The 72,089-nt window shown below is 44.5% G+C and overlaps 1 protein-coding gene across 1 annotated transcript; it reads right to left on the reverse strand.

Moving 5' to 3' along the window:
- Nucleotides 1–3,360: 3,360 nt before the first annotated feature.
- On the reverse strand, nt 3,361–57,643 carry RBL (Transducin/WD40 repeat-like superfamily protein). Its single transcript, XM_086774265.1, has 5 exons — nt 57,337–57,643; nt 56,567–56,665; nt 55,298–56,388; nt 54,933–55,209; nt 3,361–3,812 (listed from the first exon to the last, which is right to left on the reverse strand). Exons 1-5 carry the CDS (start codon nt 57,353–57,355, stop codon nt 3,640–3,642), a joined length of 1,659 nt encoding a protein of 552 aa, XP_086630391.1. The 5' UTR covers nt 57,356–57,643; the 3' UTR covers nt 3,361–3,639.
- Between the last annotated feature and the right edge of the window lie 14,446 nt (nt 57,644–72,089).

A 72,089-nucleotide genomic window follows, 5' to 3' on the forward strand; every position in this document is an offset into this window, starting at 1 on the left:
CTCGTGACATTCTTTTTAGTTATTGTGTATTTCTTGCTACTTTTATAATGAGCTGCACAATCTTCTCTATGTTTCACCAATGGTCGAGTTATCATGGGTGTGAAGTTCTTACAAGAACAAGTAGCACCCATGTCATTCTCTAGACTGCAAGCAATAGTAAATATTGGGTCCCAAGAGTTGTAAATCCCACTAGAGCCTAACTCTAATCATCAGGGAGAGGAGTTCTATGTACTTGAAGACTCTCTTTCATGCAATTACTCCGCTATAGTTGATACTTCGTTAATCTCAAGCCCACAACCAATAGCCATCTTAGATAGCCTACCCTAAGGACTTCCAACATGATAGATTTATGCAGTCTCCTACAAGATAGCAACAAAGTTGGTTTACAGGGGAAAGATATAGATGCAAGATTTATTTTTATGATACATGCACTATAGATATAGCAAATACAATTTTGCAAAGCACTAAGGTCGTCTCTTCCTCTCAAGGCAAGCACATAGGGAGAAGCTTGTAGAAACTAATGGAACAAATGTCTACAAGCCCGGCCTAAGTGGTCTGAATAATTAATCATGCAACTGAAGGAACACCCATGTATAAGGCGTCTACCCCCCTGACCGGTGACAAAGAAAGAAACTACGCGTCACAAGAGACCATCGATATTGATGATGAGGCAATACATCCTCCAGAGTATAATATGCACATGTTAAGGAACGCAAATATACGAGGCCATAGAAGATCAATCTTAAGGAGCATGATACAACAACTACTCCTCAAAGAACAACAATAGCCACAAAGTTTTGTGTGATTGAGCACAAGATGAATGAAGCAATGTGGGCAATCCGAAGGACATGCATTGGCAGCGTCACATGCAGCGGAACTCCTCATGGTGGTAAGAGGTGTGGGCACGGATCTACAAAGGGTGTTCCTAACCATCATTCGAAGGGTATCGCAAGCACCCTAATGGCCTCATTAGACAATGGATGTGGTTTTGCCCAGATCACGTCCTTCATTGCTATATTATGGAGAACAACATAGACCCAAAGCCCAATCTGCCACCCAAGGTATGGCTCATTGTTGCTATGGAAACTAACGTCACAGACGAGGAGGTTTATTTTGGGAAGGTGGACACCAGGTGGAGAGCAAGAATGTACAGGTGTCAAGCCAACCCCTCCTATAAGCCCTGGTGCTACAAAGGTCCCCTGCAAACGGGAAGTAAGGGCACGGAAGTAGGTGGCTCAATTGTGCAAAATGGCATTAGAGCTAGATACTGCACATCAATATCAAAGGAGTGGTAAAAAAAATAAAGCTAGCTCTGAAAATGAAAGCTAGGGTGGTAGAAGAAGTGCAGACGCTAGAGCACAAGCATGAAGTTTTCAAGATGGAATTGCACGGGGATCATGCACACGTTGGAAAATACAATGTGTGTGTAAAAGACAAATTGTGTTGTACGTGTCTAGATTTTGTAGATCAGGAATCCAAGAAGCCGCCTTATTTTGCATCATGCTAGCACTTGTATTTCATATATTTATGTGTTCTGCTTGAGCTAGAATGAGAATATGTTCATCCACACCAACATATCCTTTCTGACTTGGAGCTCTACAAAGCCTTGTCTCGTAGGAGAGCCTACCCTAATTTAGACCATTGGAATGCATGGAATTTCACATGCCAAATTGTGACATTTCATGTCCTACATTATTTTGGGACTTTTGTAAGAGTTGTCATTAATGTATTTTTTTTTTCCATTTTCTAGTTGTTTTGGAAGCAACCTCATCATAGAGGGTTTGACTATGTAATATCTTGTTTTGTGTTACCTTTGTGGTAGGAAATTGAGAGAGATAGAGAGAGATAGTTGGAGAAAATCTTTATGGAATCTGCTCTCCCGATTCCAACAAAGCTCTCACTAGAAATAGCTCGCCTTTTGAAATCCCGCCACCAGATTCTCATCAAACTTCCACGAGGAGAGAAAGGAGCCATGGCCGAGGTTCAACAACACCTGGTCATCACCAAAGACGATCTCAATTCCAATGGAGCTAAATTTGCACACGTGCTCACTTTCTCGAAACGATGCCCTTGGCCTGTGTGCTCACTTTCCTCACTCATTGGAAGGCTAGACCAACTAGCAAGCAAGGTACATTGTATCCACATGCTCATAAAGATCCTTTGTCATGCCAACGACAAGAGCTTCCACCCCTTGTGTTTTGCCCAGTCCTTTCCTAGCTTATGAAGCAACATGTCTTTAACAACCCCAAGCCTCAACTCCACCCAAAGAGATGTCCATTGGAATTTTTCACCTTCACAACATCAAATCTTCAATAGCTTTTTATGTTTTTTAATGAAAACATAAGGTTTTTAAATCTCGCATATTTTTTATGGCTCATGTTTGTGCCATGTGCCAGCAAAGAGTATTATTGGTTCTGATTCTTTTACTTTTTCTACACCTACATGGAACTAATATTTTTTTGGTAAAATTGTACACTAGTATGCCATCCTCTTTATGTGCTTGCCATGTGCCAAAGAGTATTCATGGTTCTCTTTTTCCTACCTTTTCTTGCATGGAACTCAACATTTGTATGATTTCCCTCTTTTGAATGCATTCAGATGTTCCAATGAACATCAATCTGGACTTCTTCCTTCGTTTTGTCATCCTTTCATATTTCTATCACCTTGCCAATCTGGTGTGGCTTGTCCTCTCTAGCTCCTGTTGCAACAATAGTGTCAATATATATTAAGATCTTTAACCAAAATGAACTCCAAATTTTTTGCATTCAACCCTTCCTTAATATCTCCTTGCCCTAAGTACGTTTCTCCTAACAATGCTCTTTCTCCTCCAAAGTATGATATTATGTGTTGTCCTCGTGTGTGTTGCTAACCAAAAGAAAGGAGTGTGGTGTCCGGTCTTTCTTTTGGATGCAGTCCACAACAGCTTCTTGCTCTTCAAGGAATTCATTCCAAACGATAATGCCTTCATCTTCTGCATACATCTTTGCTTTTTTAGTTGATACCTTTTTTTCCCCTTTGAGAGTCCAATTTTGGCTTGGGGTAGCTTATTTTGATTCTACTTTCAGCACAAGCAACGTTACAAAGGTAAGCAGCTCCAGTCCACCCTTGGGAACATATTCACAGGAGGTCAGGACAGGTATTTCCCATACAAAGATAAACCTTGTCATCATTTTTGGACTCATCAAGAACACACTTTCAAAAGAAGCACAAGCTCAAATTCTGTCTTCTTGCTGTCCTTTCTAGAGGTATTGTTTTCTTAATTGGCTTTTCCCCCCCAACCAACAAAAAACAAAAAAAATCAATCAATCAGCTTCATCGTGCCATTCACACGTCATACAATGGAAGTTCAAAGGGAGAGAATTCCACATGAATCAGCACAACTTTTACCTTACATGAAATACAATTGCAAAGCTCGTTCATAAGCTTTGGATGAGTTTCATACCAGCAGCATTGCCTGGTAACACATGAGGCAGACTTAACTCTCAAAGGAGACTCCTACTGACAAATGCAATGCTTTTAAACAAAGGCAAAATATGTAATCCATAAGGTTTTAAAAAAAACTGCTTCCTGTGGTATAATGTAAAAGCTTAGAGGCCTAGCATACAGGAGGCCCAGCAAATTAGTTTCTGGTACTTAAAGTTACTCAGGAAAAAAGTCTTCACAGCTTGGGGAGGATGCCATCACCAACCTAGGCTCACTTTTCGGCCTTCCTGCAGGAATATGACTTTTTTGAATAGGCACATGCCCTTTCTCTATCTTTTCAATTAGCTTGCGCTTTCGCTTCTTATGTCCATCCATATTTTTCTCCTCCTCTGCACGTGCATATCAAGAGATTTGTAAGAGCCTTTATATATCCAAGTGCTACAGCATTTGAGAGGACGAGTCCAAAATAAAAGCTTCAATAATTGACAAAAGAAAAACAAAGGTGTTTTATGATGCAGTCAACTAACCAGCCAAGCCAAAGGTACCTTTATTCAAAGCATAGTTGCCAGGCGTTTCATGAAACGCGTTTCATAAACGTTTCTTTCAAATCCCAGATGTTTGAATCATTTACACATTAAAGCATGTTTTCAAGTTAAAACTAAAGAATCTGGGTTAAAAGCGCTTAAATTGTACAGTTCCCAGGTGGACACGAATGTGTTTCATTCGTATGAAGCGTTTCGTTTTATTCAAACTGAATGAAACATGTTTCATTGGAACTATGATTCAAAGGCCGATGCAAGAAAGTCATTTTTCTGAAAATTCCTCCTATTAGTAAAAGGTGTATATCTGAAAAGACAGGAAGAGTCTCGTAGAGGGGAAGAAGGGGAAGGCCCCTCTCTTGGAGGAAGGTTTCATCTTGGGAGTGGAGGGAAGAGCGACACTGAGGGCCCATGATGCCAAGTGAGTACATCCTCAACTCCATACAGAAAGGTTTGGGGGGCTACAGACGCACAGCCCACTCTTCCTATAGCCCTGGAACTGCCTTTAAGGCATTCCCAGCAGCTATGGAGGGTTAGAACATTATCAGTCCAAGTGATCTGCTAGAGAAATACTCTTCCTATAGCCCTGGAACTGCCTTTAAGGCATTCCCAGCAGCTATGGAGGGTGAGAACATTATCAGTCCAAGTGATTCTGCTAGAGAAATACTTGAGCCTTCTATGGCCTTGTGTTGACCAACCTGCCAAACCTGCCAAGCTCCTAGGCCAGTCATCTCCCAACTGGAGACTTGTGGCATTGCTGCCGCACCCGGTGCTAAGTGGGTTCTGGGAGAGAGCCAGTCGCAGCCTTTTCATTTTGTTTTTTCCGAGAGAAAGATCCTTCTATTAGTTCCTGAACAAAACAGCCTCGCTAAGTACAAACTCAGCTCCATAGAGGGGAGCCAGAATCAAGAAAACTGAAAAAAGGGGAAGGATGCTCCTCCCCCGGCTGGCCACTCTAGGAGGAGAAGGCTACCTCATACATGGGGGGGGGGGGGGGGGGAGGGAAACAACCACACAGGTGGTCTATAATGCCAAGTGGGCTCACCCCACCACTGTCAGTAAGAAAAGGACCGTGACGCCAAATCCTTAGGAAGGCCTCTCAGCACTTTTGCATGCAGTTGGAGCCACCCTGAAGCTTCCCCCACTGTCCACTTTGGCTGTCCGTACCTGACCAAAGGCTACATCCAAGTCACAAACATATTCATCAGCTGCAAAAATCTCACCCTTTGTACGAAGGATGGGTGGCAATACCACTCTGCCATAAATAATCTCGAACGGAGCCTTTTCCGTGGAAGCATGGATTGTATTGTTGTAGGCAAACTCAACAAGTGGAAGATACTTCTCCCATGCAGTCTTTTGATCTGCCACACAACATTTCAATAAATCCAACACGGCTGAATTTGCAGCTTCACTTTGGCCATCTGTTTGGGGATGATAAGTTGATGAAAACTCAAGTTTAGTACCCATATTATCAAATAAAGCTCTCCAAAAGAGGCTTGTAGTCCTGGAATCTCTATCCCCAACAATGGATTTAGGCATACCATGATGCTTGAAAATATTAGCAAGAAAAAGCTTTACCATATGATCAGCTTTAATGGTTTTCTTGACGGGCAAGAAATGAGCTTGCTTGCTAAACCTGTCCACAATAGTCCAAATAGCATCATTTCCATGCTGGGATCTAGGCAAATCCATAATAAAATCCATAGTAATACTTTCCCAAGGTTGCGAGGGAATAGGCAATGGCTGAAGCAAACCTGGAGGTTTTTACCTATCAAATTTCACCTTTTGGTAAGGAATACATGCACACACATAAGCCTCAATATCTTTGCGCATGGTTGGCCAAAAGAAATATCTCTGAATCATGCGTGTAGTAGGCATAATACCTCTATAACCAACATAAGGTGGAGCGTGACATTCGTCCATAACCTTTGGACGCAAATCCTTCACCACACATAGGCAATTATCCTTCATAAGATAACCCTCGTTGATAACATAAGAGGCATGTGAATGACCAGCCATCAAATCAGTCCATATATGGCAAAAATCAGCGTCCAAATGGTACAAATCTCGCATAGCATATTAGTCTCCATGAGAGGCCACTGAGACTGCAGCTACATAAGGCCTCCTGGATAGTGCATCGGCCACCACATTTTTCTTTCCTGGAGTATGTATGCACAATCTAAAAATGAAACATGGAAAGAAAGTTTGCCATTCTCATCTGCTTCTCTGAAAGCTTTGTTTGAGATAGAAAATATCTCAAGCTTTGATGATCTGTCTTGACTACAAATTCAGCCCCAAGAAGATAATGTTTCCATATCTTTAAGGCATGAATTACAGCCAAGAGCTCTTTCTCATAGATATCCATATGAAGCTCAGCATCATGCAAACGACAGCTTTGGTATGCAACTGCATGCCCTTCTTGATTTAGAACAGCTCCTATGCAATCACCACAAGCATCACATTCAACTACGAATGACTTGTGCAAGTCAGGAACAATCAATACTGGACCATATATAATAGCATGCTTGAGCTGCAAGAAAGCATCCTGTTCTTTTGAAGTCCATTTGAAAGTGATTTTCTTTTTTGTGAGATCGTGTAGAGGAGTGGCTATCATGGCGAAATGCCTTATGAAACGCCTGTAGTACGAACATAATCCCAGAAAACTACGTACTTGATGTACGTTTTGCAATTCGGGCCAATTCCGAATGGTCTCTATCTTTGCAGGATCCATTGTAACTCCATCTTTGGATACAATAAGACCCAGATAATGAATCTCTGAAAGGAAGAACTCACTTTTCTTGGCATTAATGAAAAGTTTATGCTTCCGCAACGAACACTGTGACCAAATGAGTTCTATGTTCTTGCTCATTCTTGGAGAAAACCAAGATATCATCAAAGAATATTCTTGTGAATTTGCGATGGGGTCGGAATATCCTATCCATCATACGATTAAACATAGCAAGAGCATTGGTGAGACCAAAAGGCATTACCAGAAATTCATATAATCCAAAGGCTGTCCTAAATGCAGTTTTATGGACATCTTGTGGGACCACTCGTATCTGGTGATAACCACTCTTCAGGTCAATTCGGCTGAAACAAGCCGAGCCATCAAGCTTATCCAAAATATCATCAATACGCGGGATTGGGAATCTGTTCTTGATGGTAAGCTTGTTTAAAGCTCTATAGTCCACCCACATGCGGAATGATCCGTCCTTCTTTTGAACAAGAAGCACAAGAGAGCAGTAAGGTGAGGAACTCGGCTGAACCAAACCTTTCTCTAAAAGCTCGTTTACCTGCTTCATGATCTCTTCTTGTTGTGCAGCACTCACTCGCGATATGCGGGTTTGTTGGGTGGAGAACTACCTGGCACAAGATCTATGCGGTGATCTTCGGGCCTTTGGGGAGGTAATCTCCTGGTAAAGTATCAGCAAAACAGTCATTGAATGCATGAAGAAAATTCAGCCTATCATTAGACATAGCATCCACATTTTGATGATTTGGCATAAGGCTATCACGAACAAAAACCAAGTACGCAGAAAGACTCTTTTTCATTGCTTTATTAATTTGGATGTGTGATACAAGTGGGATAGAATCCCCTTCTTTGCCAGCATCAATAAAATGCATGCGGCCTTTATGCATAAAAGAAATCATATTGGACTTGTAGTCTTTGCGGGACTCCAGCCTATGATGCCACGGCTTGCCCAACAATACATCACATCCATTTAGTGGAGCAACTAGGAAATGTTCATTATCAAGGTAGCCCTGGATATGGATGCGCAACTTCCCTATCAATGGGGTAACCTGCACCTCTTTACCAATAAATGCAGCTTCGGCTTCAATCTGAGGTCCCATGTTCTCAACCTCAATACCCAATGCAGCTGTCGTTTGCATAGAGATGAAGTTATCGGTTTCACAGTCATCAAACATGAATAAGGCGGGTTGATCCTTGATTTGCCCCCAAGCTTTGCATACCATTCGCTCTTTTGCATCATGACTTGTATTTCCTTGCACATCAGGAACTGCATGTACAGTAGCCTTGGTCTGCTTGTCCTCGTGCTTTGGTTTACGATCTGGGCATTGTCGAAACATGTGGTCTTTGCTACCACAAGAAAAGCATTTTCCATCCTTGGCATATTGCTCTCTTTGCTCTGGGGTTAAGCCAAATTTGTTCTCCCTTGGGCCCTGATCTTTAGATGTGGTATTTTCAGCTTTACCACCCTTGTGAGTCTCCCGGAAGTTCTTTTTAGGTGGTTGTCCACCCTTTTGCAGATTTGGGACAGCCTTGTCTTTCCCCTTTGAACCTCCTTGATCCTGTTTAATCTTGAGCACCAATTGCTCCGTAGAGCAAGAGCAAAAGCTGTGAGCTCTTGCAAAGTATGTTTCGGGTGCAATTCAATGCCCGAACGATATGCTGGTTGCAGTCCAGAGCGAAACTTCCTTTTTCTTTCATCCTCAGTGATTTGCATAAAGGGAGTTACTTCCAGCAACACTTTCCAGAACTTGTTGACATACTGTTGCACGCTTTCATTCTCTCTTTGCTCCAGCCTGTCCCACTTTTGAGTGAGAGTTTGCTCCGCATTTGGTGGCAAAAACTGAGCATAGAATCTATCCTTAAATTCCTTCCAGGTGCAAATGGAATCCTTGGTGATCTTTTCAGTGATCCACCAATGAGCAGCGGTCCCTTTCAAAAAACATGCTAGCATGGCGTACTTTAGACTTTTCAGTGAAGTCCTCATCACTAAAAGCAATGTCGAACTGTGCCACAAATGCTAACACTTTAGAAGCATCATGTTCTCCATGAAAGACATCAAACTTAACAGATTTGTCACCTGCTTTAAATTCCTTGAGCTTTCTGGCATGAGGCTCATGGTCTTCTCTTTTTCTTTTCTCCTTATCCAACGGGGCAGCCCTATCTGCATGGGCTCCATGGGCCGTCATAAAAGTTTCATGAGGCACGGTGGCATGTGCTCCACGAACTTGAAACTCAGATACATGTGACTTACTTGCATATGGCAATGTCTCTCCATGAGACAGCTCAGAAGGCAAAATTCTTCTAGAAGCAGACCTGTCACCCTTACCATGGGATACATGTCTTGAATGCATGTGACCTTCATGCCCTCCGTGAGCACTAGCATACATATATCTGTCAGGCTTTGTGCCTTGTGGGGAAGACGCATGACGAGAGGTGACTGTCACCTCTTCCTTTTGCATAAAAGATTTCAGCCTTTGAGATGCGGGATCTCCATGCTTCAAACGAGGTGGATTTTTGAATTTCAGCTCTCCGTCGTCTCCCTCTTTGATATCACCTTTGCGGAGGAGGTAGGCAAGTGCCAACTCCCTTGGCTTTTTGCCCACTTCCCGTGCCATGGACTCAAAAGTTACATCTACCATTGCACCAGCTTTCCTAGTTTTAACGGCACTTTGCACATGGAGATCTTCATGCAAAAATTTTAACTCTTGCTCTTGTGCCTGCAAAAGTTTTCTCATATGTTCCATTTCAGCCCTCATTGCATCAGGCTCTTGTTCAAGCATGACTGTCTTTCCTCGAGACAGTTGTTCCTTTGATTCACTATCATTTACCCTTTCAAGGGGCTTGTGTCTTCCTTGCAGAGCATCAGACCCACGAGAGGCACTAGATGGACCCCTCGAATTTGGCACTTCCAAAGGGTTGCCTTGGCTATCCATTTGTGTTAAGTGTGCTAGAAGCGGGGTGTCCAGTACACAGGTTCGTTTCCCCACTAGGAAGAGGGAAACAACCGTGCTCTGATACCAATGAAACCGATCCCGTCAAGTGGGAAAGACTCTGTTGGACACCCACACGCGTAATAGCACAACTTAATACCACAATTTGAAATGGACAACTTAATTACAACTTGAAATTGAAATGAAATGAAATGAGATAAATGGACACTAGCACTGGGGCCGGAACGGGCCGACCCCCCCCTCAATATATGATATATTTATTGGGAAATACAATGCTCCATGGGTTCCAAGAACCAGATGATGTCCGTGTACAAGATGAATACAGTACCAAACAAAAAGCTCGAAGTAGATATTCGAAGCAGAACGACCACTAGCGTGGTCCAATCTCTACGGTCCTGTGCTTTCACTGGACTCTGCGGAGAGCGCCCAACTGGTGTTCCAAGACCACGCACAAACAGGCGCTCTCGTACTAACGCTTGGCTCTCCCGATCTCAGCACCTTTGGACCGAGGTTCTCCAATAGCTTGGACTACCCGGCACCGAACGGGTGTTGCCGTGGAGAGAATCCTTTATCAGATTTATCACAAAGTACCTTACTTAAATCTGAAAATTCACTTACTTGTGGATGGCGGATGGAAGGCCAATACCCGAGGTATCTGTAGCTACTTGAGTGGGACACCAAGATGTAGCCACTTGAAGAAGGAAGACGCCGTCTATAGAAAAGAAGCACCACCACCTGCTGTGCAGGACACAACCACCTTCTTGTGGAGGAGGAGGCGTAGGAGGAGTCGCCTGGCTGCAGAGAAGGAAAAGTACATACTGTGGACAGCCGCCTGCTGGAGCACAGCCTGCTGGTGGTGGACAACGACCCTGAATGCAAAGCACCGCCTGTTAGAGATGGAGCGCTAGCCGCCTGCTGGAGGGTGGCACACAGCCGTCTGTAAGAGTGGGCAGCAGTCTGGTAAACAGGCGCAGAACTCCTGCTGAGTGCAGAGCTATCTGTGTGGATGGGGAGGCGCCTGGCTGCAGCTTGTGCCGCCTGTAGTACAGTGGATAGGGCAGCCTGTTCAGTAGCCGCCTGGAAAAAACATGCGCAGCAGTTCCATAGCCGCCTGGGTGAGTATAGAAGTGCAGCTTGTCAGCAGCCGGGTACAGAAGTGCAGCCTGTCAGTAGCCGCGTACAGAAGTGCAGAAGAAGCAGTTTGCTCGTGTACATGCGCAGCCTGAAGGAGCGAAGAGATGAACGCCCGATTCTCCTTCACGTTAGGGGTGGTGGCTTTGATTTGTAAGGGTTGGAGTGGAGTATAACCTTAGTGTTGGTTGGCTCCCCACGCTTGCATGTGGGTGGCCAGTTCCAAGGGGGTGTGGGTAGGTGACCATGCACCCACCCCCACACACACTTAAGTGGGGCTCCCCACCTTGGCCCCTAAGTGGGTGCCCACTTTTAAATGAGTGTGAACAAATGACCTTATAAAACAAAGGGTTAAAATATGAAATATTAAACCAACATGTGCAATATACTTACCACCTGTTCACATGCACCAAAACTCGTCAGAAGACAGAGCAGACTTCACGACTCACTGGCAGGCGTCCCCACTCAGTAAGTAACACGTCAAGCAGGCAAACACAAAAATACAAGTCATGCGAAAACAGTTTCAAACATGCAAAACATGTGTGCATGTGCAAATAGTATCATGGACATATCTCCCGTTCATGGAACAAGTACAAAATATCTGTCGGCACAAAAATGGCACGACGTAAAACATAAAAACCTGGTCTTCCTTTGGAGTGACAGTCCCATAGGTATGACAGTTCCAAGCACAAGCCTCCCTATGGAGTGACAATCCCGTAGGCAAGACACGGCACGAATACTGGCTCTTCCATGGCGTGACAATCCCATGGATAGAACACAGTCCAGGTCATACACGGGTGGCACCAGTCTGGCTCCCGTCCATACGACACCATCCTGCTAACACACGGGTGGCACCACTCAGGCTCCCATCCATGTCAGCAAAATACTGGCCTCTTCACATGAGACACCGGCCTGGCCTCAAGTGAACGAGACACAAAATCTGGAGATGGACCAAATGGTCGGCCAATTGGTGACAAATAGTCACTTCTGGAACACGATACAAAGGCTTGTATAAGCTGGACAGCTATGACAAGCGTATTTATGATGCAAATATAGTGGCTGCCCACACTCCTGCTATGCATGATGCAGAGCTATGGAATGCTCGTTTTGGGCATGTAAATTTTCGGGGTTTGATGCTTTTGCAGAAGCATCATATGGTTGATAATATGCCGCCTCTTGAGTCTCCACCAAGACATGTATGTGAGAGGTGTATTTTGGGAAAGATGCAACGAAAACCATTCCCCAAAGATGGAGCCGTTAGAGCTGAAAGTAAATTACAGCTCATACATAGTGATGTATGTGGTCCAATGCGGACACCATCCATAGGGGGGCATCTTTACTTCGTCACATTCATTGATGACTACTCCAGGTTTGCTTGGGCTTACCCCTTGAAAGAGAAAGCAGATGTGTTTACATGCTTTCGACACTTTGTAGCAATGGCTGAAAATATGTGTGGATGTAAAGTCCAAACACTCCGCTCAGAGATAGAGGTGGAGAATACATGTCAAATGCCTTCATGGATTATATGCTTCAAAAGGGCATCAAACACCAATGTACTGTGCCTTATACACCGCAGCAGAATGGTGTAGCTGAAAGGAAAAATAGATCTCTCATGAAAATTCAGAACAGCCCATGTACAGCTTGTATAAAAGCAATGATACAGGCATACAGGACATGTTTGATGGATTTTTACCCATTGCAATTAGGGGGGATTCAGATCAGCCAACCCCAACACAACAAAATCCTCATGTAGAACATGTGGAACATCCAGCCATTCAGCCCCCTTCTATGGAAGAAGTGGAAGATCTTGTCAGGGAAGAGCAAACAGCCATAGACACAGCCAAGTCAGTGCCAAGATGGTTGCTGAAACTTTGCAAGAAAGCAAACTTGTAGCTCCACTCACAGGTAGAACAAGGGCTAGTTCCAGCCATGCTTTGAATATACATCGTGGGGAGTCTGCATTAGCAATGGGTGGTCTCTTTGATTCAGAAGAGCCTTCTTCTTATGAAGAAGCACATGAGAATGAGCATTGGTTGCAAGCTATGCAAGCTGAAATTTCTTCGATCATGAAGAACAATACATGGGATCTTGTGGAATTGCCTAAAGGCAAGCATGTCACTGGAACAAAGTGGGTGTACAAAGTCAAAAGAAAGTCTGATGGTACTATTGACAGGTACAAAGCAAGACTTGTGGCCTAGAAAAAGAGAATAGATTATGAAGAGACTTTTGCTCCTACTTCAAGAATGACCAAAGGATGGATAGTGCATCAATTGGACATCAAAACTGCATTCTTAAATGGGGATTTACAGGAGGAAGTATATGTAAATCAGCCCATTGGTTTTGTAGCAAGGTGGAAAGGTACGTAGTGTACGGCACGCTATCAGTACGTACGGAACGTACTTTTGTACGGAACAAAGGTACGTACCATTTGTAAACAGTCCTAGAAACCTGAATATTTTGTAGACATAGCAACCAAAATACTTAAAATAAAGACTGAACCTCATTACTTAAAGTTTAAATCAATTATCAGTTACCAAGCCCATTACACAATACCTCATGTCAACAGTCATAGTGATATAAGCAAGAACCATGAAAGTCATAGATGATAAAAGAGAGTACAAATATCATGTCTACAGCACATGTCCTGGTCCACAAGTGCAAAAAGCAAAACAATGAAACACTACAGTTGTCTAGACTCTAGAGTCTAGACGCAGGAGTCTCAAATCTCATTATCAGATGAAGATGATGAGTCTTCTGAAGAGAGCATGCCTCCATCATAGTGTACTTGAACATGTAACATCTCCAATAAAAGCATCATGGAGAGCATCTTGCGTACTTTCACCACCTCTAACATGCACCACCCATTGCAGGACAATTCTCCGCAATCAATTGGTCCCTCACAGCTTGTGGTATTTTATCACATGGACCACATTGATTGGTGCACCCGATACCTGTCATGTGCTTGATGACGCGAGTTATGGTGCTAGTGTACTGCTCCCCGCAATACTTGACATGGAACACATTATGCACCTTGAGATGGGGAGGTAGAAGAAGTTCATAAGCTAGATCTCCTACTTTCTTAGTAATGGCGTATGGCCCGTAGTACCGAGTACCCGACCCTTGCTGAGAAGGGGTGTTAACAACCCTCAGGACATTGGTGTGGATTGCCCAGTTCGGGTTAGTCTTGCGCGGCATGATGAAGTCTGGGCGGGAGAGAGAGCGAAGAAATTTGCTCTGCAAAGTTATGCAGGTACACACAGGGGACACGATTTTGCAAGTACACACAAAATGCCCAAATTTTGGTCGCTTATCTACAATCGCATGATCGCCACACACGCGCCTCGCCACACGCCACACATTTTTTATTTTTTTAAATGATTCTGTACGAGAACCTTTTGAGGCCGGCATTTACAGCCAGGCAGTGGGATGTCTCATTTACTTGTGTAACACGAGGCCAGACATATCTTTTGGGGTGTCTTTGTTGAGCAAATTCATGCACAGCCCAGGCACAAAGCATTGGCAAGCTGTCAGAAGCATTTTTCGTTATCTTAAGGGTACCCTGGATTTTGGTTTGTTCTATCCCGGGGGGGCAGCTTGCAGCTTTATGCATATAGTGATTCAGATTGGCCTGGTGATTATGATACCAGGCAATCCACCAGTGGGAATTGTTTTTTTCTTGGCAGTTCATGCATATCTTGGTTGAATAAAAAGCAACCCACTGTTGCCACATCTACTTGTGAGGTTGAGTACAGGGCAGTCTTCACAACTACAGTAGATTGTGTATGGTTGAGGAGACTATTGGCTGATCTTCGTGAGTGTCAGCAGACATCCACCACCATTCTCACTGATAGCCAGAGTGCTATGGCCGTGGCACGAAATCCAGTATTTCATGCACGTACCAAGCACATTGAGATTAATTATCACTATGGCAGAGAGAGGCTACATGCAGGGGAGATCAGTTTATCTTACTGCCCTACACAGGATAATGTTGCAGATCTATTCACAAAGGCTTTAGAGAAAAGTTTGAAGCTTTCCGCAAAGCTTTGGGCTTACTCTCATACAGAGAGTGATCTGCTACCTTGTACAGGTTCACACTTCCACTACTGGGGGGATTTGTAGGCATATGCTCACTTATGGTAGTGCTATGTGTGAACAGGGCTTAACCAAGGGCACTTTTTCCCATGTGGTTTTTCCCCTTGGACATCAAGTGTGAAAGGACACTCATATAATATTTTGTACTTCTATATTATATGGATGTGGCACACATGCAAGGGTTGACTTGCATTTTGTGGATACCACACTTTTGGCTCTCTCTCTCTCTCTCTCTCTCTCTCATTTCTGTGTGAGCTTCTCTATCCTGCCCCTAACCCTAAAGTGTAGGTTTGTGTGTGTGAGTGTGTGAGTCCAACACCCAACACCCCCACCATCCTCCGCATATGCCATGGCAGCCTCGGCGTCATTGGCCCAAGCAACTATGCCCCAAGTAATTGTGTGGGAGGGGGCCCAGTCCATAGTGAAAATGCAAAGAATCCTTTGCCAAACCTCTGCTGAGCCTTCGGGCAATCCCAAAGGCAATGTCGCTGGGACTCTTGGAGGTGGTCACACCTCAAACAAACTACTGGCCTACCTCCGATGGCCAACCAAGTGCCAAGTACAAGCTCTGATGGCCTAGCCACCACAAAAAGAGAGTGATCTTTCGTGGTCTAAAACTGCCCCACAACCTCTTCCAAAAATCTGAGAGAAACTGAGGAGAGAGGCCCTGAGACTGCTACGGCCCAACCATGTGGTGTGGTCAGAGAAAGGGGTACCGGGAACCTCCTCTCTATCAAAGGGGTTGTGCCATGCCCACTCCTTGGATCTCACTAAAGTCATGTGAGAGGGTGGCCCTCCCATAGCCATAACCGCAACAATCCCTCTGTGGCCACCTTACCTGATGGAGGGTCTATGTGCCACCTATGCTCACGGAATCACCCTCACCCTCTGCAAGATGCATCCCCTAAAATCCTCCAAAGGGGGCTCTACTTTGTCAAGTCTACCATGTGGCCCGATAGTGAAGGTGAGTAAGGTGGAGCTCTCATCGGCGCCATGGACGACCAACGGAATGTCATGTCTGGTGAACACTCCAACCATTGCACAGGGCGCCTACAAGGAGGGGAGGGTGTGAGAATATGTGAATACGAAGCGGAAGCAAGTAGAGATCGCACAAGAGAGTAGACAGCCAAGAGAGATCCAACACTTGAGCCACAAACTGAAAAGTATTGATTTTTAATTATGAATCAACAATGTCCATGCTTATATACATATTTGTAGAGCCATTCGGTTGTAGCAAAAAGCTTACCAGTTTGGACAAATGATGAATTTTTCTTTTGGTTTTAGGCTTTAGTACTGGTCTCAGCACAATTTTGTTTCCTTTGGATCTTCCTAGTAGATGTTGGATGGTCTTTCACTTCATGGATCAGTACATTTGTTGGTGGCTTCTCATGGGACATTCTCCAAAAAGTGGAAAAGGGGTGAGTTTCCTCAGTACGATTGGGAACTTCGTTGTGCTAGGATTTACTGTCTCTTATGAGGAGCAGTGTGATTCTGTTCTGAGTAATATTTGAGATTTCCTAGGATTCTTCTCCTCTTATTTGGACAGTTGTGCATGGATTCTTTGATTGGAATGACGAGCTGTCGGTGCTCTTCAAAGATTCTTGTGTAGGACTTAGCTGTGGTGGCAATACTTGGAGACTGTTTAGCCATTTATGGCTGTGTTCTGTGCCAGTGAGTAGCTACGGGCACAATGTTAGTTGGGGTATTGACTTAGTTTGTCATTATTTAGTGCTAATCACTTATGGTAATCCCAAGATTGGAGGTCTTAGGGAATGTTGTATTGGTAGATTGATAAATATATATACCTTCATAAGGTCAGAAAAATCTGAACTTACGAATTGAGAGATTTGAGAAAGAAATAATGGTGAAGAAGGACAAAGACAAAAACAAAGCATTTGAAAGATAAAAAATAAATAAACTAATAAACCTAGCTACTAAGGAGAGAAAATCAAAAGATAATATCAAACAAAGACTTTTAATTAAGACATTAACAAAAAAAACAAAAAACAAAAAAAACAAAAAACAAAAAAAACAAAAACAATAAAACAAAACAAAACAATTACATGAATGAAAGAAACTTAAAAAAAAACACACACACACACACACAAAAGCATACACACACTTCTTAATAAGAACTTAAACCTTTTGAGCTGAGATACTAAACAACACCACAAAATAGCAAAACAAAGAACTGTAAACTCTAGACTTTAAGCACTTAAGAGCTAGAACCAAACATTAAGCTAAACTTTAAAAAAGACTTCGACTCAAAAGTGCAACCATTAACTCCAATGTCTGTCCGAACATGAAGTGTAGGTTCATCAACTCTATCATGCATAGCGTGGACAATAAGCTATTGCATCCCCGTCATTAGTGCCCAAGAGTAGGTGCAGGCTTGTATAGCTAGCGAACTGAGTTTCTATCACTCTCCAGTGGTGATGGGCATACTCAGCCATGATAGAGACTAGCACTCAAAGTCTACTCTAAAGCATAACAACAAAGAATCACAAAACATAGGAAAGAACCAAACTAAGTCTATATTAAGCTAGAGTGAGAAAGAATTACAAAAAGACTCAACAAGACCTACTCTAAGTTAAAACAACAAACCCTACTCTAAGCTAGAACAAGCCACTTTTACAAAAAGGAGCATTGAATTATGAATTAAGTGGGCCCACTTCTATAAAACATTCCAAAAGTTGAAATACCAAAGATAAACTTACTGCGATTCATGAAAGAACGAACCTTTTTCAAAATCTTATTGAAACTATAACCTTTTTCAATAAGCAGCAAAATAAGAAGGCATGATCGAGAGATAAAGGCAAATTTAGTAGAGCAAAGACGTGAGAATCTAAAAAGTTGAGCGCAGATAACACCATACTTAGCTGTATCAGAAATATTGGAAGAAAAGTGTGGCATCCGAATGATCTTTAAGTTAGCATATTTAAGTTGTAAGCATTTGTCATAAATATCTACTATGAAGCCTGAAGATGATTGAGTGATCTTAAGGTCTAAAAAAGCAAACTATCGCTATTCGAGGTGCAGTTAAGTTTGCGAAATTCCTTGGGATAGATCCCTCCACCTAAGGAATTTGGACTGATATACAAAAACTCTTGAAAGGAAGGAATGTCAGGAACGAAGAGGTCATCTACAAAACGTCTCACATTACAAAGTTTGTGAAGAAAGACTGGACAAGTATTAGCAGAAATAAGGCGTTCCATAAAATCAAACTCATAAGTAAAAAGATAAAAATTAGCAAGAAAGACGGCACAATTGGTACCCATGGGAATACCAATTGCTTGCTTAAATAAAGAGTTGCCTAAGGATATATAAAGGTTATCTAGGAGAAAATCTAGCCAAGTACAAATGTCATCTTTGTCTACAATTTTGATGTGGGGGTCTAAGCTGAAAGTGGCTGACATTCAGGTAGGAGTCTGGTTGTGTGACGTGTAAAGACAAGGTCCAAGAAGGAATTGATCACTAACCTGGATTTATGGGTCTAAAGGAGGTCTTTATCTTGGTGGTATGGGACGCTAGGCATAGTCACAAGGAACGGGGGACGGGGACGGGGACGGGGCGGGGGACGGCCATAAGTAGGGAACGGGGACGGGGGAGGGAACGGCACTCAAAAAATACTTTTTTTTAAATTTTTCTACTCTGCACTTATTCTACTTTGGAAGTACATCAAAATGAGCACAAATTTACACTAAAATGGTAAGATTTTGAGTCATATTAATAATTAAGTAGATACAAAATGAGTCATGACTCAAGAGTCAGGACTAAGCCTTAAGGAGGCAAAATACAAGGACGGACTCAAATGAGTCAATGACAAAAAAGTGCTGAAGACTAGAGGCTAAAGGCTAGAGCTAAGTAGTAAGGCCCATGAATCATGATCCATGAATGATCATCCACGTGAAGTGCTCGCCTCATGGTCATGGGTAGCTTGTGCCAAAGAAGCATCAAGCTCATCCTCAGTCTCATCCTCATTGGCATGCCGCTCCTGCACCTCATCCTCCCGTTGCTCTTCTTGTTGACTCATCTCCCACTCGGTGAAGGAATCTGCCTTCTTGGTCACGCTCTTGCAAAGCATTCGCAAGTTCGCGCTGACGAGGTCATTGGCACGCTCGACTCCGAGTCGGTTCCTCTTCCTAGAGGCAATGTGGCTGTAGGTACTCCAAAGTTGCTCCAAGCAAGAGGAGCTGACGGCCTGGCTAAGTATGCGGATGGCAAGCTGTTGAGCTCCGGTCCATCTGAACCAAAGTCCTCCCACCATAGAGCAGCACCAACTTTGGAGCGGTCAACCTGTGCATCATGACAGCCATAGGAGCCATGAAATGACCTGTACATCGAAAGCTGGTCCCTGATCTTGCGCCTAACCGATGCATCAGGCACAAGACGATCCAAGATGATCCTCCATCCAGCGCTCACCTCCCGGTCGCTCTCCTGCTTGTTGCCTTGGAATTCTGGGTCCACCACATAAGCTGCTGCATGCAATGGAGAGTAGTAGGAATTCCACCTTCCTAGACACAAGGCATGGATCTCCTCGTATCTGTCTTCGTCAGGCACGAAGTCTTTCAACTTCTCTATCATGCGATCCATGGCCTCGTAGACCTTGCCTATGCATGGCTGCATAGCGTCTACAATCCTCAACAGGTGGACTATGGGCCTCACCATAGCATCTGTGGTCTTCACACACTCCCACCAAGAGGCGTCATCCGCCCGTAGCCTACACTCTTGGCCAGTGTTTGTATGGGACTCTTGCATGGCGACAAACTCGTCGCTAAAGAAAAGCCCCCTCAAAGCACCACTACAATCCTTCAACCGGCCCAACATGAGAAAGTTGTAGGCAAACCGGGTGTCGGAATATTTGAGGAGAGAGAGACAGGACCTCTTGTTGAACTCATGCCGAAGTCTTTGGTGGTTGAGGACAAAGGAGACCATGGTGTTGGCCTCCTCAATGAGCGGGCTGATCCATGGTAATGCCCCGATGTCCTTGAGGAGGTTGTTTAGGCAATGAGCCATACAAAAGGACACCGTGACATGTCCATACATACTTTGGAGAATAGCTCCCGCCGCCCTATTGGAAGGCTCCCCATCCGCAACAAAGCCCACTACATGCTCGGGGCCAACGATCTCCATGGTGGTAGCCCACTCCGCCGCAAGCACATCCACGCTCTTCCCAGTGCCGGATGCATCATGAGATGAGATGAAGTACATCTCTCCGCGGGAATATGCAACCATGCCGTAAATACTCCTCTTGTGGGTGTCACTCCATCCATCCACAATGAGGGAGACTCCGTTCCTCTCCCATTGCCGCTTTGTGTTGTCGGCCGCTTGCTCTACAATGCGCTTCTCCTTGTCGAGCAATGTAGTGCGCAAGCTCTCAGATGAGGGGAGCGTATAGGTTGAGCCATACTCCCCAATCTTCTTAACCATTACCTTGAAGTATTCCGACCTATTCAAGAAAGTAATTTACTAATGAGAAGGGGACTAGGATGATGAAAACATGAATGATGAATTGGCAATGATCGATTGCACTTACCTAGCCACTTGAAAGGCAATGTGGTCGTGGAAGAAGAAGCGGGCCACCGCCATATCCACCTCCTCCTTCAACTTGGGGTTCCAATTCTCCCTAAGTGTAGATTGTCGCCGCGGGCCACGTAATGATTGAGAGGCCGTGGAGATGGAGGGTGCCGGTGTCGTGGATGGAGTAACATTCCGACTTGATGGTGAAGGTGATGGTGTGCATGATCCTGATCCACCACATGACTCCATGGTAGAGGCTTGAGTTCCTCTCCCCATCGTCGCGGGATCCACGGCCACTCGTGGTGTCCTTCTTGTCGCTTCGACCGCTTCGTAGACGCTAAGCTTGTCAAGAAGTTCCCGTCCCTTCTCGGGCGTGACATTCGTGCAAAACCTCACCTCATGCCCACTCTCATGCAAGAGGTGGGCTGGCACTTTGTCCCGTTCGCCGGTACGGGCAAAGCTTGCATACCCATGGCCGAGAACCGCCTCCATGAACAGATGTGGTGTAGTTTACCTCCTCCCACCATGTCCATCCCGTTGTCCTTCTACGAAAAGCCCCGGCACGTGAGAAGGATGCCATGGTTGAAGATGGCTTGACTCTTGAGCCTTGAGGAATGAGAGAGAGAGAGAGCCTTGAGGAATGTGAGAGAGAGAGAGAGAGAGAGAGAGAGAGAGCCTAGAGGCTTGGAAGTTGGAAGACTCAAGAGGCTTGAGGGAGAGGTGTGTAACACGCGGAAGCTCTGGGAAGTCTTCTTTCAGCCCTAAACACTCTTGGAAACCTTCTGATGCAAAAACGCACCATTTGATGCAAAAACGCAGGTAGAGAGAGAGTAGAGAGAGATGAGTGAGAAGTGCTGGAAATTCAGTATATACTATGGTACAAAAAGGGTACATATCTTGCAGCCCTTGGCTGCCTTCCTGAAAAGGTGGTTAACCCTAAAATCTGTCCCCTATGGGACCTCTAAGGATCCAAACCCCTAGTGGGATTGAATGAATAAGACATTGAGCAAGGGGGGCTATTTATAGCCCCTTGGAATAAATGGTGAACTGGCCGACTGCTGGTCGGCCAGTTACAAGTTCATTAAAGTCTCTTTAATGCAGCCCGACTGGATCTTATCCATGTTCTTGATGCGCTTGCTGCTGTCCACTCTGCTGACTTCAGCCGACAGCTATTCTGGCAACCAACATTCTCTTTCTTGCAGCCGACAGCCCTTGTCTAGATTCATGCGCTTCAACCGTCTGCTTCCCTCCATGATCCCACTTGTCCTGCTCCATGCTCACCTCAGATGCTACACCTAAAGCTCCTACATTCTGGTTCTACCTATCTTCTACTGGTTCATGGTCTTTATCTGTTTGCCTCTTCTGGATCTAGCCCTGAGAATGTCCATGGCATCTGTGATGCACATGACAAGGTGAGAGCCTAGGCCCTAGAGCTTGGAACTTGAAAGTTGGAAGAGAGAAGATTCAAGAAGCTTGCGCCTTGAAAGCTTGAGCAATGAGCCTTGAGAGTTATGAACTTGTGTGTGCTTGTAGCCTTGTAGAGGTGGGCTCTTATATAGATAGGTAAGAGAGAGAGAGGAAAGCCTCAAGGGCAAGAGAGAGAGAGAGGGCCAAGGCCCAACAGCCATAAACAGCTAGAAGAGCCCAGGCCCAATAGCCATAAACGGCTATGAAGGGGCAGTCAGGCGGCAGGCAGGCACAACGGCCAAAAACGGGCACAGGCGCAGGCGCAACGGCTCTCTGCCGTCCCCGCACGTCCCCGTCCCCGACAGCCGTCCCTTGCGCCGTCCCCGGTTTGAAACGCCCGTAGGGGGACGTCCGTCCGTCCCCGTCCCTGAGCCGTCCCAGCGTTCCTAGGCTCCGTCCCCGCCGTCCCCTGTGACTATGACGCTAGGATATGCTGCATATAGGATTTCTGGATGCATCCATACTTCTGTTTGGGTGTTAGTTGACTGAAGGTCAGACGTGTTGACTTTTGAATCAATTACAAGGAAGAGAGAAAAATGGATTGGAGATTGCAGATCATTGGAGTGCTCTTGCAGATTGATTTGATCTAGGATTCGGATGGTAAAACTCTTTGTTTCGTCACTCGTATCAAGAAACTGTTATGTTTTGCCTATTCTGAGTGGTGTTGGGAAACCAGCTGAGTTACCAGTGGATCTTGAGACGCCTGCATATATTCTGTAGAGATCCATCTCAGAGGGTGTATAACTAATGGTCTTTCAGTGGATTTCATGGACATTTATTGTAATGTGCGGAAGCTTCGGAGAAGGATCGGTACTTCAAAACTCAGAAATCAGCACTCTTTTCGCGACGGAATTAACGCACAAACTAAAAGGAGATGTGCAGAAAATAGAGAGAGAAGGGGGAGATGGAGAGGACACAGTATTGGGTCCCAATTACCCTCTGTAGGGCCCCCACTACGGATGGTGTATTTGCTTTATTAGAATGATGTAAATCTGAAAACAAATACAGAAACTTGACCTTTCTTGGCTGGAAAATCCTGCCCTTGACCTTCAGAAGTCCACCCCTTTGCTTGGCAATCTCCTTGGCTTGACTGGCCCTTGATTGGCTTGAGCACTTGGTGAAAACTAAGATGAATTATGGGATTGTGGCTTCCTCTATTTATACTTCCCATCATGAGCTGTCGGCCAGCTGATAAACAGGCAGCCAGCATCATATTTCCACGACTGAGTAAATTCAGCAATAAATACTGAATTAAATCCCCAAAAATGCTGGAAAAATCCCATAATGTCTGCGCATCTCTTCCTGGCTGGCTGGACATCAGGCACCTGCTTCTGAAGGGCTGGACACATCTTTTGTCCACAATCCCAGGGTTGGGCAGCCTGTATGGGCTGCCCCATACATGCCCTACAGCCATATAAAGGCTGTAATCTCCTAGAGATTGCCTGATCTGTGCCCTAGGGCTGTCCTACAGCCCCTCCATGGCTGGGCCTTCCTGGCCCTCATGGGGGTGGTTCTACACCATTCCCGTGCCCACACTCAGATCCGGGGTAGCCCTATGGGCTGGCCCCTTGTCCTAAACCTAATCTATTCAGTGATCTGGCATCCGGTACCAAACCAGATACACAGAACCACTGACATCATTCTGGAGGGAGACTCACAGCGCGGACTGGCACTGTTTCATGTGCAGGACAGTGCACACTTGACCTTGGACTCATGTGCAGGACAATGCACACCTGACCTGGGACGACTGAGATGGATCCCTGGCTGACTCGTCCCGGACTGGGCTCACATGGGACCAGTTCACCATCCCAGGTCCTGCACCTTCTGTACAGAAATGTCTACGTGGCATCCAAGTGCGGGATGCACGTGACATCCCCTTCTGCTTAACTTGACGGAAGCTGCATAGCCTCCAAATAATCCGTCAATAATGCCAGATAGTCTTCGAAAAATTCTTTGTCGAGCCATACCGCTTCATGAGTTCTTCGGTCCTGAAACTTCGTGAGAAACTGTCGTAGTCTTCGGCCTGAGCCATGCTTGAAACGGTGCAGAAGGATCTGTTCTGGAACCATTACTTCTGCTTCATCAATAATGTCTGGTTCCGCTTCGTCTTTGACCTCTGAAGGGGGTGGACCTGCATATGGCTTTAACCAACTGACATGAAATACATCGTGCATAGTCCAACTCGGAGGTAGCTTTAACTGCATAGACATCTCATTAATCTTTTTCCGGATGGGAAATGGTCCGAAGCTCCTGAAAGACAACTTTGGGCATCGCTTGCCCACCTGCTTCAATCTTTGCTTCATAATCCGAAGATACACCCAATCCCCTTCCGAAAACTTCATGTCCCTTCGGTCTTTATTGGCCTGTCGAGTGTAGGCCTCTTGCGCTTTAGCCAATCTGTCTTTAACGGACTCTAGGATCTCCTGGTAAGACTCCGTCACTCTGTTCGCCTCCGGTACTGAAGACGAAGTCCTGGTTAACGACGACTGGAAAGGCCTTCCAAACGCTGCCTCATATGGAGTCCTGCCAATAGCTGAAGAAAAAGAGTCATTCAAAACAGCTTGAACTAAAGGCAAAAACGATTCCCACTTACCTTGCTGATCGTGGACATAACACTTCAGCACATCAAAGGCCAACTGGTTGTATATCTCTGTCTGGCCATCTGTCTGTGGGTGGAATGCACTGGAAAAATTCAACTTAGTACCAAAATTATCAAACAATGCCCTCCAAAAATGACTGGTAAACTTGGCATCTCGGTCTGACACTATGGTCCTAGGAATCCCGCCAATCGGATACCAATGCCAAATGAATAGCTGGGCAACATCCTCGGCGGTCACATTGGCCCTGCAAGGAATAAGCATAACAAATTTGCTGAACCTATCAATAATAGTTAAACACTGCGTATTACGCTTACTCGGACTGGGAGGTAGATTTGTGACAAAGTCCATCGAAATGTCCTGGAAAGGACCCTCAGGAATTGGCAAAGGCTGTAACAACCCTATCTTCTTTCCACGAGGAGCTTTCACCTTTTGACAAATGTCACAGCGTTGTACATATGTAAACACATCACGCCTCATCTTTGGCCAATAGTATTGCCGTTCTAATTTCTCCAGAGTCGAATTCATGCCCCTATGACCACCTGTAATGGCGTCATGGGCATCATGGAGAAGAGCTGCCCGGAATGATTTCATGACACATAGTCGGCCTTTGTAGAAAAGCCAACCATCGCGTATCAGAAAATGGCATGGTCCGGTGGCATCCAATGCCTGTTCCCACTGTGTACCGAATTCCTCGGAATCCGCGTACTTGTGCTTCATGTCTTCTAGTCCTGTACCAACAAGGTCAAGTCTAGTGGTCTGAATCGCAGATACTTGTCCCTTCCTGCTCAAAGCATCGGCCACTGGATTGGCCTTTCCTGGAAGGTACTCAATCATACCACCGAACTGCTGGAATATCTGACTCCAGCGGTGTTGTCGATCACTCCACTGTGCACTTGGCATCGTCTGAATCCAGCGCAATGCCTGATGGTCAGAGCGAACCTCGAAGTCACGGCCATACAGGAAATGTTTCCAATGTTTCAAGGCTTGTATAACTGCTAGGAGTTCACGATCATAGACCGAGTAGTTCTTTTCAGCGGGCAGTAACTTACGAGACATGTAAGCTACCGGATGACCATTTTGTTGCAATACACCTCCAATTGCGATGTTGCTCGCATCGGTGATCACTTGAAATGGTTCGTCCCACGAGGCAAGGGCTAAACAAGGCGCTTCTGATAAAGCCACCTTGAGGTTCTGGAATGCCTCCAACGCTCGTGGAGTCATTCGAATCTTTTGCCTTCTTGTTTTCACTCCCTTTAGCAGATCGGTGAGGTCTGCCGAGAGATCAGAAAACTTGTCAATGTGGGTGGAATATGCCTGGCATATACCCACAAATAATCTAATGTCATAAGCGGTCTGAGGTACTTCCCAGTTAACAATCTCGGCCACTTTAGCCGGATCAAGTCGAATGCCTTCAGCACTAATTATATATCCCAAGTAATGTACCTGGAACAGATAAAATTCTGACTTCTTTTCATTGACATAGAGCTCGTTGCTTTCCAGCAACTTAAGGACTTTCTCCACATCAATGTCATGCTGCTCAACTGTAGCTGAAAATATGAGTATGTCGTCCAGAAATATGAACACACACTCTCCAATCAACTCCCGGAAAATACGCATCATCATGCGGTTAAATGTAGCTGGGGCGTTCGTCAATCCAAATGGCATAACCACAAATTCATAGTGGGCCCGTTCTGTACGGAAGGCTGTCTTGGGGATGTCCCCCTCTACAATCCGTACCTGGTGGTACCCACTCTTTAAATCCAGTTTGGAGAACACCTTAGCTCCATTCAGCCTCTCGAGAATATAGTCAATTCGAGTCTTCTTGACAAACAAGATCGGTGCTGCAAATGGCGACACGCTGGGGCGGATGAAGCCAGCTTGCAACAATTCTTGGAGTTGGCGGTCCAACTCCGATTCCATTGCCTTAGAAAGGCGATACGGAAACTTGCTCGGGGGTTCCGAGCCTGGGAGGAGGTCAATCTTGTGATCCTCTGGTCTGGACGGGGGGAGCTGGTTAGGGAGACTGTCCTGAAGAAAAATCTTCTGGAACTTTTCATGGAGAACCGAGTACTTCTCGGAAGCACTGGCCACCGTCTGGGCTGTCTGGATGTAAATCATCGCACACTGTGCGCCTTTCCTGACTGCTCGCTTAGCCTGCAAGTGGCTTATGAGCGGAAAGTTTGGAATACCTGGCTCACACTTAATGGTCACCGGGGTGTTTGACACATTCCGATCGATCTGGAACGTGTGCTTGTCCCACTTGACATCAGGAAGAAACTTGTGAAACCACTGGATACCCAAAATTATGTCTGCTCCTACAAGAGGGACAACCATAAAGTCACGCACACACTCTATGCCCTAAATCACTAACTTAGCACCTAGAGCTTCATACTTGACGCTCGTTGTCATACCTGTGCTAAAACCCTCAACTTGTTTGTCCACCGGAGTCAGCTCGAAACGGGCACGCCTAGCGGCCTGTTCCGTGATCACATCCTCCGTGCTGCCGCTGTCAAACAAGACAACGACTCTCTGGCCACCTATGTAGCCAAAGGACTTGAGTAATTCGTTGCGCTCATACTCCTGGTCATGGGCGCCCTTCTGCTTATCTTCGAGCTCCCAGCTAATAATTGCTCCAACTGAAGCACCGGGGGTTGAAGAACTAGGGGTAGCCGCTGGGGTCTGTGTGGGAGTTGTGCTCACCACGGAAGCTGTGGAGGCGGCGGCGGCCTTTGGAGGCTTCTTCGGACAATCCCGAGAAGTATGTCCTTTTGTGTGACAAAAGAAACATCTACCCTCCTTGTACTGAGAAAGCTCCTCAGCACTCAACTTGCCACCTGTCTTGCCTCCCTCCGCTTTCTTGTCTGGAGTAAGCTTAGACGCATTGTTCGAGTTCTTGGAGCCAGAGGCTCCCGGGCTCTGTCCTGGGGAAGACCCCGTCTGGTTCTGGCTTTTGCCCCCCGAGGCGTTAGCCTTGGGAGAAGCCGGCTGGGAAGTCTTGGGCTTGCTACCATTGTGTTTCATTTCTGCACTCTGCGCAAGCGAGAGTGCGTCCTCAAAGGTGGCTGGCCTAAACATACGCACCTCCCATTGGATTTGCGTGTCCAGGCCATACAAAAACTGCCCTTTCTTGTCCGTATCAAATAAGCCTAATTGCAGACACAAGGTCGAAATTTTATTGGCAAACTGAAGGACTGGTTGCGCGTTCTGACGCGCTCCCCTGAACTCGTCTTCGAGTCGCTCAAGGTAGTGGGGGGGTAGAAACCGCTGCTTAAGGTCGCGGACGAACTCGTCCCACACATAAGCTGCCATACCTGCTCTGGTGTGGGCATGAGCCCACTGAGTCCACCAAGGAATGGCCTCACCTTCCAAGTACCAACTAGCTAAGATCACTTTGTCAGTATCTGTTTTCCTAAGTGCGGCAAAGTAAGCTTCAAATTGATGTAACCATGAATAAAGAGTAGTGGGATCGAGTTTACCATTATACTTACTGAAATTCATTTTCTCGGGAAAATGATTCGAGGGCGCCGCCGGTGTCAATCTGGCGTCCAAAGCTCTGAGGTAACGCTCGTGTTCCACTCGTCGCATGGCGTCGTCTTCTCGTTGTCGAATCTCCAATGCACGCATCTACATCTCAAGCAAGGAGCTTGGCTGCGGCTGTGACCCCGCGAGAGGGTCCCTGACGAGGATCTGGTATCTGGGATACGGAAGGAGAGGGAGGAGGAGATGGAAAACGCGACGCTGGAGAGCGAGAACGCTCCTCCAGAGCCAAAATCCGCGCCTTCTGCTCATCCAACTTGGTTGTCTGGTCTGCGAGATTGCTCGCATCATCTGCTGGAACATGTCTGTGACACTCAAGCCGAGTCCTAGCTAGGCTGCCTGGTGCACTCTGGTCCCATGGTTCTGGTTCTCTCTCGTCGCCGAAACTCGCCATGGGTCCCCACCACGGATGGTGTATTTGCTTTATTAGAATGATGTAAATCTGAAAACAAATACAGAAACTTGACCTTTCTTGGCTGGAAAATCCTGCCCTTGACCTTTTCAGAAGTCCACCCCTTTGCTTGGCAATCTCCTTGGCTTGACTGGCCCTTGATTGGCTTGAGCACTTGGTGAAAACTGAGATGAATTATGGGATTGTGGCTTCCTCTATTTATACTTCCCATCATGAGCAGTCGGCTAGCTGATAAACAGGCAGCCAGCATCATATTCCCACGACTGAGTAAATTCAGCAATAAATGCTGAATTAAATCCCCAAAAATGCCATAATGTCTGCGCATCTCTTCCTGGCTGGCTGGACATCAGGCGCCTGCTTCTGAAGGGCTGGACACATCTTTTGTTGGGCAGCCTGTATGGGCTGCCCCATACATGCCCTACAGCCATATAAAGGCTGTAATCTCCTGGAGATTGCCTGATCTGTGCCCTAGGGCTGTCCTATAGCCCCTCCATGGCTGGTGGGTTCAGCCTGGGCCTTCCTGGCCCTCATGGGGGTGGTTCTACACCATTCCCGTGCCCACACTCAGATCCGGGGTAGCCCTATGGGCTGGCCCCTTGTCCTAAACCTAATCTACTCAGTGATCTAGCATCCGGTACCAAACCAGATACACAGAACCACTGACATCATTCTAGAGGGAGACTCACAGCGCGGACTGGCACTGTTTCATGTGCAGGACAGTGCACACCTGACCTTGGACTCATGTGCAGGACAATGCACACCTGACCTCGGACGACTGAGATGGATCCCTGGCTGACTCGTCCCGGACTGGGCTCACATGGGACCAGTTCACCATCCCAGGTCCTGCACCTTCTGTACAAAAATGTCTACGTGGCATCCAAGTGCGGGATGCACGTGACATTTATTCTTCTGTGAAAGGTTGGTTTTTGTGTCGCATATCGCTAGCATTTTAAATATTTAGGATCCGCAGATGTAACATGCAACGGAAGTATTCATGATTAAGGATCCTGTCACACAAGTCTCACACTGCCTATCTGATTAACTCTAAGACACGTGCGATGTGTGTGAGGATATTGGGAGTGAATCCAATTACTTATGTGTGTGGGGATATTGAGAGTGAATCCAATTAATTATTGTGTGTGAACCTTTTCTTGGCTGGAAAATCCCTGCCCTTGACCTTCAGTTCTCCACCCCTCTGCTTAGCAATTCCCTTGGCTTGTCTAGCCCTTGATTTGCTTGAGCTCTTGGTGAATAATGAGATGAATGAATGGGATTATGGCCTCCACTATTTATACTACTTCCCAACAGCAGTCAGCCAGTAGATAAACAGGCAGCCAGCACCAATGTCCCATGACTTGTGAAAAGTCAGCAATAAATGCTGGAAAAATCACCAAAAATGCTGCGCATTACTCCCTAGATGGCTGGGCATCATGCGCCTGCTTCCAGAATGCTGGGCACAGCCTTTGCCCACAATCCAAGGGCTGGGCAGCCTGTATGAGCTGCCCAATACTTGCCCTACAGCCATATAAAGGCTGTAAACTCCTGGAAATAGCCTTATCTTTGCCCTAGAGCTGTCCTACAGCCCCTCCATGGCTGGTGGGTTCAGCCTGGGCCTTCTTGGCCCTCATGGGGGTGGTTCCACACCATTCCCATGCCCACAGTAAGTTCCGGGGTAGCCCTATGGGCTGGCCCCTTGTCCTAACCACTATCTACTCAGTGATCTGGCATCCGGTACCATACCAGATACACAGAACCACTGACATCATTCTAGAGGGAGACTCACAGCGCGGACTGGCACTGTTTCATGTGCAGGATAGTGCACACCTGACCTTGGACTCATGTGCAGGACAATGCACACCTGACCTCGGACGACTAAGATGGATCCATGGCTGACTCGTCCCGGAATGAGCTCACATGGGACCAGTTAACCATCCCAGGTCCTGCACCTTCTGTACAAAAATGTCTACGTGGCATCCAAGTGCGGGATGCACGTGACATCCCCTTCTGCTTAACTTGACGGAAGATGCATAGCCTCCAAATAATCCATCAATAACACTGGATAGTCTTCGAAAAACTCTTTGTCGAGCCATACCGCTTCATGAGTTCCTCGGTCCTGAAACTTCGTGAGGAACTGTCGTAGTCTTCGGCCTAAGCCATGCTTGAAACAGTGCAGAAGGATCTGTTCTGGAACCATTACTTCTACTTCATCAACAATGTCTGGTTCCGCTTCGTCTTTGACCTGTGAAGAGGGTGGACTTGCATATGGCTTTAACCAACTGACATGAAATACATCGTGCATAGTCCAACTCGGAGGTAGCTTTAACTGCATAGACACCTCATTAATCTTTTTCCGGATGGGAAAAGGTCCGAAGCTCCTGAAAGACAACTTTGGGCATCGCTTGCCCACCTGCTTCAATCTTTGCTTCTCCTTCTGAAAATTTCATATCCCTTCAGTCTTTATTGGCCAGTTGAGTGTTAGAAATAATGTCCTGACATTATTATGGGCAGTGGCCAATGTATTAGGACCGGCCGGGCACTTTTTACTCACTTTAAGTGAGGTTTTTTCCCCGCGCCCAATAAGGCGCCCAACTTACCGTTATGTGAAACGGGCACCAGTTAGGGTTATTATATGCCCTAAGTTTTGTAACAAACTTATCTTCATTATTTGAGTTCCATCGTTTTGCTCCTTGCCTCCACACGTTTTGCTTCTGTTTGTTCGCGTGCTCCACACCGTCTCTTACTCACAATTGGTATCAGAGCAGGTTGTTGTTCCTGCTCCCGCCTTCCCTACTGCTGGTGAAGCACTTTCGTCGCGAAGAAACACCTCTATTGTGCTGGTCGCCTGCTTCTGGTGCTGAAAAACAGGTCGCCCTCCTTCTACAGACCTGGGCGACTGCTTTCTGTGTGTCTCGGGCACTGTTCTGGTGCAAAAAGCAGTGCTGGTCGTTTTTCTACAGGCCGTACAGCATCTGTGCAGCACGTGTGGCTGCTGGCTGCTGTTTTTCTGTTCGTACAGGTCTGTACGACCAGTTTTGCTGCTGTTTTCTGATCGTACAGCAGCCGTACAGCTGTCGTACAGCTCTATCTGCTGTTTTCTGTCTGTACAGTTCTGTACAGCACCTGCTGGTTGCTGTTTGCTGTCCGTACAGCCTTCCGTACAGCATTGTACCGTCTTCTGCATCAGTTCGTACTCAGCAATCTGCAGCAGCAACTCGGGTGAGTCTACCTGCTGTATTTTGGAGCTTAACTGTGAATTTTGTCAGCAAATCAAGTCCGAAATTTGGGGCTTTTGCTGTTTTTATGTTGTTGCACAATCTGTGACAGCTCCCACAGGTTTTTTGTGGGAATCAAAGAAATTTGAGCCACCAGAAATTTGGGGCTTTTGTTGCTGTGCTGTCTATCTGTGTGAAACAGACAGTCTCGAGCAATATTTGTGGACTCTTGTGCAGTCAGTCTCTTTTGCAGGTTACAGTTTGCTCTCATGGCACAGAACACTGCTGATGTGTTTGGGTTTTTAGCCCAGGAAGATAAGTTGGATGGAACCAACTATTCCCTGTGGAGCTTTATGCTCAGGAATCTGCTAGTTGCAAAGAATTTGTGGAATTATGTAAGTGGAGCTGAGGCAAGGCCTATGCATGTGGCCCCAGCTACCCCTCCACAACATGGCAGGCAGCAGGTTGTACCACCAGCTCCTCAGGCACCTACACAGGAACAAACTAGGTGGGATTCCAGGGATGCTCAGGCACTCTCTTTGATTGCACTTTCAGTTAAGAGGTCCATTATTCCGCATATCCGTTCATGCAGGACATCTCAGGCTGCATGGGATACTTTGGAGCACATGTATCACGCTCGCAATGAGGCTAGAGTTGCCTTTTTGAAGCGGGAACTATCACACTTGTGCATGGATGAGGGTGATTCTATGCAGGATCATCTTACGAAGATTCAGGATTTGAGAGAACAGCTCTTGAATATTGATGAAATCATTTCTGATGCTGAGATGGTCACCACTACACTTAACTCTTTGCCGAGCTCTTATTTGGGTTTTCATACATCTCTTCACTTGTCCATGAGGGGTAATCCAGTCCCTCTATCCTTTCAGGATTTGGTTGGACTTTTGCTGCAGGAAGAGCAGACTCGGAAAAATGTCATGCAAAGAGGTGGTGAGCAAGCATTATTTGCCAAGAACAAGGGCAAAGGAAAATCTGGTGCATATAAGCCTAAGTCAGAATCAGGACAGCCATCTAGTAAAGAGAAGGATGATGCACAGAAACCTAAAAAGAAGGGTAAGTGCCATTACTGCAAGAAGCCAGGTCACTATATTCATGAATGTCATAAGAGGATAGCCAAGGAAAAGAAGAAAGAGTCTGGTAATTCAGTTGAAGACTCTTCAGATGTGGATAACAAGAAAGATGATGCCACAGTCAATCTTGTGGAAGAGGATTGGTGCTTCTTTACTTGCAGCTATGATCCCTCAAATCAGGTACATTCACTCAGTGTGAGTGAAAGTGGTGATGTATGGTTCTTTGACAGTGGTGCCTCAAGGCACATCACGTCCAGAAAGGATTTGTTTGGCAAGATGGTACCTTCTTCATGTGGCAGAAAGGTTACGTGTGCAAATAATGCTTCTTATCCAGTTCAGGGCACAGGGGATGTTATGCTTACAGCCATTAATGGCTCCGAATTTCTCCTTCAGGATGTATTGTATGTGCCTGGGATAAAGAAGAATCTTCTCTCAGTGTCTTCTTTTGCAAAGAGAGGGCTGGTTGTTTCCTTTGAGGATACTAAATGTATGGTCCGTGACAGGGAAAGTGACTTTGCTTTGGTTGCTACAGGGACCTTATGTCGCGGTTTGTACCGTCTTGATCCTTATGAGAGGCACAGTGCATGTGTTGTTTCTACCTCTACATCTGCTATGCAGGATGCAGAGTTGTGGCATGCCAGGTTTGGGCATGTAAATTATGGCAGTCTCATGGCACTTCAGAAGCTGAAAATGGTAGATGCCCTACCTAATTTAGAGACTCCTCCCAGACATGTGTGTGAGGGATGTATTTTGGGAAAGATGCATCGTCAAGCTTTCAAAAAGGATAGAGTTGTTAGAGCTGCCCGCAAATTGCAACTCATTCACAGTGATGTATGTGGTCCAATGAGGACACAATCCTTGGGAGGTCATTGGTATTTTGTTACTTTTATTGATGACTTTTCCAGATATGCCTGGGTGTATGCTTTGAAGAACAAATCTGATGTCTTTATGCATTTCCGACATTATGTCAACATGGTTGAAAATGCAACAGGACAAAAAGTGCAGACTCTCAGAACTGACAGAGGGGGGGAATACTTATCTAAAGTATTTGATGCTTTTTGTTTAGAGAAGGGCATAGTACACCAGTGTACTACACCATATACACCTCAGCAGAATGGTGTGGCCGAACGAAAGAATAGGTCACTCATGGAGATGGCCAGGTGTATGCTGAAAGCAAAGGGATTGCCACATAAATTTTGGGTGGAAGCTCTTATGTGTGCCACTCATGTGTTGAACAGGTGCCCTACAAAGGCACTCAGATCTGTTACACCCTATGAAGCTTGGTTTGATCGGAAACCTAGTGTTGATTATTTTCGTGTGTTTGGTTGCTTGGCTTATGCACATGTACCACAGGAGCTTCGTGGGAAGCTTGATGATAAAGCCATAAAGTGCATATTTGTTGGCTACAGCAGTCAAAGTAAAGGGTACCGTCTCTATAATCCTGTCACACGCAGGATTTTTGTGAGCAGAGATGTTGTTTTTGCAGAGAATTCAGCACAACCCATTGCTGAATTTAAATTTCAGCAACCTCAGGAGTCTTTTGATGTATTTGAAGGGTTGATACCCATTGGCATAGGAACCACAGCTGATATACCGGCTGAATTTCAGAATTTGCAGCCACCACCTCGTGTGTTTGATGCTTTAAATCAGCCCCAGGCTGAGCCTGACATACAGCAAGCAGAAGAGGATATTGTTGTACAAGAGAGGACAGCTTTGCAAGAAGCTAGAACCATTCCTCGTTGGGCTATACAGACTCTTCAAGAGAGTAGACTTGCTGCTCCATTACCAGGTAGGACACGTAGGAGTACACGTGAGGCTGAAAGCTCTCACTTTTCAGAGTCAGCTTGGGTGAGTTCTATTATGGATGAAGAGGAACCTGAGAGTTTTGAAGATGCAAGTGAAAATCAGCATTGGATGCAGGCCATGCAAGCTGAATTGGATTCTATTGATAAGAATCATACATGGGATTTGGTGGATTTGCCTCCTGGCAAGAAGGCAATTGGTACAAAGTGGGTTTATAAGGTTAAACGCAAACCAGATGGTACCATTGACAGGTACAAAGCAAGGCTGGTTGCTAAGGGCTATGCTCAGAAAAAGGGCATAGATTATGAAGAAACTTTTGCCCCCACTTCTCGGATGACCACCATCCGTGTTGTTGTTGCTATGGCTGCACATTATGGCTGGTTTGTACATCAGTTGGATATAAAAACAGCCTTTTTGAATGGTGATCTTGAGGAAGAGGTTTAAGGGATACAACCTCTTGGTTTTGCTATGTCTGGTCAAGAGCACAAGGTGTGCAAGTTGAGGAAAGCTTTGTATGGCTTAAAACAAGCACCGCGTGCCTGGTATGCAAAGATTGATGCATTTTTGACTAGCCAGGGGTTCACCAACAGTCCAACTGAAAGCACCCTCTACATCAAGAAAGATGGGGGGGATATTTTGATAATCATTCTTTATGTAGATGATATGTTGCTCACAGGTACTGATGCGGATAAAATTTCAGATTTTAAGTCCGAACTCAAATCTGCTTTTGAGATGTCAGATATGGGTATGTTGCACTATTACTTGGGCATACAGTTCATACAAAGTGAGAAGGGTATCTTTATGTTACAGTCGAAGTATGTACAGAGACTGTTGGAAAGATTCAAATTTCAAGATTGTAAGCCTATTTCCACTCCTATGGAACCAGGGCTGAAACTTACAGTACATGATGGCAGTGAATCTTTTGATGCTATTCTCTATTGTCAGGCTGTTGGGTGCCTGATTTACTTGTGCAACACCAGACCGGATATTCAGTATGCAGTATCCCAGGTGAGCAGATATATGCACAGCCCACGGATGCTTCATTGGCAAGCTGTAAAGCGTGTGTTTCGTTACTTGCAAGGCACCAAGTCTTATGGCTTGATGTTTCCCAGGGGGGGTGACTTGCATTTACATGCATACAGTGATTCAGATTGGGCTGGTGACTTCGACACAAGGCAGTCTACCAGTGGTAATTGTTTCTTTTTGGGACACTCATGCATTTCATGGTTGAGCAAGAAACAATCTACAGTAGCTACCTCGTCTTGTGAGGCTGAGTACAGGGCAGCTTTCACAACGACAGTGGAATGTGTTTGGCTACGCAGACTCTTGGCAGATCTTCATCCTTTATTGGAGGAGCCTACTCCGATTCTCACTGACAGTCAGAGTGCTATTGCAATAGCACGGAATCCTGTGTTTCATGCACGAACGAAACACATAGAGATACATTATCATTATGTCAGAGAAAGACTTCATGCAGGGGAGATCAGCATGATCTATTGTCCAACACATGACAATGTCGCAGACATTTTCACCAAAGCTTTACCTCGAGAAAAGTTTGAAGCTTTCCGCAAAGCTTTAGGCTTACTTCCTTTTGGTGATTGACATCATGCCTTGTACCCACATTGGCACTGCAGGGGGGTGTTAGAAATAATGTCCTGACATTATTATGGGCAGTGGCCAATGTATTAGGACCGGCCGGACACTTTTTACTCACTTTAAGTGAGGTTTTTTCCCCGCGCCCAATAAGGCGCCCAACTTACCGTTATGTGAAACGGGCACCAGTTAGGGTTATTATATGCCCTAAGTTTTGTAACAAACTTATCTTCATTATTTGAGCTCCATCGTTTTGCTCCTTGCCTCCACACGTTTTGCTTCTGTTTGTTCGCGTGCTCCACACCGTCTCTTACTCACATTGAGTGTAGGCCTCTTGCGCTTTAGCCAATCTGTCTTTTACTGACTCTAAGATCTCCTGGTAAGACTCCGTCACTCTATTCGCCTCCAATACTGAAGACAAAGTCCTGGTAAACAACGACTGGAAAGGTCTTCCAAACGCTGCCTCATATGGAGTCCTGCCAATAGATGAAGAAAAAAAGTCATTCAAAATAGCTTGAACTAAAGGCAAATACGATTCCCACTTACCTTGCTGATCGTGGACATAACACTTCAGCACATCAAAGGTGTCATGTGCACAGTGTGTATCTACCGTGTATCTACACGCACGCAAGACTAGTTTCTAGGCTTGGGGAAGCTTGGAGCTAGGCAAGCTGATTGACGAGCTGACTTAGGGATATACTAACGGGCGGGCACCCAAATATGGACGGGCGGGCGCCCAAGTGTGGACGCCCGATGACCGGCCAAGAGCCTATAAAAGGGTGGCCAAGGTTAGTTATTGGGATATAGAGTCTCGCGAGTTTGTGAGAGCTCTATGGTTTTGGAGCCTGGATCTAGTGCAGACGTGCACCTGCTTTACGCAGCCAAGACTGGAAGCAATCTCGAGGCCCACGAGGGTAGCTTCGTGGCGGTATGGGACGTCGTGAGGAGGAGATTGGTCGGTACGTCAACCTAGTTAGCTCAGCTCGTGGCTCGGTGGGGACAGCCAAGACTGTGGGCTTGCCCACGGCTGTCATGGTTGGGAGGTGAGTCAGGCCTGCACCCCCTTGTTGTTTGTTTGTTTGTTTGTTTGCAGGTTTTGAGTCTCGTACCAAGAACGATCACGAGGAGATCCGTGGGGATTTGACAGTGGTATCACAGCATACCTCGTGAACGAGCAAGTCGGTAGGTAGAGAAGATGAGGTCGAAGAAAGGTATGTGTTAAAAAAGCTTGCTGTTTTTTCTGTGCATACTGTTGTTTTCAGATTCAGTATGTGTTTTTCTTCATCAAAGAAACCCATGTTGATGGGAGGTGGTAGTCTAAGTAGGGTCGTTTGCTTTGCAAAGAAGAGGAGAGATTCGTTGTGCAGTTGCATGAACGTAGAGAGAGAACAAAAAAAGCATCTTCGTTGCTTTTGGTGGAACGCGAACGGGGGGGAGAGAGAGCGTGAGAGAACGCCGGTTGTCGCTATGTGTGCTGGCCGAGTACTGATGTACTGGTTGTAGGCGTAGGCATTGGGTACCAGCAGCTACAGGCGGCCAGGCGCCTAGGGCTATGTAGCCAGGCGACCTAGGCCTGCGTAGCTAAGCGGCCAGGCCTGCCAAGCCAGGCGGCCAGGCCTGCGTAGCCAGCCCAGGCAGCGCCCAGGCCAGGCCAAGCGGGCGCCCAGGCCCAATGAGGCAGGCGCCTAGGCCTACGCCGCCTTGTGGCCAGGCCTACGCGAGGCTAGCATAGGCACAGCCTGACGCGAAAGCACCAGCAGCAACGCGTGAGGACGTCAGCACCCCAGGCCGCCGGCGACGCTAATCCCGGAGGATTGGAGAAGGAAAAAAAAAACGCAAAAGCCTTCGATGCTTTTGATTTTTTTTTTTAGTTTAACTTTTTTTTTTTAAAAGTTTTAAAACCCCCCTCCCCCAAGGTTTAAAAGTGTTTATTTTTTTTTAAGAGTTTAGAATATATATATCCATATATATATATATATATATATATATATATATATATATATATATATATATATATATATATATATTTATATTTATATATATATATATACTCCGGAACCGTTCGGGGGCGAGCAAAAGCAGCGCACCAAGGAGATCGTGGACACGTGGCTACATAAGTGGCAAGTTCACTTTCAGTTTCATCCATACGATGATGGAAAGAAGATCCAGTTAGCAGCAGGTTTCCTGTCCAGCAAAGCTTTGCTTTGGTGGAAGGAACTCAACCCTAAGCCAACAACTTGGGCACAATTCGAAGACGTCTTCAAGAAAGAATTCCTCAAGAAAGAGGATGATTATGATGTTATTGCCCGGTTTTCAGCTTTGACCATTACCTCGCAGCACCTCACTTATGAGGTCTACCTCCAGAAGTTTAGGGACTTGCAGATGAAAGCTACAAAGATGGATCCCACTACTCTTTTGGGGTTTTTTGTAGCTGGTTTACCAAACTCATACCGTTTACAGGTAAAAAATAACAAACGCAAAACATTGGATGAGGCCATTCATTCAGCTCGTATCTATGATGATACAATGGTCTCTTCCAAGTCGAAATCCGTTACCGAGCAGGGGAACAAGCATAAAAGGAAGTTCTCCGCACCTATGGCTAACACGACAGAAGGAAAGTCTTCGGACCAACCTTCCAAGGATTCAAGTTCGACACCAGCGAAGAAGAAACGACTCCTTAGGGCTTTAAAGCTCAAGAAGGAAGGACGTCGTTTTATCTGCGAAGAAAAAGGACACATGCGTAACGAGTACCCAAAGCAAAAGGGTACCAAGACGAACGCAAGACCCAAGCCAAAGGTAGCTAATCAGTTGTCTTTGATAGGTACGTCAATTACTGTACTTTCTCGCCCTAGTACTTGTTCTGATTGTCTGTTCAACTCTAAAGTATTTGGCTTGCATGATCTTCTCCGCGTTTATGGAGAAGGGAATGGCCATAAGATTCACATTCTTCTAGACCCTGGCAGCTCACACAACTTTGTTAACTACAAACTTGTGCAGAAATTGAGTCTTGATACGACACCCAGCGATCATACCTATGAGGTGCGCTTACCTGCGGGAAGGCAAGTTTGGGATCGAAAGGTGGAGATGCTTCCAATCCAGATTCAGGACTACAAAGAGACTCTGGAATGCTATGTAATGCATCTAGAAAATGTAGACTTGTTATTAGGGATTGAGTGGTTTAAGACTCTTCAAGTCCAAATAGATTGGTCTAGTCATATTTTTTCTTTTCAGCATAAGGACACCCAGTATAGTATTTTAGGTGATTGTATTCATCCCTCTCAGGGACCTCTTGTAAATACAATTGATTTTGGAAATATAATGGATTCTTCTTTGTATACCGCTTTCCATTGTGTAATGATTGAATGGGAGAGAGACTAATTAGGGTTAGAGTTCATGTGGGAGACATACACAGAGAGGAGAGAGAGAGAGAGAGACATATGTGGGGATAAGTCAACTCATGGGAATAAGTGTGTGACTCCCCTATCACACATGTATATTGCACTAGTACACATAGTGCACTTAGTACATTAAAAGTACTAAGTGTACTATGTACTATAACTTATGGGCTTGTACACACTATAAGGGTGGGCATAATGCCTTTACCCCAACAACCTCCCACTTAAAGGCAAAGTGCCCTTAAGTGAAGGAAAAGAAAAAATCAGCATGTACATGATAATATACAAGGCCATATCAAGGCTGAAACTGGCCTCATCCAATGCCCATCAAGTGTCTGCAATGAGCAAACCGCTCCGGAGGCAAACTCTTTGTCAACAGATCAGCCGGGTTGTCATCCGTATGAATCTTAACAAGCTGAATTTGCTTGTTCTCTATCACCTCTCTGATGAAGTGATACTTCACATCCACATGCTTCGTCTTTGCATGAAAGACAGGGTTCTTTGCCAACTGAATGGCACTCTGACTGTCGCAATGCAACAATGGAATATCCCCTGTATAACCCAAATCAACCACTAACCGAGATAGCCATGATGCCTCCTTGCAAGCCTCTGTGGGCTGCAATATACTCGGCCTCTGTAGTAGATAAGGCAGTGCACTTCTGCATCCTGGATATCCATGACACAGCACCTCCTGTGAATGTAAATACATAACCGGTAGTAGACTTCCGGTTATCTAGATGACCGGCATAATCCGAATCCGTGTAACCATGCACTAATGCATCCTGTTTGCCAAAACAAATGCACATATCCTGTGTGCCCTTCAGGTATCTCATGACACCTTTCACTGCTTCCCAATGCTTCTTGCCAGGTTTAGCCATGTATCTAGAAACTACTCCCACTGCAAATGCAATGTCCGGCCTAGTAGCAACCATGGCATACATGAGACTGCCACAAGCTGAAGCATACGGAATCTTGGCCATATCAGCCCTGCCACTATCTGACTGTGGACTGTCCATAGCACTGAGTTTCACATATGGAGGCAAAGGAGTACTAGTCTTCTTCCCCCCATCCATATTGAACCTCTGCAAAACTTTGCCAATGTATTCCTTCTGAGACAAATACAACACATGCTGATTTCTGTCCCGAAGTATCCGCATACCCAAAATGTGATTTGCATCACCCAAATCCTTCATATCAAAGGTTTGATGCAGCCTCTGCTTCAAGACATCCATCTCCTTACGAGATTTCCCGGCAATCAAAATATCATCAACATACAAGATGAGGATCAATAGACTGCCATCCAAAGCTTTCTTGGTGTATAAGCAGTGATCTATGTCACTTCTCCTGAAATTCTGGGATTTCATGAATGTATCAAATTTATGATACCATTCCCTTGGTGCCTGTTTGAGCCCATAAAGACTCTTTTTCAGCTTGCATACAAGCTTCTCCTTTCCACTCACTGCATAACCCTCTGGTTGTTGCATATATATCTCCTCATGGAGATCACCGTGAAGAAAAGCAGTCTTCACATCCATCTGAATCAAGTCCAGATCATCATGTGCAACCAAAGCTAACACAGCTCTAAGTGTGGTCATTTTAACCACTAGAGAGAAGATCTCATCAAAGTCCACACCATATTCCTGCTTGAAGCCCTTAGCCACTAACCTGGCTTTGTATCTTGGCTTTGCATCTGGTGCAACTTTGAGCCTGTAAACCCACACTTGCATGGCAAAACCTTTTTGCCTGCAGGCAAATGCACCAACTTCCATGTTCCATTTTTGTGCAGAGAATCCATCCAGCCCACAGTCAGATAGTGGCAGGGCTGATATGGCCAAGATTCCGTATGCTTCAGCTTGTGGCAGTCTCATGTATGCCATGGTTGCTACTAGGCCGGACATTGCATTTGCAGTCGGAGTAGTTTCTAGATACATGGCTAAACCTGGCAAGAAGCATTGGGAAGCAGTGAAAGGTGTCATGAGATACCTGAAGGGCACACAAGATATGTGCATTTGTTTTATGCCTATGTATGATCAGTGTGGGCCGCAAATTCAGCCATGTCTTGCTGACTTTGATGCATAACTTGCACACCAGGTAGCAGACAGCTAGTAGCTGTTGTGGGCACTCGAAGTACAGCTTGCGGGAAGTATTTGAGAGCTACTTTTCCACCATCCCGAGGACTGGAAATTGTTGCACGGTATTGGTTTGTTGCTTTGTGCACTGTGTGGGCGACCAAGTGCACAAATAAAACAGAAAAAAGTGATCTGTGTACTGTGTGGGCAACCAAGTACACAGTGAGCGCAACCAAAACACACGTGTAGGGCAGTCAAGAGCGTGTCCTGTGGGGGCAACCAAGTACACAGCATGGGGGGTAGCCAATACACAGGTGTCAGCTAGGTGTGCAGCACATTCCGCAAGTGTAGACCGATTGTGGACATCATTCAGAGATTCAGAGAGGTAGTTTGTCATGTATGACATGTGCGGATACAAGTAGCAGGTTCCAGTGCATACAGGTTTTGGACTGTTTGTCCATAGAGCTACTCATGCGCAGGAGTGAGCTCAATTGCATATCTTTGGCGGGTTATGTATGCCACGTGTGGATCTGGTATTATGGCTGAGTTGTGATTGTGATTTTGATCAAATTACAGGGGAAACTCTGGCAGATTTTCTCCAGGAATCCTCGCCATAATTGTGACGTATCGCACACTATTCTCTGATGCTTTTGTGGTCGAGTGTACTCCCACAGTGATTGTGATCGAGCATAGCTCTCACATTGACAGGTCTTGTCCGTTTTGGACACGGATTTGTGTTCCTGTATCCACTCTCGCATAGGAGTGAGATTATTGGTGTCTGCTGTGGCTACGAGTCACAGGTAGCGGTGGACTTGAGCTTTGACAGTGGTTGATGTCTGTTCAGTGCCCGTGACCTTGACTAAAGTGCTCACACATACATCTACCATAGGGCCTACATCATCGGTGGCTCAGAGGTGGTTTTACTCTGTTAGGGCAGGTTACATTGGGTTGTGGGATTTCTTTTTCTTCTCTCTCAGAAAAGATGTTCTGACTCCTTTACCTTAGGAGTCTCCATGAAGTTTGCCAATGTTGATCCTCCTTCATTTGGTTTGCTGTAGCAATCTCTAGCCATATGTCCTGGCTTCCCACAATTGTGGCAAGCGAAGTTCCTTCCTCCTCCCCTGCTTCTTCCTCGTCCTCATCCTCATGAGAGTCCTGCTCGGGTGTAGAATGCTTTCTCCTCTCCAGCTGTTGGGTCCAACCCTTTCTTCTCTTTGACCTTGTTCTCTTTCTCTAGTAGAGCTCCTTCTATCTCATGCAACTTCAAATATAGGACATTCTTTAAGGTTGCCACAATGTTCTCATACTCTCCCTTGTCCACACTCTTCAAAAGCACTGGTAGTGCCTCGTCATCTTCCACCTTCTTCCCAATGGCTGCCAGTTGTTCACCACCAAACTAGCACGTCCCGGGAGGTCACCCATCCCAGTGTTGTTTCCGCACATACGCGCTTAACTGCGACGTTCCACAGATTGGTCTAGCCATCCAGACCCCAAAACCTTAAGGTGTTAGAGACCTCCAATTTGGCCAATTTATGCAACTTCATAGCTAGGCACCACTTTGCCTTCACAAGTTGGGCTTACCCCAACAACCACCCCCTTAAGACAAACTTGGGACTTTCCCGTCCCCACCAACATGTTTCGCCTCCTGGGCTCAGAGGTTGAACGCCTCAACATGGCCCCCACGGACTCAGAGGTTGGATTTTTCAACCTGGCTTTGATACCAGTTGAATGGGAGAGAGACTAATTAGGGTTAGAGTTCATGTGGGAGACATACACAGAGAGGAGAGAGAGAGAGAGAGACATATGTGGGGATAAGTCAACTCATGGGAATAAGTGTGTGACTCCCCTATCACACATGTATATTGCACTAGTACACATAGTGCACTTAGTACATTAAAAGTACTAAGTGTACTATGTACTATAACTTATGGGCTTGTACACACTATAAGGGTGGGCATAGTGCCTTTACCCCAACAATGATTCCACTTTCTTCATTCCTCATACCTTCCATGGATGTCAATGAATTAAGTGCGTTTGAAAGCAAAGAATTACAGAAGATACTTGATTCGTTTCAAGATGTATTTCCTAAGGAACTGCCATCGGGTTTACCACCTAACGGGCAGTAGATCATCGTACTGACTTGATCCCTGGTGCTCATCCTGTCAGTATTCCACCTTACAGGATGAGTCTGAGGAAGATGAGTTGGCTAAACAACTCGAAGATTATTTAAGGATGGGCCAGATCCGTCCAAGTAAATCACCTTGGGGTGCACCTGTGTTGCTTAGGAGAAAGAAGAACAACACCTAGAGAATGTGTATAGATTACAAGAGATTGAACAAGCTCACCATTAAGAACCGTTTTTCTCTCCCTAGATCAGATGACCTGATTGACTGGTTAGCAGGAGCGAAATATTTCACGAAGATAGATTTACGTACTGGCTATCACCAGATACGTATTCATGTATGCTATCGGAGCTGCTCTATTTCAAGATGGTAGACCGGTTGCTTTTGAAAGTAAAAAGCTAGACGAGGCTCAATCTCGTTGGCCAACCCTTGAGAAGGAGCTTTATGCTGTGATTCATGCTCTCAAGGTTTGGAGACATTATTTATATGGCTCCAAGTTTGTGGTATTGACTGATCATCAGTCGTACGTGAATAGTATTGCAGATGCGCTTAGTCGAATTAGAGAGGTGAATTCTTTGTCGTTCATCGAGATTTCTACTGACTTATTTCAGTCATTGAGAGGGATTTGCAGGACTGATAGTTATTTTGGTCCATTTTGGCAGAAGATCCAGGATGGGAGCTCATTGATTGACCAAGACTCAATGACTGAGCAGTCTACCATTCGGGCTGCAAGAGGCCAGTGGATGATTCGGAATGGTTTACTATTCCGTAATGACAAAATTTGTGTACCACAGATCCCGGACATTAGGTCCAAGATTCTTAAGGAGTGTCACGACGCCCCTTCTGCTGGACACCCTGGGATACACAGGACACTATCGTTAGTGAAACACACTTTTTATTGGCCAAAGATGAAAGGGTATGTAGAAGATTATATTCTCAAGTGTCAAATTTGTCAAGCAAATAAAGCTGAACGCTTTAGACAAGCTGGGTTGTTGCATCCTTTGCAAATCCCAGGTAATAAATGGGAAAGTATTTCCATGGATTTTATTACCGGATTGCGAAGAACACATCAAGGCCACGATTCTATTTGGGTTGTGGTAGATTGCTTGACAAAAATGGCTAGATTTTTACCGACCCGGAAGACTATTACAGCTACGCAATTAGCACGGCAGTTTATCGAGCAATTGTTTAGACTGTACGGGTTACCGCAGGACATAGTCAGTGATAGGGACTCTAAGTTTACGAGTGATTTTTGGAAACTTGTTTTTGAGAAGTTGGAAACAACTTTGAATTTGAGTTTCTCAGATTATCCTCAATCTGATGGCCAGACTGAAAGAGTGAATCAGATTTTGGAGGATATGCTTCGAGCATATGTATCCAAAAGACAGAGTTCATGGGAGGATTATCTTCCTATGTTAGAATTTGCATATAACAGTACTAAGCATACGAGTACAGGTTTTAGTCCTTTCATGCTTATGTATGGTTTTCAACCAAGATCACCTGTTACAATAGGATTCTCAGGACTTCAGCATGATGCAGCACGTAATTTTTTGCAAGATATGCAAGAAATGTTACAAGTTGCGAAGGAATCTATTAGAAGTGCTCAAGATTGAGAGAGGTTTTATTCTAATAGACATCGTTCACCCAAAGAGTTCTCTGAAGGAACGATGGTGTATTTGCGAGTTCCGAAAGATTCCGAGACTTTACGGACAAATCGATCTCCGAAATTATCTCCTAGATACTGTGGACCATTTCGTATTACACAACGGATTGGTTCAATCGCATATGAATTGGATTTGCCTTCTCATGTGAAAGTTCATCCTGTATTTCATGTCAGTAGACTTAAGGAAGTACTGGGTGGAATAGATCAGTTAGTTACTCCTCAAGAAATTATAGATGTCGAGGACATGATATTTGTTCCACACGAACCTGAAAGGATTCTTGGATTTCGTCTTATCACGGAATACAAGATCAAGTGGAAGGATCGTGTTGAGGAGGACGCTACATGGGAGACATTGACTACTCTTCAGAGATTACCCTGGCTTTTTAGTGAGCTCAGGAGTGAGCTCTTAGAGGAAGGGGAGTATGTCATGTGCACAGTGTGTATCTACCGTGTGCTACACGCACGCAAGACTAGTTTCGAGGCTTGGGGAAGCTTGGAGCTAGGCAGGCTGATTGACGAGCTGAGTTAGGGATATACTAACGGACAAGCACCCAAGTATGGACGGGCAGGCGCCCAAGTGTGGACGCCCGATGACCGGCCAAGAGCCTATAAAAGCGTGGCCAAGGTTAGTTATTGGGATATAGAGAGTCTCGCGAGTTTGTGAGAGCTCTATGGTCTTGGAGCCTGGATCTAGTGCAGACGTGCACCTGCTTTACGCAACCGAGGCCTGCACGAGGGCAGCTTCGTGGCGGTATGGGACGTCGCGAGGAGGAGATTGGTCGGTACGTCAACCTAGTTAGCTCAGCTCGTGGCTCGGTGGGGACAGCCAAGACTGTGGGCTTGCCCACGGCTGTCATGGTTGGGAAGTGAGTCAAGCCTGTACCCCCTTGTTTGTTTGTTTGTTTGTTTGTTTGTTTGCAGGTTTTGAGTCTCATACCAAGAACGATTACGAGGAGATCCGTGGGGATTTGACAAAAGGCCAACCGGTTGTATATCTCTGTCTGGCCATCTGTCTGTGGGTGGAATGCACTGGAAAAATTCAGCTTAGTACCAAAATTATCAAACAATGCCCTCCAAAAATGACTGGTGAACTTGGCATCTCGGTCTGACACTATGGTCCTAGGAATCCCGCCAATCGGGTACCAATGTCGAATGAACAACTGGGCAACATCCTCGGCGGTCACATTGGCCCGGCAGCAACTTAAGAACTTTCTCCACATCAACGTCATGCTACATAACCGTAGCTGCAAATATTAGTATGTCGTCTAGAAATATGAACACACACTTTCCAATCAACTCCCGGAAAACATGCATCATCATGCGGTTAAATGTAGCTGGGGCGTTTGTCAAGCCAAATGGCATGACCACAAATTCATAGTGGGCCCGTTCTGTACGAAAGGCTGTCTTGGGGATATCCCCCTCCACAATCCACACCTGGGGTACCCACTCTTTAAATCTAGTTTTGAGAACACCTTTGCTCCATTCAGCCTCTCGAGGATATAGTCAATTCGAGGCATCGGGAATCTGCTCTTGATAGTCAGCTTGTTGAGTGCACGATAATCAACACACAAACGGAAAGACCCATCTTTCTTCTTGACAAACAAGATCGGTGCAGCAAATGGCGACACGCTGGGGCGGATGAAGCCAGCTTGCAACAATTCTTGGAGTTGGCGGTCCAACTCCGATTCCATTGCCTTGGAAAGGCGATACGGAAACTTGCTCGGGGGTTCCGAGCCTAAGAGGAGGTCAATCCTGTGGTCCTCCGGTCTGGACGGGGGGAGCTGGGGAGGGAGACTGTCCCGAAGAAAAATCTTCTGGAACTTTTCATGGAGAACCGAGTACTTCTCGAAAGCAGTGGCCACCGTCTGGCCTGTCTGGATATAAATCATCGCACACTGTGCGCCTTTCCTGTCTGCTCGCTTAGCCTGCAAGTGGCTTATGAGCGAAAAGTTCAGAATTCCTGGCTCACACTTAATGGTCACGGAGGCATTTGACACATTCCGATTGATCTGGAACGTGTGCTTATTCCACTTGACATCAGGGAGAAACTTGTGAAACCACTGAATACCCAAAATTATGTCTGCTCCTACAAGAGGGGCAACCATAAAGTCACGCACAAACTCTCTGTCCTGAATCACTAACTTAGCACCTAGAGCTTCATACTTGACGCTCGTTGTGATGCCTGTGCTAAAACTCTCAACCTGTTTGTCCACCGAAGTCAGCTCGAAACGGGCACGCCTAGCGGCCTGTTCCGTGACCACATCCTCTGTGCTGCCGCTGTCAAACAAGACAACGACTCTCTGGCCACCTATGTAGCCAAAGGACTTGAGCAATTCGTTGCGCTCATACTCCTGGTCATGGGCGCCCTTTTGCTTATCTTCGAGCTCCCGGCTAATAATTGCTCCAACTGAAGCACCGGGGTTTGAAGAACTAGGGGTAGCCGCGGGGGTCTATGTGGGAGCTGAGCTCACCACGGAAGCTGTGGAGGCAGCGGCGGCGGGCTTTGGAGGCTTCTTAGGACAATCCCGAGAAGTATGTCCTTTTGTATGACAAAAGAAACATCTACCCTCCTCCTTGTACTGAGAAAGTTCCTCAACACTTAACTTGCCACCTGTCTTGCCTGCCTCCGCTTTCTGGTCTGGAGTAAGCTTAGACACATTGTTCGAGTTCTTGGAGCCAGAGGCTCCTGGGCTCTAACCTGGGGAAGACCCCGTCTGGCTCTGGCTTTTGCCCCCCGAGGCGTTAGCCCTGGGAGAAGCCGGCTAGGAAGTCTTGGGCTTGCCACCATTATGTTTCATTTCTGCACTCTGCGCAAGTGAGAGTGCGTCCTCAAAGGTAGCTGGCCTAAACATACGCACCTCCCATTGGATTTGCGTGTCTAGGCCATACAAAAACTGCCCTTTCTTGTCCGTATCAGATAAGCCTAATTGCAGACATAAAGTCGAAATTTTATTGGCAAACTGAAGGACTGGTTGCGCGTTCTGACGCGCTCCCCTGAACTCGTCTTCGAGTCGCTCAAGGTAGTGGGGCGCTAGAAACCGCTGCTTAAGGTTGCGGACAAACTCGTCCCACACATAAGCTGCCATACCTGCTCTGGTGTGGGCATGAGCCCACTGAGTCCACCAAGGAATGGCCTCACCTTCCAAGTACCAACCGGCTAAGATCACTCTGTCAGTATCTGTTTTCCTAACTACGGCAAAGTAAGCTTCAAATTGATGTAACCATGAATAAAGAGTTGTGGGATCGAGTTTACCATTATACTTACTAAAGTTCATTTTCTCGGGAAAATGATTCGAGGGCACCGCCGTTGTCAATCTGGCGTCCAAAGCTCTGAGGTAACGCTCGTGTTCTACGCGTCGCATGGCGTCGTCTTCTCGTTGTCGGATCTCCAATGCACGCATCTGCAACTCAAGCAAGGAGCTTGGCTGCGGCTGTGACCCCGCGGGAGGGTCCCTGTGTCGAGGATCTGGTATCTAGGGTACGGAAGGAGAGGGAGGAGGAGATGGAAAACGCGACGCTAGAGAGCGGATACGCTCCTCTAGAGCCAAGATCTGCGCCTTCTGCTCATCCAACTTGGCTGTCTGTTCTGCGATTGCTCGCATCATCTGTTGGAACATGTTTGTGACACTCAAGCCTAGTGCCCTAGCTGGGCTGCCTCGTGCACTCTGGTCCCATGGTTCTTGGTCTCTCTCGTCCTCGAAGCTCACCATAGAAGGAAAATGCAATTCCTTTCCGGAACGCAATCTGACCATCCACTATCTGTGTGGGAGACTTCCGGAGGCTAAAAACAAACCGTCCTTCGAGGGATAGGAGTCACTTCGAAAGGGGTAGTCCACCAGCGTCTAAAAACCAACCACACAAGCGAGAGAAAATTCTGGTTTCTTTGCTAAATCTTTGTACTTGAAGCACGCTCTAATACCACTGTAATATGCGGAAGCTTCGGAGAAGAATCGGTAACTTCAATACTCAGAATTCAGCACTCTTTTCGTGACGGAAATTAACGCACAAACTGTAAGGAGAAGTGCAGAAAATAGAGAGAGAGAGAGAGAGAGAGAGAGAGAGAGAGAGAGAGAGAGAGGGAGAGGTGGAGAGGACACAGTATTGGGTCCCAATTACCCTCTGTAGGGCCCCCACCACGGATGGTGTATTTGCTTTACTAGAATGATGAGAAAATCTGAAAGAAAATACAGTAATCTTGGACCTTTTCTTGGCTGGAAAATCCCTGCCCTTGACCTTCAGTTCTCCACCCCTCTGCTTAGCAATTCCCTTGGCTTGTCTAGCCCTTGATTTGCTTGAGCTCTTGGTGAATAATGAGATGAATGAATGGGATTATGGCCTCCACTATTTATACTACTTCCCAACTGCAATCAGCCAGTAGATAAATAGGCGGCCAACACCAATGTCCCACGACTTGTGAAAAGTCAGCAACAATAAATGCTGGAAAAATCACCAAAAATGCTGCGCATTACTCCCTAGATGGCTGGGCATCATGCCCCTGCTTCCAGAATGCTGGGCACAGCCTTTGCCCACAATCCAAGGGCTGGGCAGCCTGTATGGGCTGCCCCATACTTGCCCTACAGCCATATAAAGGCTGTAAACTCCTGGAAATAGCCTTGTCTTTGCCCTAGGGCTGTCCTACAGCCCCTCCATGGCTGGTGGGTTCAGCCTGGGCCTTCGTGGCCCTCATGGGGGTGGTTCCACACCATTCCCATGCCCACAGTAAGATCCGGGGTAGCCCTATGGGCTGGCCCCTTGTCCTAACCACTATCTACTCAATGATCTGGCATCCGGTACCATACCAGATACACAAAACCACTGACATCATTCTAGAGGGAGACTCACAGTGCGGACTGGCACTATTTCATGTGCAGGACAGTGCACACCTGACGTTGGACTCATGCGCAGGACAATGCACACCTAACCTCGGACGACTGAGATGGATCCATGGCTGACTCGTCCCGGACTGAGCTCACATGGGACCAGTTCACCATCCCAAGTCCTGCACCTTCTGTACAGAAATGTCTACGTGGCATCCAAGTGCGGGATGCACGTGACAGAAAAATGCCAAATAAATTGGATAAAATACTAGATGATATTGTAAGGCTTCTGTAATGGTCTATGTGCAATGGATAAATGATATACAATATGCAGAATGCTTTCTAATGCAAACCCTAAGGTTTCTACTGACTCTACATGCATGACTGATTCTCTCCAAGTGGGTTAAGAGACTTGACTGACTCACTCACTCACTCACTATGGCTGAGGAATGACCTACGTAGCTCGTGCCTGACATATCCTGGACTGAGGATTACAATGGGGTCACGACGTACAACAAATATCATCCTAAAGGGTAATACTATACAATGTTGCACTGATGATGATGAACCATCTTGTCACCATGCACTATAGTGTAGAGTGCATGTGACAGCAGACTGGTGAGTGAAGGATTTGTAAAACATATATGGGTATATCCTAGTAGTATGGAACGCTAGGGTCTATTTCATGTGCCGTTTACGGGTTTTTTAACCTGTGATGTGATCCAAAACTCATGATTGCTGGATGGTAAAACTAATGTTTTACTTGCCTTTGTTCATGAGGTATGAGCTCTATCCTATAATGTGGCAAATATACAGTCATTGGATTTGTTATCCAGATTGTGTGGTAGAGTGCTGACTGGTGGGGTTATACTAGTTCGACGTAGTCCCAATAACATTGTCATGTTGTTTGGCATCTAGATTACCTTGACACAGTGGTTGGGCAGAACTTGAAGTTTCTAGGTACTTCAGGTAGTCAAGATTGACTAGGTTGAGTTCTTGCTCATGATAATTGTCCTTGGTCTGTCAAGCAACAGAGAGAATATATCATATTTTGGTGGAATGTTGTACGCATTCAGCACCAGGAGACCATATGATTTGGTAAATTTTCCTACAATGATGTTGAGCATTGCTGCTGTCCGGGGGGGGACCAAGGGTACCATATACCACCCAGGGCTGCTGGTCGGCTAGCCTAAAACAAGCCGAGACAGCAGCAATGCTCAGACTAGGAGAAATAACCAGTCGGCCAGCACACAAACAAGTCGAAAAGCAAATGACCAAGTTAGCAAACTCCTACAGCCGACCAGAAAAGAAATAGAGCCCCCCCCCCACAACTAGCAAAACTAGGAAAAAGTGGACAATGAGGAAAAATGGAGAATACTCCTAACCGGGCGGGCGCACCCACAACAGAGGCCCTCACTCCCTACTGAGTAATATGGTACATACAGAAGATGATTGCTAACAACCCCTCTCAGCTCCTGGATGTGGAACCAACCCCAGTGAGCTAGAGTGCTGATGAAGCATTTGCTGAGTGAAGAGGTCCCCCGCATTGTCCTCCGTTGAACAATAGATAAGCAAGATGTCACCATTCAAAATCTTCTCACGTACAAAATGATATTGTATCTCTATATGCTTGGTCCGAGCATGGAAGACTGGGTTCCCAGCAATAGCTATACATAAGTAAATGTGAGTTTTTCGTGACAGACATCATTTACTTGGGACACAAGATCACTAGAGACGAGTTGAGCATTGACTATGACCGAGTTCAGAAGGTTCTGTCAAATCCCCATGGGATCACCTCGTAGAACGTTCCTTGTACAAGACTCGAAACCTGCAATACAAACCAAGCAACGTGAAGGGGGTGCAGGCCTGACTCACCTCCCAACCTTGATTGCCGTGGGCAAGCCCACATGTCTTGGCTGTCCCCACCGAGCCACGAGCTGAGCTAACTAGTTGGACGTGCCGACCAATCTCTACCTCGTGACGTCCCATACCGCCACGAAGCTACCCTCGCGGGCCTCAAGAATGCCGCGGGCCTCAAGACTGCCCCCGGCCTTGGCTACATAAAGCAAGTGCACGTCTGCACTAGATCCTGGCTCCTGACCATAGAGCTCTCACAAAGACACGCGAGACTCTCTGAACTATTGACTAACCTTGGCCACCCTTTTATAGGCTCTTGGTCGGTCACTGGGCGTCCACACTTGGGCGTTCGCCCGTCCATACTTGGGTGCCCGCCGTCCATTAGTCTATCCCTAGCCTAGCTCGCCAATCAGCCTGCCTAACTCGAAGCTTACCCAAGCCTCAAAGCTAGTCTTGTGTGCGTATAACACACGGTAGATACACACTGTGCACATGACAAGAGGAGATCCAGACACGAGGAGATCTACATCAGGCTACGGATTTACCCTTGGCTCAGGAGCTATTTCTTGGAGCAGCAAGAGGCAGTCGACTATTGCCTTGTCTTCTACTGAGGCAGAGTACCGGGCTGCTTGTGGTGTTGCTTGCGAGGTTGTGTGGCTGCAGGGGTTACTTGGCGAGATTGGGTTTCCACAGACGGAACCCATGGCCATCCAGTGTGATAGCCAGAGTGATAGCCAGAGCATTTAGCATATAGTCGATTCTGTCTTAAAATAGTTAAGACAATCGTGAGGTGTCTAACGTGATCCTCAAGAGTACGACTATATATTAAAATATCATCCAGGAACACAACCACAAATTTTTCCAATTGTTCACAAAAAGATCGTTCATCATTTGTTGGAAAGTGGCTGGAGCATTGGTTAACCCAAAAGGTAATACGAGAAACTCGTAATGGCCATACCTAGTCCGAAAAGTGGTTCTTTCGACATGCCTTTCATGAATATGTATCTGGTGATAGCCAGTACGTAAATCTATCTTTGTGAAATACTTCGCTCCGGCTAACCGGTCAATCAGGTCATCTGATCTAGGGAGAGGATAACCGTTCTTGATTGTCAGCTTGTTCAATCTCTTGTACTCTATACACATTCTCCATGTGTTGTCCTTCTTTCTCCTGAGTAACACAGCTGCACCCCAAGGTGATTTACTTGGACGGATCTAGCCCATCCTCAAATAATCTTCGAGTTGTTTGGCCAACTCATCTTCCTCAGCTTGGCTCATCCTGTAAGGTGGAATACTAACAAGTTGGGGCTAGGGATAGACTAACGAGTGGGCGACGGACGAACGCCCAAGTGTGGATGCCCGGTGACCGGCCAAGAGCCTATAAAAGGATGGCCAAGGTTAGTCAATAGTTCATAGAGTCTCGCGTGTCTTTGTGAGAGCTCTATGGTCAGGAGCCTGGATCTAGTGCAGAACGTCACGAGGTAGAGATTGGTCGGCATGTCCAACTAATTAGCTCAGCTCGTGGCTCGTTGGGGACAACCAAGACATGTGGGCTTGCCCACGGCTATCAAGGTTGGGAGGTGAGTCAGGCCTGCAACCCCTTCACGTTGCTTGGTTTGTTTTGCAGGTTTCGAGTTTTGTACCAGGAACGTTCTACGAGGTGATCCCTTGGGGTTTTGACACCTCCCCAATCAGAGCCACTCCAACCTCAGAGTTTGACTCGGTCCTTCATTCCCGTCATAGCAGAGTCCACGATCCTTCGTACCCTTTAGATACTGCAAGATACACAATCATGCGTCCCAATGAATCTTCAAGGGTGTCTACATGAATGAGCTCAACAGCCCCACTGGAAAACTCAAGTCCAATCTGGTGTTCAGTAACCAAATCAATGAACCAACAAATTTCCGCTACAAGGAGCAAGACTTGTGGGCTTGCCCACAGCTGTCAAGGTTGGGAGGTGAGTCAGGCCTGCACCCCCTTCACGTTTGTTTGGTTTGTTTGCAGGTTTCGAGTCTTGTACCAGGAGTGTTCTACGAGGAGATCCTATGGGGATTTGACACCTTGTGCTTGTCCACCGACCCATTAGACGTATACTTGGTCTTGTAGACCCACTTGAGACCGATGACTGACTGTTTTGATGGCCTCAGAACCAACACCCAAGTGTTATTCTTCTCTATGTCTTCAAGTTCCACTTGCATGGCTTTCCTCCAAATCTGCTCGGAAAGAGCTTCCTTAACGGAAGTGGGCTCTTTGTCCCGAATGATACAAGACATCGAAGCATAGTGCACCTGTACAGCTCCTCTAATTGACTTTTATCACGAACTTTGTGCGATCTTCGAGGTCCATCCTATGTGGTCCACTCGGAGGGATACTCCGTAACACCGGACTCCCGAATAGTTTCCAACCACCACTTTGGTACTCGAACAGAACGCAGAGCCTCCTACTGCTACTACTGGGACTCATCTCCAACCTCAGGCTCAACCTACTAAAACAAGAATGGTCTCTTTGGGACTCCTTAAGCCATTCCCCAAGCAAGAAAATATTTAATAGCTATTTGATCCCTCTCCTCTTTCTTTCTCACAACTCTCTATGAAAAGGACACCCAAACTTTGATGGCTTTTCTAAAATAATTTTGATAATAATTTGCAAAAGACATACTAACCACTAGAATATTATCCTAGGCTAGAGGCAGGGAAATGGGCTATGCACATAATATGCTAAGTAGAAGTCTTGAAAAGACACACTCCCCATTGTAGTCTCCCAATGAAACTTGGTATTGAAGTACTGCATGGCAACAATACATGGTGCTGTGGCTAGAAGAGGAAGAATTCCTTTGCCAACCTCTAGCAACACTTTTCTGAAAGAAACAGGAGTAAAAAGAGTATGCTCACCAGGAAAAAAACTTGGATGGTTCAGCTCAAAGAGCCTGACTTTGCCTTCATCACCTCCATTTGACCTCTCTGAATCAGGTGGACTGCCGGGCTCCGCCTTTAGAGGCCCTTCAAAGGTGTGCACAGCTGGATTCTGTTGTTCAGGAGTATCAGGCAATGGTATTGTCGGTAAAAAGTGAAGCCCATCATCTGAGTCATCCGAGTCACTAAAAGCCGCAACTTTATCCGCTGTCATGATGTCCACTTCTTCATCTCCATCAATTTTTGTAGGTTTTACCTGTATAGCAAGCATGCGTTCAAGATCAGGACTAAGCAGGAAAAGTAAGAAGCAAGTCTTTCACATCCTCCCACAGACAAGGGCGTACCTTTTCTGTCTCGGGCATCAAGTCAAACTCATCTTCCCTTTCCACATACTCTTCATTCTCCTCTAACTCTTTGAAGTCTGGGGCAAAAGCACTCCAATTTTCTGTGTAATCCTTAGCCCAAATGTATATCACACCTGCTGTCATCGACACCGATGCCACAATAGGGCGACTTGGATGCCACGCAAGGTCTGTCAGACCCTCTTTTGGCCCTTCCAATATCCTTGCCAACTGCCCGGTTTTGCTATTCCATACGTGTATCTTGTGTTCTCCTTTGACAGCAGATGCCCCTACAACATACTCACCATCACCACTAAAACATGCCGCCCTCCAATGCACACGATTAACTCTATCTTGAAACTCTTTAGAGTACTGAAGGCATTGGGAGCCCCATTGTTTGAGATCTTCAGGTGAGAAATCATCCTCTCCTTGTCCATCTGCTGCCATAGCAACCAGGGCCTGTGCCGCTCCATCTACTGGTAGCAAAATTTCATACAGTCTAATAATTCTATCATTTGAAATGATAAGAAGGCATTGGCCACTTCGGCTAACTGCAAAGTACCTGACCAAGGCCCCTCCAGGAATTTGCACAAGAGCTCGCACCTGCTTGCTTGCAGTGTCAATGATGAAAACATCTCCTTTGGAATTCCCGACAAAAATAAGATCGCCCCTTTTGTTGAAGCTGGCAGCTGAAGGAGAAAACTGAGGATTTCCATTTGTAGACTTAGGGCGGGCAAGGTGAGCAGAATCTAGCGTTTTTGATGCAGAAACGTTGAGTGTATGAGGTGTGCAAGATTCAAAATCTACAAGAACTGGGGCATTCGACATAGGGCAAGCAAGGCATAACGACGGGGTGGCGGGATGAAGGCGGGCAAAGAGCGCAGTCTGCTGCAGGCTCATTGAAGCAATCTTGACTCCCTGGGCAACATCCCATAGAACCAGAGACCTGTCGGTAGCTGAAGCTAAGAGACGACGCCCACATTTGGACCAGCTCACGCTTGTGATGGCTGCACTGCAGCCCTTGTCCCGTAGCTCCTTGGCAACACCCCTTGTGTCAAAGTCCCAGATGATGCATGCCCCATCTGCACATCCCGCTGTGACAACAAAACAATGTACCACACATACTATGATGCAATTTCCAAGCTAAAATATCCAAATGCAAAACAAAAAGTCACTAGCCAATCTTGCAGCTCATTGCGACTTTGTATGCATCTGATGCAAATCTGCAATTCAAGGAATACACAGTTCGGAGCTAGCTAGTTCAGAAAATACCAGCAAGTAGAGTCCCCCGGCGATTGAAAGCAATGCACTTAGCACTCCCATGCTCCAAATACTCCTCTATAACTTCGGGAAAGTCGTTCTGAAAGGGATCTGCAGCACCCAAAAGACTTACACTTTCTTACATGGAGCACAAGCAAATTCTACATACTCAACCCAATATTCATGAGAGCTTTTGCAATAAAGTGCTTTCATGGATGAAGCTTGAGCAATCCAAGAAACCCATTTGCAATTACAAAACAGCTCCACAACACAGCCCTTATGGAGCTTAAGCAGTGTAAGGAACCTACCAGTTAGAGCTGCGATCCAAGCAAGCCATTATCTAAGTACCCACATTGATGAGATGAAGCGTAGGTAAATCCATCAAACCCATTTTGAAAACAAAAACCCCGTTTGAGTTCATAACCCCCCATGAGAGTATCTCATCGCAAACAAGTACCCATTACATGGGGCAAAGCCACCAAAGGATGCTTTCTAAAACGAAGCATAGGCAAATCCATGGTACTCATTTCTACAACAACCCATCAAAAAAACCCACAAGGGCTTCACAGCAGGACCCTTCTTTAGTTGCGTCAAAAGGAATCAAAAAGACCCATTGCATCATGATAACCCACAAAAAGAAACGAAGCCATGAAACCCATAAGGGCTTCACGAAACCCCATTTTGGGCGGGAAATCACACTTCTTCTTTCGAGATAAAAAGGACAGAAAGGGGCGCGCGGACGATGGATTGCGGGGAGTTGGGCGCAACAGTGTAGAACTCACCTAGCAAGGAAAGATTCATCGCTTCAGTGTCAAGCCGACGGCAATTGCATCGAAAAGGTCGAGAATTGGGGCACTTGAAAAGCTCTTCAGTTTCTTCGCCAGTAAAATTTATGTGCAGGCGCAGTCCACAAAATTTCTTCTACTTCTGTTTCTCCTGTTTCTCTTTGCTTGCTTTTCGCTAGCAATCTGCGAAAAGTGCTTACTATTCATGTGATTCTTCCTAAGCTTTGCTTCCCTCTCGAGCTCTGCTTTTTTCCTGCAGGTTTCAAACCAACCGTATGAACAATTTTATGATGACTTTTAGAGTGCATTCAGACGCAATCGGCGGACGTCCGACAAAGATGCTAGCCTTCAAACCTTTGGAAAAGGCCTCTTTGAAAATAGGGTTGCAAAAGAAGCCGGACAAGGCCACTATCTATTGAAGGAAATTGTGCTAGTATCTATTGAGGGAAATTGTGTCACCCCATTAATGGGCACAACTAACGTTAGTGCATGCCCATCTCTCTCAGAGCCTCGTTCCTGCCTGTCTCTCTCTCCTTCATCTGTCTCTCCCCCTCCTCGCCGACTCTTTCCCTCACTCCGTGTACGCACGCATCCCACTTTGTTAGCCTCCCTGTGCGCCCATCCCCCCTCCTCTCTCTCTCTCTCTCTCTCTCTCTCTCTCTCTCTCTCTCTCTCTCTCTCTCTCTCTCTCTCTCTCTCTCTCTCTCTCTCTCTCTCTCTCTCTCTCTCTCTGTGCAACAAGGAAGATTAGAAGGCCTTGCTACGTCCTTATCCTCTCGAACCTCCCAAAAATAGAAGGCAGCACCTTCGCGATCTAGCTAGAATTCGACGGTTAGCTTTTATTTAAAATTAAACTCCTTCAAAATTACTTTAAAAAATCTTAGACTTGTGCTCCGTTTTTATTTAATTAAATACACAAAAAGAAGGTCACCCTAGTTTATGGCCTTCAAATTGAAGGTTGGGGTAGACATTCAACTTGAAACCCTTCCCCCCCCTCTCTTAACATGTCACTCATCCCAAGGGCATTTACACATTTTCAAAATTCAGTGATCCAAGGGCATACATACGGCAAGGTTCACAAAGCAAGCCATTATTGAATTGCCTTGCTAGAACTTAGTGCTCATCGGTGTGTCAAAAAAACCCCAATGAATACCTATCCATGGCTATTAGAGGTTATCAAAGCCTAGTCCGAAAGTTTGACTTGATTATAGTTCAATTTTTTTAAAAGCAAAGGTAAGGCTTATAAGCCCACAAGGGGGTTACGAAATCTCCATCAACAAGGGGTGGAAATAAAGACCATAACTAGTGATGTTGGCCCATATAAAACAACAAAATGCGAATAATGGTACAGGTTACTAAAATATTAAGAGAGCATGCAATGGATACATCTTAATTATGCTAGGGCTTTTAGTGAGGAGTTCTATCTTTGCATCATTTGATGATATACACAATAGATTTGGTGTGATTTCTTGACCTTAAGGGTTGACCATTAGAGGACTCTTTGTCCCCACCATGTCTAGGTTTTTAGTCATGGCTATGAAGGCATCATGGCAATCTCTAGAGGGCACACTAAACCAAACTCAAGCATGATGGCTCTCCAAACACAATGAAATAGGGCACATTATCAATGGCTTTAGGGATAAAGGGCAACATCAATGGGATTTCAATGTTTCTAAGAACCCTAGCCATTTACACTTACAATTTAGCATAATGTTTTAAAGAACTAGAATGACATAGGTGACATGCGTTGGTAATCAAATCTTTTCTAATTAATCATGAAGATACTATAATTTTGCTTAACAGAGGGAAAAGCATTCTTTTTAAGCATGCACACTTTCCCAAGCAATATAGGGCCATCAAAGCATGGCTTCTATTTATGAAATGATATTTGGGGATACAAAGTGACAATGTAGAATGTCAACTAGTATATAGGTAGGATACCACTCATAAAATACTTCTCTACACAACACAAGATGTATTAAAAGCATGGTGATGGACATTGTGTCTTAGAGGGGAAGCATGGGCCCTTAGTTTGATTGTATTTGTTGTATGTATGATGATTTGTAGAAGGAGAATTGGGTAAAAAATAATTTGAATAAGCCAATCAACTATGGATGAGGATTGAAGAGTTGTGGAGACATGTAGAGGTGCCATATCAGTAGCTAGGTGTTACATTAATGGTGATCTTTTGTATGAGGATTGAGGAGTTTTGGAGGCATGTAGAGGTGTCACATGAGCAGCTAGGTGTTACATTAATGGTGATCTTATGTATGAGGATTATGAGAATAAATTAAAAATATAGATTGACTTGATGGCCTAATCGCTCTTCTTTATTCTTGAGTTAATTATAGTTTCAACCTTTTGGTTTGGTCTTGCCTAGCTTTTAATTTCCAACATGATATTCATACCTTTATTCTTGGTTTAGTATATAAATTAGCTTTTCTAGATTGGAATTGAAGATTCTCTTTCTCTTCACTAATCTTGCTTTGTTGATTTGTTTGGCATTATTTTTAGCATTGGCCTTTTGTTAGGTCTCTAATGTGTGCTTCCATGCAAACTTTTCAAAACTTGACAATTGACAAAGCTCACGTCAACCACTTGTGTAGCAACTTTTCTCTTCACTAATCTTGCTTTGTTGATTTGTTTGGCATTATTTTTAGCATTGGCCTTTTGTTAGGTCTCTAATGTGTGCTTCCATGCAAACTTTTCAAAACTTGACAATTAACAAAGCTCACGTCAACCACTTGTGTAGCAACTTTCATCACCTTTTGGCGGTAAGTTATTCTCATTAGCTTCATGTAGTAGAAGGCATCTTAGTAGAAATAGTAGTGAGGGGAAGCATGGACAATACCCTTAGCTTAATTGTATTTGCTATACGGTTTATTGGGCAAAGGGAACAAGAACCTAGAATGAGTCAAAAATGTAGTGCTTATTAGTAGATTTACCTGCATGAAGCATCTTAGTTCTCCGAGGAACAAGTAGAAGCACTTTCTCCCCTCCTTTAAAAGAACGAGCTATCGTCTTGGGATTAGCACACCATTATTACCACCCAACCATTATATATACTAGTGACCTCGAGCCTTACCGGTCACACACCATACTCATGCGTCCCTTGTGTCCGTGTTAGTACCCCCATGCTATACATCATTGGGTCTTTGGCCTACAACCGTCACCCATGAACGTTACCCATTCACACTTATTCTTATAAGTGATGATGTGCAATAATATGCCGCCATTGGATTTCCCACGCAATGTCTGCATGTCTCATGCATTACTGGGTGTATATCCCACGTAACAATATGTACGCATCCCACATGTTCCCACGTGTAAGGGTTGTAACATTCTTTCTCCCTTTTAGGAATCATCATCTTCGATATAATGCTTTCGAAACTGAAATTCCATTTCCCAAGTTGCATTTGTCAAGGGATTTCCTTTCCTGTTTATAAGGAACTAGTTGAAGAGTACGATTTTGCAATCGTCTTTCTCTTCGTTCCAGGATCTGTGTTGGTCCATCATCTTCTTAATTAGGTTCTTGCAAATCAATCATACCATTAACTAAATTATCACCGTCATGAAGATAACGCTTTAATCAACTCACATGAAATATTGGGCGGACACGATAGTCTTGTGTGGTAAGTCTTACTTATAAGCCACATCTCTGACTTGTTACAAAATCGTCCATGGCCCACAATATCTAGGGGACAACTTAGTAGATTTACACGTACAAAGCGTCTCAGTTCTCTGAGGAACAAGTAGAAACACTTTCTCCCCTTCTTTAAAATAACGAGCTACCTCTTGGATTAGCGTACTTAACCGCCTGATCTGTAGCCCGATGGATATAATATCGAGCTCTAGCTAAATTTAACTATATCTGAGATAGAAATTTAACTGCATCTGAGATAGAAATTCAACTGCACTTGGTAATCCAATTATACCTGGCAGCAATGGATTATACCCATAATTCAATTCAAAAGGATAAAAGTTTGTAGAGGAATGCTTGCGCGAATTAAATGCAAACTCCAATAAAGGCAAATACTTTTCCCAATTGCTATGTCGTTCTCTGATATAAGCTCTTAACATATCCTCCAAGACTTGGTTGACTCTCTCTGTCTGACCATCAATCTATGGGATGATCGCCGCTACTCATGCAGAGTTGTGTGCCAAGTTTACCAAAAACATGCTACCAAAAATTACCTGTAAACCATGGATCTCTATCCAATGCAATGGATTCTGGCAAGCCATGTAATCTAAACACATTGGCAATAAATAATTCCACTACGCGGAGCTTCAACCTTGTTCATAGAGCAGGAACAAAATATGCCATCTTAGATAATCTATCCACCACAATAACAAAGATAACATTATAACCTTTCTTGGTTTTGAGCAAACCCATAATGAAATTCATCGAAATACTTTGCCGTTTCCTCTAGAATAGGCAATGGATGCAACAATCTGGGTGACTTCATGCGCTTGAATTCAGTAAAGTGACATTGTAAACAATGTGTCACATAATAATTAACATGTTTCTTTAACTGTGGCCCAACAATAGAAATGACTAATGAGCTCAATTGTTTTCTTTATTCTCAGGTGTCCTATCGTGACATTCTCGCGTCACTACTACTACTATCAAGTTATCTGATTTTGGAACGCATACCTTGCCATTCCTCTTAAGAATTCCATTCTTAATGGTAAATCTACATTTACCAGACAATAAATCAAATGGAGGTAATGCCTCATCTACTTGGCTAGCCTTATTCCATAACGATTGAACAAATGGATCCGTTCTTTGAGCTTCACGTATTCTATGAATGATCTCATTTTCGACTATATTGAAACCCATTTGATACATTATACGAGACAATGTGTCGATAAAAACATTTTCTTAATGGTAAATCTACATTTACCAGACAATAAATCAAACGGAGATAATGCCTCATCTGCTTGGCTAGCCTTATTCCATAACGATTGAACATATGGATCCGTCCTTTGAGCTTCGCGTATTTTATGAATGATCTCATTCTTGACTATATTGAAACCCATTTGATACATTATACGAGACAATGCATCGGTAAAAACATTTTCTTTTCCTTGTCTATACAAGATTTCCATGTCAAGATCATACCATCAACTAAATTATCACTGTCGTGAAGATAACGCTTTAATCGACTCACATGAAACTCGGTGGACACAACAGTCTTGCGGTAAGTCTAACTTATAACCCACTTCTTTGACTCGTTTCAAAATTGTCACGACCCACAATGTCTAGGTGCCAACTTAGTAGATTTACTTGCATAAAGCGTCTTAGTTCTCCGAGGAACAAGTAGAAACACTTTCTCCCCTTGTTTAAAAGAATGAGCTATCCTCTTAGGATTAGCACACTTAATCGTTCGATCTGTAGCCCGACAAATATAATCTCGAGCTCTAGTTAAATTTAACTGCATCTGAGATAGAAATTCAATTGCACTGAGTGTCTTCTAAGGTAATCCAATTGTACTTGGCATCAGTGGATTATACCCATAATTCAATTCAAACGGAGAAAAGTTTGTAGAGGAATGCTTGCGCGAATTATATGCAAACTCCAATAAAGGTAAATATTTTTCCCAATTGCTCTATTGTTCTTGGACATAAGCTTTAAACATATCCTCCAACACTTGGTTGACTCTCTCAGACTGACCCCATTAGTATGTGGATGTTTACCGCTACTCATGCAGAGTTGTGTGCCAAGTTTAATAAAAACATGCTACCAAAAATTACCTGTAAACTGCATATCTCTATATCCGACATAATAGATTATGGCAAGCCATGTAATCTAAACACATTGGCAATAAATAATTCCACTACTTTTGGAGCTTCAACCTTATTCATAGTAGGAACAAAATGTGCCATTTTAGATATTCTATCCACACTGACAAAGATAGCATTATAACCTTTCCTAATTTTGGGCAAACCCATAATGAAATCCATGTAAATACTCTACCATTTCCTCTCTAGAATAGGCAACTGATGTAACAATTTGGGCGATTTTCACATGCTCAAATTTAGTCACTTGACACTGTAAACAATGTGTCAAATAATGATTAAAATGTTTCTATAATTATGGCCACTAGTAGAAACGTCTAATGAGCTTAATTGTTTTCTTTATTCTCGAGTGTCCCAACACATGGACTATCATGACATTCTCGCATCACTAAGACCCTTAGATTATCTGAGTCCAAAACGCTTCATTTGGTTGTGAGGGCAAATGTATGCTAGAAGTTAAATCTCTCGATCTTTGTGCAAATCCATTTGTAATGAGCCGGGCCTTATACGTCTTCTATGAGAACCGTTAAATTTGTACATAGCTTTATACACCCACTTGGCAATTATTTGTGCTTAGCTTTATAGATGACCTTGGTTTTATATGTTGACCCACAAGGTCCTAAGTGCGGTTCTTCATGATGGAGTCATACTCCGTCTGCATGGCTCCCATCTAGTTTGGATCTGCTTTGAAAACTTGTGGCTTCTTGAACTTTCATAGCCTCTTGAACTTTCATCATCTCAACCATGAGTGCATAATTTAAAATGTTATCTTGAGCCTCTTTTTCTCCTCTACCCAATTTAATTATTAGCATACTTCAATTGGCCACATTTTAATGGCAAGTGTATTCTTACTGTCTAAGAGTTACTTGACCAACTTTGGTAATGCTCTGCCCTTCATGGTCTAAAAGGTCCATCTTCTTCATTGTAGATTCCACCTCTAGTGGAATGGGTGCAAGCATCTCTTTTGTCTTCTAAGAGGGAGCTTACTGGTCTACATGTAGGGTTTGTGGTTGTTGGACAATGATCTCCTCATTGTGGATAAAGTAGAAGGAGCCTCCTCCTCCACCTTATGGGGCATTTCTAAAAACACCACATTAACTTAGGCTCGTAGTGTTTGTGATTGATGGGAAATGATCTCCTCACTATGAATAAAGTAGAAGGAGCCTCCTTCTCCACCTTATGGGGTAGTTCTAAAAACACCACATTACGACTCTCACCATAATCTTTCTTGCCTCACAGCAATCATAGAGCCTATTAACCTTTGAATCCTTACTGTTTGTCTAAGTCTAGAATATGCATAAAATAGTTAATTCCAATAGTTTTAAAATATGCAACTGAAGGTTTCTTACTAGAGTAGGCCTATTGGAGAGACATCCCGTTGACTTCTTGTGTAACTCCTGTAAAAAACATGACTTCTTACCATATTAGGCCTATCAGAGAGATGTCCCCTTGACTTCTTGTGTAACTACTATTAAAAACATGCATATAGTATTAATATCTTAGCCTAAAAGGTAATAGGACACCCCTTTCCCCTTGGGAGTAATTTGCACAACTATTTAATTCTTGCATTCTACAATGTCCTTTTCCTTTGCTCTACAACTCACCTCGTGCATCTGGCAACTAAGAAAAGTTAGTTGGTGGCGTGCCATCCTCATTTTTTAGTCTCATTATTTTTGCATCTCTTTCAAGCTTACATAATTTAGGTGTCCAAATCCAATCATTGTGGGAGCACAAATGTCTTTCCTAGGGTTTGTGACACATGGGAAGCTACTTTGCAGAGGGCGACTGGATATTGCCTATGTTTACCAAAATGGGAACTCTTGTGCCTTGGATGATGAGGGGAAGAAGGGAAGGAATGCAATGGTCATATCCATCTTGCACCCTTAGCCATTCACAATTGAACAACCCTCTATTGTGAAGAAGGCAAGGGTCCTCAACCGTGACTCTGTTGGTGTCACCCTAATGGACCTATGAAATTGGGTATTGAGAAAAGTGGGAGAGATTTTACAATTGGGTATCGAGCAAAGCAGGAGAGAGATCTATCTTAGCCTTAATGGAGCTATGCATTTGGGTATTCAACAAAGCAGGAGAGAGATCTATCTCACCCTAATGGAGCTATGCAATTGGGTATTGAGAAAAGCAGGAGAGAGATCTATCTCAACCTTAATATCTATGTGAGTGCAAAGAATTGGAGAGAAGGACATGGAGAAGAGAAAGAGAAGTGGAGAGCAAGCAATACACTCACGCATAATTCACAAGTAAGCATCAGCAAAAGAAAGCAAGCTATCACCACAAGAGCTTTTCTATACTCAATTGTGATATACACAAAGACTTATATGTACAATATTCGACCACCCAAGGAATGTCCAAGGGCCCAAAAGATAAGGCTAATGTTCTAGGCTATAGATATAAATGTTACACATGGCATAAGCTTGGTAAGTAATGGTATCACACAAGTCATAAGCTCAATGATATCCCAAAATCATTACATGAAGCACATTGTGAGGGTACAAAAAGGTACAAAATAGTGTGGCAAAAAAGGTGAAGCCACATATGTTAACTAATGGACATAACCCCCTCCCTAATCATGACTTATTCACCAAAATTGATGGTTAGGTATGGTTGGGAGTCATAGTAGGTAGTACATGGAGTAGTGCCAATAGAACTCGTAGTGCACGACTTCTGGTCCTAGGTCATGAAGGCTTTGTAAGACTTTTAGAAGGCTGCCTCAGACATGTCCTCAAGTGTTGTGAGCCACCATCCTTCGAACCATTGCACTCGTGTGTACTAGCTAAGTGTTTTCTTGAGAGTCGATCCTTTGTTAACGTTGAAATCAGAAACTCCACCTAGAGAGTGATGATAAGCTTGAAAAATTGGATGGTGGTGACCATATCAGGGTCTTGTGGGGCACCCAAATTTGCTATTTCCTAATAATGTTATTTGGAAATAATGTGTTTGTGGCTTTGAGATTGACCTGTTGAGTAAGTCTAAATAGAATGAAACAATAGGTCCTATAGAAATTACAAAAAATTGATGTTTTTTTTAAATTGTGAGTTGTTTGGTTTTTTGGGTCTTTTTTTTTGTTGCTCACATGCCACATTTGGTTAACTCACATAGTTATGTCTACGTGGCTCACAAAGATTTGATGAAATAGATTCATGCAATTTTTGTATGAAATAGGCTCACATGAGTCCGGTGAGCTAGAATCACATCACACCTGGCTCACGTTTGGTGGCCTCATGTCTTGTGGTGGCAGGCTCACATCACTGCTAGTCATGGGCTAGCTAGACTCATGGATTTTTTTATATTTTTATGAAATAGGCACACTTGGGCATGGATTTCGAGTGAATGTAAACTTGATAGCATGCCTTGTGCACCCCAACTTCATTAACCATGGCACACATGACTTCTTTTGACGCAACCTTCCACCACTTTGTTGCCAACATAAAAACATATCCCATTGTGAGCTGTCACATCCGCCAAAGCATCATCTCAATGAAGTGGTTGGATTTATAAACTAATCAAGGGCTCCAATGGTTTAGTCGCAAGACAATTGAGGAAAAAGAAAGGGATAAGTGCATGTTATTATACTTTATAGTAGTGCTCCTAGCTCGCAAATAGATTTTTTTTTCTCTTTTGCATCCTAGCTTACAACCACCATAAAAACCCCATGATTACGAGCAAAAAATGTGGAGTTTAAGCCCTCCACTAATCTACTCGACCCCCTTGACACCACTCACATTGAATGGCTTGAAAAAACCAAGCTAAAAGAGTTCACAAGCCTTTATTGGGACAATTTTCATAATAATCTATATTTAGAAGAGAAAGTGCAAAGCCTATATCAAAAGAGCATTGTTCACATAGTAGACCAAGAAGACGTAAAGGTTACAGTGGCCAAAGTGTTGAAATTACCGACAGAGGTCGTCAGTGTGGCAGAAACCTCTTATGTAGAAAGAGCTGCCAAAAGTCGAGAGAGAATACTTTATCTCAAAATGTGCAGATGATACAAGAAAGCAATAGCTTAGTTCTATGTAGATATGGTATGTTAACTCACCAAGAACATAAACATTACAAAATTAAGCTACACACTGAACTATGTAAATATAGTATGTCGACTCACCAAGAACACAAACATTGCAAAATCAAGCTACACATTTCTAAAGGCTGTAAAAAAAGGGAAACATGTCAATTGCATTATAGTAGTTCACAAAAACCTACAAGCCCAAGCATGTAAGCTTGCTCAAGCAGAGGGACACGCCAAAATGGCCAAACACTAGAATCAGACCTATTCATCTAGCCAGCTACCAACTACCGAGTGAGCATAAAGGTAAATTTCTCGAGAGAAGATCCTAAGAGAAACCCTTTGATGATGCGAATGCAAATTTGGTCTAGGCTAATTGTTGGTGGAAATAATAATTCAATCAACTATAGTGCATCAAACCATACTTCCTCAAACCAACCTATAGTTTGGTGGAAACCAATAATTCAATCAACTATAGTGCATCAAATTTGGTCTAGGCTAATTGTTGGTGGAAACAATAATTCAATCAACTATAGTGCATCAAACCATACTTCCTCAAACCAACCTACCCTTTTGTCTCATCAACTAATGGCGAGCACCCAACAGATTACTTCCCTATTAAGAAGGCAAGACTCCTTTGAATCTACCTCAAGCAAGGAGATTTGGGAAGAAATGAGCCAAATAAACATAGACATGGATGGAGGAACCACACAAACCATGGAAATGGGAGGCACCACAATCCTTCAAGCCCCAATAGATTCATGATGATGAATAGTTCTATAAATTTTATGAAAAGGGTATTGACCTACTCTATCTTTGGGCAAAGCTCCAATGAGGGAGTGAGAATAGGACTAGGGCCATCAAGGTTACTGCTGCAAGAATATGTTCTCAAACCATGTCGGATATACCATACTTTTCCAAATTGTTGGTGTTGATTACCCCATGCTGGCCATGGCTAAGTAGCCCCATAAATATTGTTATGGTAATCATTAAGACATGTTTCTTTTGCAACACCATTAAGGGTAGATAATCCAAAGGTCGGTACATAAGCACGCATAGTGTAAGCGGGGGTACCACCTCAAGGGAGACCATTTAGGAAGCTTCTTTATCACATAAGTAACTTCTAATTCCTTTTCTTTGTTTAGATGTATCTGTTCAATGATTGTGGGAAAGGCAAAGAACGAGTGATAGGGATTACTTTTAGCCCAAGTATTCCACAAAGGCTAAGAACGAGTGATAGGGATTACTTTTAGCCCAAGTATTCCACAAGGGCAATCACATGTGTCCTTAGCTTTGTGCCAGTCTATAGCCTTAGGACTAGTGCCATTGGAAACTGCACAACCCAACCCCATGGGGCATGAAACTTTGAACCTAGAGATAGAGAGATTTGTGTAACCATCCCCTTATACTCCATAGCCATGTGAATATGTGGAAGAGATGCTAAGGATAGCATTTAAAATGGGAAGGGATACTACCATAAATATAGTCCAGAACAAACCAACCTAATCTACATCTCAAATTTGGTTTGCCTAGATTTGGGCAAACTAAGCCAATCCACATCTCAAAGGATAGTGAACAAATTTAATAGAATTGGAGATCCCATGTAGTACACCTAAGAGAAGTTTGATCAAGTTTTCAAAGACATGGGAAGGATTGACAATCCTACCAATATTTGTTCATTTTAACTTTTCCTTAAAGGCAAAGAAGGCCAATGGTTTAGGGCACTATGAGGAGGTCTTAAGACACACTTTCATTGTGGGATTTCCACCTATCACTTGAGCTAGATGGATTCCCATTACGTAAATCTTCAAGCTCAAGCAAGAGGAAAGAGACCATGCACGACTTCATTGCCAAATCTGAGCATTTCCATATAAGATGAAACCCCAGAGAAAGGCTTGAATGATCTGTCGCTCATTGATTCATGGTGACTCTCTCAAGAGAAAGAAGCTGACCACCTCTACTAGTTAAGACTTTATATATTTGATGAGTGTTTGTGAGACAATAGACCTACTACTAGATACATATGTAGAAGTTGTATAAGGTATGATGGATAACAACCATGTTGGGCAAACTCCCACCTTATGTGCTCCATGATAGATGAAAGTAGAAGCACAACAATGTTTGTCCCTTACTAACGTCTATCCCTTGTTTAATTTTTCCAAATGGGGTTCCTTGGGCTTGAGGTTCTTGAGAGAGGTATCCCATTGATTAGGTCATGTGGTTGAAATTGATGGTGCAAGGGGTGATGCACCTATCCTCAAGGGTTTAGGTGGAACAAAGGTTTGGGTGATCCATGCATTTTCTTCTCATATATGGAGACACTATGAGGCATTGCGACACAAAGATTTATAATGATAGAAATATAAAAATATTAGCTCAGGGTATGGATAAATTGAGTTGGGGTGGTAGTGATGGCAATGAACACAACACATTTGGTCAAGTGAAGAGGGTTTTAAGGATTGATTACGCTCAACCCCCTCTTGGAGTTTTTTTATCACAGCTCTCAAGAAAGGCTCTATATAATTTTGCATTTGACATTTTAGATATTAGTTTCCCCTTACTCCTTGTTTCTATCATTTTAGATTAGGAGCCTTCCCATTTGACAATCATCCCTCCAACATAATATCATCTAAACCGATTCCTTCTTTCAAAATTGATGAAAAAGATCTAGGTTTGAGACTATAATCAAATTATACAAAGTACATTTTTTTAATTCCATGAGGAAACACCATGAGTTCAGGGTTTTTATGCATATGATTTAATATTGCATGGTTTCCTCAAGTTTTTGCTTTATTATTGTGTGTAGTTCTTCTAGCTGCAGTCCACCTAAGACCATACCTAGAGAATCTATAATCTTGCATGGTTTCTTGGGTTTTTGCTCTATTATTAGTCTAGAGTTCCTCTAGGTTCCTCTATCATCATCGGTACAGAGTTCCTCTAGGTTCCTCTAGGTACAACAGTCCACCTAGAACCTTACCCCTCAAGAATCCAAAGGTTGTCTTCAATGTTCTAAAGTCCACCTTAATCTTAGGTTTTAGAGTGATGAACCATGAACCTTTCTTGGGTAGTAAGGACTTCCAAAAGATTCACTGTGACATCTCTATTCAAGCACTTGTATGAAGTGAATAGGATCACTGTATCCATCATCTTTACCCACCATAAGCGTAGAGATATACATGGCCATGTTTATGTGTAAGATTCTTCCCCCCCAGCTTTTGAGATGTAAAAGTGTAAGAACCTCCCCTTCAGTCTCTGTAATCATCCCCTAATTTAGAATGCAAGAAAATATTGTTTTCCCTTGTTTTTGGCTTAGAGAGAGAAAATGTTCTAGAGAGAGGCAATTCAATTTTGAGATATTTCTAGATACAAAGTTCTCCTAATATTTATGATGAATTCCCCTAAAACAGAAGTTCAAAACGAATTTTCCTACGTGCAGTAGAAATTAACTGAATATGTGTATTAGAGACCTTAGCCTAAGGGTCCACATTTTCAGAAATTTTTGACTAAGGTCCAAATAAGGTTCTAAAGGGCCAATAGGATTAATCCAAGTGTTGGGATGAGAAAAATACAAAGAATAAAAGAAAATTCCCCAAAAATGAGTAAATACTCACATAAGATAAAGAGTGGACCAAGGACTGGGTTTATTAATTAAAAATTAGGATATTTTAGTAAAATTATGAAATTTTGACACCTCAGTAAGGAGGGAGAGGCCCCATGAAGTAGGCACCTTTTTCTCATCATTACTTGGCATTTTTAATTCAAAAAAATGAGATATTTTTATCTCTCCTCTCTCCTCATGCAAACTGGATCAAAAAGGGAGCCAAACTGGTCCAAATCTTGTCTAAACTGGATCAAACTGAAGCTGGAAGCCTCTAGAACTCAGTTGGACTTGGTTAGTGGCCTCCCTCACCTATAAATAGACCCTCATTCCTTTGTATTTTCATCTTTGAGTAATGCTAGTATTATCTTCATTTTAGTGTAATTCTATTATCCCTCTATTTTGCCTCTACTTTTGGGAGCTTTGGAGCTTCCCAATTCTCCATCCTCTCTTGGAGATTACCCTCCCCAACTTGGTGGCCAAACCTTTCTTTGTGGGCTCCACTTCTCTCCAAAATAATCAAGCCAAAATCAAAGGTAACCCTTAATTTAATGGTTTTTCTATTCTTCTCAATGACTTTCTTCTTCTCAATGACTTTCTTCTTCTCAACCCCTCTAATGCTTGAGAGGCTTTCAATTGAATGGTTTAGTTGAGAAAGAATGTGAAAATATTGAATGGATGTGAATGAATGTGAATGGATATAGGAATGATGTGAATGGATATAGGAACGATGTGAATGGAAGTGAATGGATGTAGGAATGATGTGAATGGATATGGGAATGATGTGAATGGATGTGAATGAATGTGAATGGATATAGGAACTATGTGAATGGAAGTGAATGGATATAGGAATGATTTGAATGGATGTAGGAATAATGTGAATGGATGTGAATGAATGTGAATAGATATAAGAATGATGTGAATGGATGTGAATGAATGTGAATGGATATAGGAATGATGTGAATGGATGTGAATGAATGTGAATAGGTATAGGAACGATGTGAATGGATGTGAATAGATATAGGAATGATGTGAATGGATGTAGGAATGATGTGAATGGATGTGAATGATGTGAATGGATGTGAATGATGTAGGAATGATGTGAATGGATGTAGGAATGATGTGAATGGATATAGGAATGATGTGAATGGATATAGGAACGATGTGAATGGACGGGAATGGATGTGAATGGATATAGGAATGATGTGAATGGATGTAAGAATGATGTGAATGGATGAGAGTGGATGTAGGAATGGTGTGAATGGATGCTAGTTGATATAGGAATGATGTAATTGGATGTGACTTAATGTAAAAAATGTGGGATAATGAGAA

Source organism: Cibotium barometz, chromosome 34 (genome assembly GCF_041138505.1).
Source record: "Cibotium barometz isolate CiBa-2024 chromosome 34, ASM4113850v1, whole genome shotgun sequence".
In the NCBI taxonomy this organism is placed as follows: Eukaryota; Viridiplantae; Streptophyta; class Polypodiopsida; order Cyatheales; family Cibotiaceae; genus Cibotium; species Cibotium barometz.

Coding starts and splice junctions, on each gene's coding strand:
- RBL (XM_086774265.1), bottom strand. Junction 56,389..56,566: donor CCGGGGGACTCTACTTGCTG/GTATTTTCTGAA, acceptor TTGTTGTCACAG/CGGGATGTGCAGATGGGGCA. Junction 3,813..54,932: donor CCATCCAAGTTTTTTTCCTG/GTGAGCATACTC, acceptor ATGCACGTGCAG/AGGAGGAGAAAAATATGGAT.